This window comes from Triticum urartu, chromosome 3 (genome assembly GCF_003073215.2).
Source record: "Triticum urartu cultivar G1812 chromosome 3, Tu2.1, whole genome shotgun sequence".
Taxonomy (NCBI): Eukaryota; Viridiplantae; Streptophyta; class Magnoliopsida; order Poales; family Poaceae; genus Triticum; species Triticum urartu.
In genome coordinates, this window is record NC_053024.1 from 562,083,793 (window position 1) to 562,155,881 (window position 72,089).

Sequence of the window (72,089 nt, forward strand, 5' to 3'; positions counted from 1 at the left end):
CTCTCCGTTTTTCTCTCGAGACCTTGTGCCCACCACTTTTGCTATTCCCGACCACCAATAAATCCTTATGGATAACTGCTTAAACTTGTCGTTCTTACCTTTGTTCCTAGTTGCCCCTGTTATTACCTGATACCCTGAAAATTTCTTTGATAATTCGAGAATCCTTTGTGCCCACCGCTTTGTAGCTCTTTGCCGCAGACATACCCTTACGGATAATTTCTCGCACTTATCGAGTATCCGCTCATCCCTAGTTGATTCATGTATTTCACAAAAGTCTTCGAAATACCATTCGATCCCCGAAAATCCTCAACAGCCTATTGCTCTTGAAATTCTTACTTGCTTGCATTATGATTAACCTCATAAGTCCGGTAATCTTGTTGGCATCCTTAGTCATTATCAGTTTGAGTCTGTTGAATCAATATGTTGCGAATGCTCGCATTCCTTAATCAGATCCTTCGTTTCGTCCTTCCGGCTCAGACGTCATTTTAAACATGAGCTAGACCTCGACCAATCAAATTGCCATCGATTGTACCTCTAAGGCTATTCAACTTATCCACCCCTAATCAGAGTATTGCTTCTGATCCCTTGTCTTGGAATTCATAATTCCTTTGCATTTGAGCTTTGAGTTAGTCAGTTGTTTCTATAATCTGATCCCCTTGCATTATTTCTTCCTTTGGTTGAGTACCGATACTCACATCAGATCCCTTATGGACCACCAGATCCTTTGTTGGATTTTGTTCGACACCGTCCTTCATATTCATTAAACATTGCGAGCTTTTATTCGGATACATAATGCCTTTGGTAAATTGTATCCCCTGCTTTTGTCAACCTTGCTCTGCTCCCAAACTTTAGTTATTCGCTCCTGGAGTTGTGGGTATGTGTTCATAATATGCGCCGATGGGTTAAACCTATGCCTTCCTTAATCTGTGTGAATGCGAAAGATTTCACGGGTCATACTTATCTGGTATTGCACCAGGTAAAAACTTTCAACAACTAATGTCATTTTCGAAATACGAGAGGTGAATGAAAGGTTATGCATTGAACAAGTGGGAGTCGACCTTGAACCCTGTGTTCATGCCCATGGAAATGATGTATACCTTATCATGGAATCTTCTCTTAAAATAATTATCCCCTTGTTATAAGTTCATCTTGTATCTGTGGACGTGGTTCCGACCATGTTTCTCCTTGATTCCATTTCTTGTGCAAGTTTGAGCACTTGTCTTTTGCAGAGCATTACCCTAGTCCAACCTCTACTTTGATCTGTCATCGAGTATTACCCCCCTGGTATCTCGAGATTATCATGGAACTGCATAACTTCTTATGAGTTCTTCATCAAGTGCTACCTTCTCACTGATTCCAATTTTTCATGGGCTTTGAGTTATTAAACACTCAAAGACACCGATGACTGACTCAAGTCCGCACCGTGATTAAACAACTCTTGGTAACCTTCATTACTTACGAGTTTGAACTCGATCACGTCATTCCTAGCCTGCTTGGCTATATCCTTGTCCTGCCGATATTAACTGTGCTACCTGTTCCTTCTTCCCGGAGCAAAAATTTCGACGGTGAGCTAATCTTACGTCGATCTTCCTCGTCATATCAAATGTCCTTGAACAACAATCTTGATTTCGAGTTTGTGTCGTACCCATGGTTTCAATAACTTTTCGCTTCATCATTCTGTTGAATTGATGTCATCGCCGATCGGTTACATCTTCTTGAAACCTCTCGACAAATGTGTCGTGATCATCATCAACATTCTGAGGTATTCCAAGATATCAATTGAATTCATGATGAGAAATAACATCCTTACCCTCAATGATTGGTGTTATCATCGACCACTTTATTACCTTCCGTTCAACACAAACTTGTTCGTGTTTTGTGTATAGCTGGAGATCCTTGCTATCCAACATTTGTTCTCCTTTACCTTGGAGTATAACCTTCTTTTTATGTCAAGAATGTCGTGAGAATTTCACCACCTCTTAAGAATTCTTGATATAGGTGATACTTCTTGCCATATCCGTTCATTCCTTGGTCCCCGCGTTGTTTCTAACCGGAAAACCGATAATTGAATTATGTTGCGCGAGTTCAAATCTTCTAGCAACCCTATTGCTTTAAAGTTAATGATCGACAATTCATTCTTAGACCATTGGTTATCGAATCACCATTCTAAATTTGATCATGCTACCTAAACCCATATTTCGGGTGGACCTTTCAACCAATGTTTAAATGTGTATGTTTTCCTTGAGCATACCTCTTTATATCATTTGATCTCACAAATGATATCTCCTCGTTCACATAAGAGTGGAAATCCATCCTTTTGGAAATCTCAATGAATTGTCGCTGAGTCAATCAGCCACCTCCTCACCTCCTTGATTTAATGATGAACTCTTGTTTCAGAACTCGCTTCCATAGTTCAATTCCCGAGAATCTTACAATGTCATCTCGTTAATTTGTGTCGCACCTTTTCTTCTCAGCCATCCTGAGCCTGAGGTATCCTGACACCAACCTAAACTAAAACTCGGTCAGATATGATGGTTGGGACATTTTCCAAGAGTCATAACCTTGGTCCTTATATAACCCGGTAAGGTGATGTCATGCCTAGCAAACCTTGCCAGAGAACCTATTGTTATAGATTCCTTTTCAGCAAGGTTATCCATTCTTCCATGAGGAAATTGTAAGACTTATTCTACAAGTTGTTCCTAATGGATCCTTCGTGTATCCAAAGTCTGATCTCTACCCGGTGACCATGTCAACGCTATCTCGAAGCATGTCTGTGGTACTTCGATATTCAATAAGAGCGTTGAAAGCGCAATGCTAAGTTTTCTTTAACCATTATCCAAACACCGTTGTATGGGTAATGCCATGAAAATTCCTCTCCCATTACCTAAATGGTTTTCTACTTTTTATCCTGTCATGGATATCGTGCTCTGCTTGTCCTTGGGAAGGATATACCCCTGGAATATGTGTTTTAACACATTTTCCTTTCCATTGATCAGTTTAATGCGATAATCATATTTTCCTTTCCATTGTTTGGTTTAACCTTTCTTGTGATCTATATGATCTAAGCAGTAATATTCTCCTGCTTATGTAAACCCCTCGTTGTACAATTCTGTCAGCAAGACCCTGTTACTATTGTTGATGACATTCCGGTAGCCACTGATGGACGAGAACTTTGCCTATTGGTCCGCCTCATTCAACGAGCAGGAAAATGGTTCTCTTCGTCCCTCGCCCTTGGTACTGATGTTGTTGCCGACATAACTGATAGGCTATCCTCTGTCATACCTTGCTTATATGATCATGCAAGACGTCCTCGCTCTTCCTACTTTTACCCCACATGGTGGGCCCATAATCCACAGGTCCTAGGATCGAAACCTGACTCTCCTGTACACCCTGTTGTCAGAGTTATTCTTCGCGCTTGACTTCTTATGTAATTCACGGGCCACCTGCCAAGTGATCTATTCTGGTATCAGACGCAATACTTATTCTCGTTGCTCTGAACCCCCTTCACCTTCTGATTAGGCCATCCAACGATTACCTTCCCATTGGAAACTTCTCATGGTACCTTCTTACTTTACTCTCGATATTTTCTTAAGCATCTATTCGAGAGTTACTTTCTACCACATTCCCTGAGTTATCCTCCAGATAGTCAACCTTGTAAGGCCCGTTCTTCCGAAGTTACCCCTTGTCCTTTCGTAAGTACGATGAAATTTCCGAAGAAAGGATGTCGACTTCATCATGATGAACTGAAGCAGAGAAATGAAGACATCAAACGTAGTGGATCTACCTCTTCGAGAAGAGCAACCAAGACTAGAACACTCGCTAGAATTTCGTAACCAGAACCTTCCCCCTTCCGCCTCTTAAATCTCGGGACGAGATTTCTTGTAGTGGAGGAGAATTGTGACGCTCGGATAATTAGACTACAGTAATTCCCTACTAATGATGCCATGTCACCTCTGTCACTATAGTTAATCTCAGGTTAGTTCAAAACTGATTCAAATTCAAAATTGAATTAAAGGCAAACAACAAAAAATTTCAAACTTTAAAACTAAAATGTCCGGGTTGTGCCAAGTAATGCAGAGTTAATTGTGGTGAGGAAACCGCACTTTTATAAAATGTTTTAATACTCTAAAATGATTAAAACATTAGTTAAAACGATTAAATAAGTGCCTTTGAGATTTTATAAAATCATAAACTATTTTATTTTGAGGTAAAACTTCTTAAGGTGGTGGGTTGTTTTGAACCACTAATTTTGAGCTATTGTCATATTTTACTAAACAAAGAATAAAGTGTAACTAAAATAAAACAGGAAATGAACTAGAAATAAAATAGAGATAATAATAAAAAAAAATAACAGAAACAACCACCCCCTGGGCCAAGTGGCCCAGTTGGGCCTCGAGCCAGCCAATCGGCCCACCCCGCGCCCCTGGCCTATATGTCCCTACTCCCCCCACCCACCGAGGGAAACCCTAACCTCCCACCCTTTTTCCCCCGATCCCGATCCGCCCCGGTTCTGGATCGACGCCGCGTCGACGCTCGCCATCGCCGCACTGACGTCCTGCGCCCGCACAGCCGCCGGGCCTCGTCGGACGCCTCGCCCTCCTCCTGAAGCCCCCCTCGCCGCGACGCCTCAGACACCGCTGCCTCGACCTGATCTGGCATCACCATTTGCCATCACCGGCGTCGCGCACCTCTGCCATCCCTGTCCTCGACCTCCTCGTCTCCCCCTCACCGGCTCGGCTACACCGAGCCTCGCCGATGAACCCCTGCATCGGGGGTGAGAACACCGCGCCTTCTCCCCTTCCCTCTATCGCCGCTCCGGCCACCGCCCGACCACGCCGCCCATTTCGCCTGTGCACGCACCACGCCCATGCCGCCCCACCCGTGGCTGGCCACCACCCCGACTGCGTCCCGTTCCCCCCTGCGCTCACACCCAACGCCCGTGACCGTGCCCCCGGTTGCCTCCTGCAGTTGATGCTCCGCATCGCCGGCCGTGTTACTAGCCACCGGCCCGTGCGCCTCGTCGCTGCTCGCGCAGCCTTGCCTGCTGCTCCCCTATCGCTCCCGTCCTCCACCGCGCAGTCCCGCACCGGTTCTGCCCATTGCTGGCGCTCTGTCGTTGCCATACTGCGTGCTTCTGCTCTCTTCGCGTGCTACTTCTGCCTCTAGTGCCGCCGCAGCTTGCTCCTACCGCAGGCACTCCTGCTTCCTGTTGCCGATACTCTACGCCGCCACCTTCGCCTGCCCTGCTCGCTCGCCGGCAAGGCCGCTGGCCCTCTATATGGGCAAGCCCTTGTAGATTAGGGCGCTAATCACCCACCCTCTCTCGCTGTCAACCGGACCCCGCTCTGTTTTGTTTTAATATAAAAAAATGCTAACTGAGTTAGCTAATGTCTCATTGACGTATGGGACCCACACCTTAATTAATCCTTGTTTTAAAAGAAAACACTGTTAAAAGATACAACCTATGGCAGAACCCCCATCTAATTATCCACTAAAATAATGTTGGATATGCGTGAATGACACATGGGCCCCATCTACAGTTTTGACCAGTCAATAGTCACACAGTTGACTATTGACTGAGTCAACTAGAACCCCCCTGACCCCACCTGCCAGCCACACATACATTATGTTGGGTACAACTCTGGGAACCCGTAGCATTTTATTCTTTTAATTTCAAATAAAAATTAAAATCAGAAAATTTAAAAAATGATTTAAAAACTTTGAAAAATCATGTAAAATAATCTGTAACTCGGATGAAAAAAACCTTGCACATGAAAGTTGCTCAGAACTACGAGGCGAATCTGGATACGCAGCCCGTTCGTCCGCCAGACATCCCTAGCATAGAAAACACGCAACTTTCCCCCTCTGGTTCGTCTGTCCGAAAACACGAAACACCGGGGATATTTTCCCGGATGTTTCCCCCCTTTACCGGTACCACCTCATACTGCGTTAGGGCACCCCTAGCATCACTACTTGTCATGTCATGCATCGCTATGCATCTGTTTGCTTAATATCTATTGTTTCTTCCCCCTCTTCTCTCGCTAGACACCGAGACCGACGCCGCTGCTACCCAGTACAACTACGGTGTTGACGACCCCTCTCTCTTGCCAGAGCAACCAGGCAAGCCCTTCCCCCTTGATCACCAAATATCGCCTATTCTTCTCTACTGCTTGCATTAGAGTAGTGTAGCATATTACTGCTTTCCGTTAATCCTATTCTGTTGCATAGCCTGTCATTGTTGCTACAACTGTTGATACCTTACCTGTAATCCTAAATGCTTAGTATAGGATGCTAGATTACCATCAGTGGCCCTACATTCTTGTCAGTCTGCCATGCTATACTATCGGGTCGTGATCACGTCGGGTGTTGATCATAGGTATATACTATACATACATACTATACATGTTGTGACTAAAGTAGGGTCGGCTCGTTGAGTACCCGCAAGTGATTCCGGTGTTGGGGGCTGAAGGGGCAGGTGGTTCCACCCAGGTAGTGGTGGGCCTGGGTTCCCGACGGCCCTCGACTGTTACTTTGTGGTGGAGCGACAGGGCAGGCGGGGACCACCTAGGTGAGAGGTGGGCCTAGCCCTGGTCGGCATTCACGGTTACTTCAAAATAACACGCCTAACGAGATCTGGGTATTTGATCTAAGTCTGGCTAGTGGCCTATACGCACTAACCAACTACGCGGGAACAATTATGGGCACTCGACGTCGTGGTATCAGCCGAAGCCTTCGTGACATCAGCGACTGAGCGGCGCGCGCCGGGTTGGACTGGAACGCCTGCTCTTGTATAACGGAGGCTAGGTCTGCTCACCAGCCGCGTACGCAACATGCAGGTGTGCAATCGGCGATGGGCCCAGACCCCTGCGCCATAGGATTTAGACCGGCGTGCTGGCCTCTCTGTTGTGCCTAGGTAGGGCTGCGACGTGTTGATCTTTCGAGGTCGGGCATGACCCAGGAAAGTGTGTCCAGACAAAGGGGGTTGAGCGTGTTGGGAAATGTGGTGCACCCCTGCAGGGAAGTTAATCTATTCGAATAGTCGTGATCTTCGGTAACAGGACGACTTGGAGTTGTACCTTGACCTTATGACAACTAGAGCCGGATACTTAATAAAACACACCCTTCCAAGTGTCAGATACAACCGGTGATCGCTCTCTCACAGGGCGACGAGGGGAGGATCATCGGTTAGTATTATGCTATGTGATGTTACTTGGTGAACTTACCATCTACTCTCTTCTTCTGCTACAAGATGGAGGTTACCAGAAGCTTAGTCTTCGACATGACTAGCTATCCCCCTCTTATTCTGGCATTATGCAGTTCAGTCCACATATGATACCCTTATTCAATTTGATACCAATGCATACATATGTAGTGTAGCTCCTTGCTTGCGAGTACTTTGGATGAGTACTCATGGTTGCTTTGCTCGCTCTTTTCCTTCTTTCTTTACCCGATTGTTGCGACCAGACGATGGAGCCCAGGATCCAGACGCCACTGTCGATGACGACTACTACTACTCGAGAGGTGCCTACTAATACGTGCAGCCCGTTGACGACGACCAGGAGTAGTTTAGGAGGATCCCAGGCAGGAGGCTTGTGCCTCTTTCGATCTGTATCCCAGTTTGTGCTAGCCTTCTTAAGGCAAACTTATTTAACTTATGTCTGTACTCAGATATTGTTGCTTCCGCTGACTCGTCTATGATCGAGCTCTTGTATTCGAGCCTTCGAGGCCCCTGGCTTGTAATATGATGCTTGTATGACTTATTTTATTTGTACAGTTGTGTTGTGATATCTTCCCGTGAGTCCCTGATCTTGATCGTACACATTTGCGTGTATGATTAGTGTACAATTGAATCGGGGGCGTCACACCTACATTCTCGTTACATTAACTATGCCCATGGTAAGAAAAAAAGAACCACCAACAATACATGGTCTAGTTCAGAGGCCTAACTAGGGATTTGTTTTGCGTTTATCTTTCTACACATGCAATTAGGTTTTCCTACAAATCTTCCATTCAAGAACCAATGCAATTCTAGCAGAGACATACAAACTTAATTATGAACATGGAAATAGAACATTGACAATTTTATTGTTGCTTCTAGGGCATATTACCTACACTTTGTGCTCCATCTCCTCCATTTGACGACAAAGAGGAAGACGCCTCTTAATTCAATGAATAATCTTGTCTATATGTAATTTTATAATACTCCCTATGTGAACTAATATAGGACTTTTGAGATCACTATCTAAAACATCTGGGAGTACTATGTAATGAATTCAGGAATGAATAAACTTTTATTGGTGAATGAATCGATGATGGAATCGCCAAATTTTAAATGTTTATCAGAACAAATTAATCTTTCAAGTTCTTTACATTTGCACAGAGAGGAAAGTACCTCCAATTGCATATGGTTTATAACAGAAAATCATGTGTGATGCACCAGATATTTGCCAAAATGCAGAATTTAAGAAGAAGAAGAAGAAGAAGAAGTAAAAATGCCAAATTAGAGGAGACTCAACCACTTTGGCACTAACGAATGTGCTCCTTCTCCTTCTCTCTTTTTTCCACTTGTTTAATGACGACGACGCCCACACGAACCCCAAGAACTTAAACCCATTGTTTCCAGCCATTAATGGCGCCTACCGGGTGTAACATCTAACATGCCACCCTTCCTCCTTCACATCATCGGTTTCCTACCTCTCCTCGTTAGTTTCCCCTATAGAACCTGAGCGATGACACCCCAATCTGCCCATCCATTGTCTCCCTACATAAAGTGCGGCCATAAACCCTCTCTCAGTCCAACCATGCCAATCCGCAGCAGCGCCGCCTCCGTCATCAACCTCCTCAACGAGGAGAATGATGTTGCATAGGTGGCACAGGCCAGTGGTGCCCCTACCCCTGCCTCACATTTGCAGCGGCCGCCCCATGTTGATACCTTACATGACCATGCCCCTTGTCGACGTGACCAACATGCTATGCTAGGTCTCCCCGAGGCTCGAGCATGCCCTTGGTGTCGCTGGCCTTTATCGGACCAATAAAGGCTAGATCATGAGTTTCACCATGAAGATCAGTTCCGAGCGAATAAACAATGTCTTCAACAAGGAAATAGTGCAACAAAATGAGCACTGCCCTGATACAATCAATTATGTCCAGATGTATAGTCTTCACCCTTGAACAATGTGAGCCGGTACTTGAGAAAGTACCCCCAATGGAAGTCCACCTGTGTTGCCTTCACCACTTGCTAACCCAGAAAAGGCGATGCAATATGTGCATGATCTTGACGTGAACAATGCCACACGACTTATAACCATGCCCGCGCAAGCATCCCACCCCGCTGAAATCTCGGACCAAGTGGTCACACAAGTGACACAGATCAGTTGACAAGAGAGGTGTTGGGGAACGTAGTAATTTCAAAATTTTCCTACGCACACGCAAGATCATGGTGATGCATAGCAACGGGAGGGGAGAGTGTGATCTACGTACCCTTGTAGACCGACAGCGGAAGCGTTAGCACAACGCCGTTGATGTAGTCGTACGTCTTCAGGGCCCGACCGATCAAGCATCGAAACTACGGCACCTCCGAGTTCTAGCACACGTTCATCTCGATGATGATCCCCGGACTCCTATCCAGCAAAGTGTCGGGGTAGAGTTCCGTCAGCACGACGGCGTGGTGACGATCTTGATGTACTACCGTCGCAGGGCTTCGCCTAAGCACCGCTACAATATTATCGAGGATTATCGTGGAAGGGGGCACCGCACATGGCTAAGAATATGATCACGTGGATCAACTTGTGTGTCTAGGGGTGCCCCCTGCCCCCGTATATAAAGGAGCAAGGGGAGGAGGCCGGCCGGCCCCTATTGGCGCGCCAGGAGGAGTCCTCCTCCTAGTAGGAGTAGGACTCCTACTAGGAGGGGGGAAGGAAGTGGGGAGGGAGAAGGAAAGGGGGGCGCCGCCCCCCCTCTCCTAGTCCAATTCGGACCAGGGGGGAGGAGGCACGCGGCCCACCCTGGCTGCCCCTCTCTCTCTCTCCACTAAGGCCCATATGGCCCATTACTTCTCCCGGTAGGGTTCCGGTAACCTTCCGGCTCTCCGATTTTCTCCGAAATCACCCGGAACACTTCCGGTGTCCGAATATAGCCGTCTAATGTATCAATCTTTATGTCTCTACCATTTCGAGACTCCTCGTTATGTCCGTGATCACATCCGGGACTCCGAACTAACTTCGGTACATCAAAACTCATAAACTCATAATATAACTGTCATCGAAACCTTAAGCGTGCGGACCCTACGGGTTCGAGAACAATGTAGAGATGACCGAGACACGTCTCCAGTCAATAACCAATAGCGGAACCTGGATGCTCATATTGGCTCCTACATATTCTACGAAGATCTTTATCGGTCAGACCGCATAACAACATACGTTGTTCCCTTTGTCATCGGTATGTTACTTGCCCGAGATTTGATTGTCGGTATCTCAATACCTAGTTCAATCTCATTATCGGCAAGTCTCTTTACTCGTTCTGTAATACATCATCTCGCAACTAACTCATTAGTTGCAATGCTTGCAAGGCTTATGTGATGTGCATTACCGAGAGGGCCCAGAGATACCTCTCCGACAATCGGAGTGACAAATCCTAATCTCGAAATACGCCAACTCAACACGTACCTTTGGAGACACCTGTAGAGCTCCTTTATAATCACCCAGTTACGTTGTGACGTTTGGTAGCACACAAAGTGTTCCTCCGGTAAACGGGAGTTGCATAATCTCATAGTCATAGGAACATGTATAAGTCATGAAGAAAGCAATAGCAACATACTAAACGATCGAGTGCTAAGCTAACGGAATGGGTCAAGTCAATCACATCATTCTCCTAATTATGTGATCCCGTTAATCAAATAACAACTATTTGTCTATGGTTAGGAAACATAACCATCTTTGATTAACGAGCTAGTCAAGTAGAGGCATACTAGTGACACTCTGTTTGTCTATGTATTCACACATGTATTATGTTTCCGGTTAATACAATTCTAGCATGAATAATAAACATTTATCATGAAATAAGGAAATAAATAATAACTTTATTATTGCCTCTAGGGCATATTTCCTTAAGTCTCCCACTTGCACTAGAGTCAATAATCTAGTTCACATTGCCATGTGATTTAACACCAATAGTTCACATCATTATGTGACCAACACTCAAAGGGTTTACTAGAGTCAATAATCTAGTTCATATCGCTATGTGATTAACACCCAAAGAGTACTAAGGTGTGATTATGTTTTGCCTGTGAGAGAAGTTTAGTCAACGGGTCTGCCATATTCAGATCAGTATGTATTTTGCAAATTTCTATGTCAACAATGCTCTGCACGGAGCTACTCTAGCTAATTGCTCCCACTTTCAATATGCATCCAGATTGAGACTTAGAATCATCTGGATCAGTGTCAAAGTTTGCATCGACGTAACCCTTTACGACGAACCTTTTGTCACCTCCATAATCGAGAAACATATCCTTATTCTACTAAGGATAATTTTGACCGTTGTCCAGTGATCTACTTCCTAGATCACTATTGTATTCCCGCGCTTAACATAGTGTAGGGTATACAACAGATCTGGTACATAGCATGGCATACTTTATAGAATCTATGGCTGAGGCATCGGGAATGACTTTCATTCTCTTTCTATCTTCTGCCGTGGTCGGGCTTTGAGTCTTACTCAATTTCACACCTTGCAACACAGGCAAGAACTCTTTCTTTGACTGTTCCATTTTGAACTACTTCAAAATCTTGTCAAGGTATGTAGTTATTGAAAAAAACTTATCAAGCGTCTTGATCTATCTCTATAGATCTTGATGCTCAATATGTAAGCAGCTTCACCGAGGTCTTTCTTTGAAAAACTCCTTTCAAATATTCCTTTATGCTTTCCAGAAAATTATACATTATTTCCGATCAACAATATGTCATTCACATATACTTATCAGAAATGTTGTAGTGCTCCCACTCACTTTCTTGTAAATACAGGCTTCACCGCAAGTCTGTATAAAACTATATGCTTTGATCAACTTATCAAAGCGTATATTCCAACTCCGAGATGCTTGCACCAGTCCATAGATGGATCGCTGGAGCTTGCATATTTAGTTAACACCTTTAGGATCGACAAAACCTTCTAGTTGCATCGTATACAACTCTTCTTTAATAAATCCATTAAGGAATGCAGTTTTGTTTATCCATTTGCCAGATTTCATAAAATGCGGCAATTGCTAACATGATTCGGACAGACTTAAGCATAGATACGAGTGAGAAACTCTCATCGTAGTCAACACCTTGAACTTGTCGAAAACCTTTTGCGACAATTCTAGCTTTGTAGATAGTAACACTACTATCAGCGTCCGTCTTCCTCTTGAAGATCCATTTATTTTCTATGGCTTGCCGATCATTGGGCAAATCCATCAAAGTCCATACTTTGTTCTCATGCATGGATCATATCTCAGATTTCATGGCCTCAAACCATTTCGCGGAATCTGGGCTCATCATTGCTTCCTCATAGTTCGCAAGTTCGTCATGGTCTAGTAACATGACTTTCAGAACAGGATTACCGTACCACTCTGGTGCGGATCTCACTCTGGTTTACCTACGAGATTCGGTATTAACTTGATCTGAAGTTACATGATCATCATCATTAGCTTCCTCACTAATTGGTGTAGTAGTCACAGGAATAGATTTCTGTGATGAACTACTTTTCAATAAGGGAGAAGGTACAATTACCTTATCAAGTTCTACTTTCCTCCCACTCACTTCTTTCAAGAGAAACTCCTTCTCTAGAAACGATCCATTCTTAGCAACGAATGTCTTGCCTTCGGATCTGTGATAGAAGGTGTACCGAACAGTCTCCTTTGGGTATCCTATGAAGACATATTTCTTCGATTTGGGTTTGAGCTTATCAGGATGAAACCTTTTCATATAAGCATCACAAACCCAAACTTTAAGAAACGGCAACTTTGGTTTCTTGCCAAACCACAGTTCAAATTGTGCCATCTCAACGGACTTAGATGGTGCCCTCTTTTAACGTGAATGCAGTTGTCTCTAATGCATGATCCCAAAACGATATTGGTAAATCGTTAAGAAACATCATAGATTTCACTATATCCAATAAAGTATGGTTATGACGTTCGGACACACCATTATGATGTGGTGTTCCAGGTGGCACGAATTTGTGAAACTATTCCACATTGTTTTAATTAAAGACCAAACTCGTAACTCAAATATTTGTCTCTGCGATCAGATCGTAGAAACCATATTTTTCTTGTTACGATGATTTTCCACTTCACTCTGAAATTCTTTGAACTTTTCAAATGTTTCAGACTTATGTTTCATCAAGTAGATATACCCATATCTGCTCAAATCATATGTGAAGATCAGAAAATAATGATACCCGCCACGAGCTTCAACACTCATCGGATCGCATACATCAATATGTATTATTTTCAATAAGTCAGTTGCTTGCTCCATTGTTCCGGAGAACGGAGTTTTTAGTCATCTTGCCCATAAGGCATGGTTCGCAAGCACCAAGTGATTCATAATCAAGTGATTCCAAAATCCCATCAGCATGGAGTTTCCTCATGCGCTTTACACCAATATGACCTAAACGGCAGTGCCGCAAATGAGTTGCACTATCATTATTAACTTCGCATCTTTTGGTTTCAGTATTATGAATATGTGTATCACTACGATCGAGATCCAATGAACCATTTTCATTGGGTGTGTAACCATATAAGGTTGTATTCATGTAAACAGAACAACAATTTATTCTCTTACTTAAATGAATAACCGTATTACAATAAACATGATCAAATCATATTCATGCTCAACGCAAACACCAAATAACACTTATTTAGGTTCAACATTAATCTCGAAAGTATAGGGAGTGTATGATGATGATCATATCAATCTTGGAACCACTTCCAACACACATCATCACTTCACCCTTAACTAGTCTCTGTTTATTCTGCAACTCCCGTTTCGAGTTACTAATCTTAGCAACTGAACTAGTATCAAATACTGAGGGGTTGCTATAAACACTAGTAAAGTACACATCAATAATATGTATATCAAATATACTTATGTTCACTTTGCCATCCTTCTTATCCGCCAATCACTTGGGGTAGTTCCGCTTCCAGTGACCAGTCCCTTTGCAGTAGAAACACTTAGTCTCAGGCTTAGGACCAGACTTGGGCTTCTTCACTTGAGCAGCAACTTGCTTGCTGTTCTTCTTGAAGTTCCCCTTCTTCCCTCTGCCCTTTTCTTGAATCTAGTGGTCTTGTCTACCATCAACACTTGATGTTTTTCTCGACTTCTACCTTCGTCAATTTCAGCATTACGAAGAGCTTGGGAATCGTTTCCATTATCCCTTGCATATCATAGTTCATCATGAAGTTCTACTAACTTGGTGATGGTGACTAGAGAATTCTGTCAATCACTATCTTATCTGGAAGATTAACTCCCACTTGATTCAAGCGATTGTAGTACCCAGACAATCTGAGCACATGCTCACTAGTTGAGCGATTCTCCTCCATCTTTTATCTATAGAACTTGTTGGAGACTTCATATCTCTCAACTTGGGTATTTACTTGAAATATTAACTTCAACTCCTGGAACATCTCATATGGTTCATGACGTTCAAAACGTCTTTGAAGTCCCGATTCTAAGCCGTTTAAGCATGGTGCACTAAACTATCAAGTAGTCATCATATTGAGCTAGCCAAATGTTCATAACATCTGCATCTGCTCCTGCAATAGGTTTGTCACCTAGCGGTGCATCAAAGACATAATTTTTCTGTGCAGCAATGAGGATAAACCTCAGATCACGGATCCAATCCGCATCATTGCTACTAACATCTTTCAACACAATTTTCTCTAGGAACATATCAAAATAAACACAGGGAAGCAACAACGCGAGCTATTGATCTACAACATGATTTGCAAAATACTACCAGGACTAAGTTCATGATAAATTTAAGTTCAATTAATCATATTACTTAAGAACTCCCACTTAGATAGACATCCCTCTAATCCTCTAAGTGATCACGTGATCCAGATCAACTAAACCATGTCCGATCATCACGTGAGATGGAGTAGCTTCATTGGTGAACATCACTATGTTGATCATATCTACTATATGATTCACGCTCGACCTTTCGGTCTTCGTGTTCCGAGGCCATATCTGTATATGCTTGGCTCGTCAAGTATAACCTTAGTATTCCGCGTGTGCAACCGTTTTGCACCCATTGTATTTGAACGTAGAGCCTATCACACCCGATCATCACGTGGTGTCTCAGCACGAAGAACTTTCGCAACGGTGCATACTCACGGAGAACACTTCTTGATAATTAGTGAGAGATCATCTTAAAATGCTACCGTCAAACTAAGCAAAATAAGATGTATAAAAGATAAACATCATATGCAATCAAAATATGTGACATGATATGTCCATCATCATCTTGCGCCTTTGATTTCCATCTCCAAAGTACTGCCATGATCTCTATCGTCACCGGCATGACACTATGATCTCCATCATCTTGATCTATATCAATGTGTCGTCACGTGGTCGTCTCACCAACAATTGCTCTTGCAACTATTGCTATCGCATAGCGATAAAGTAAAGCAATTATTGGGCGCTTGCATCTTATGCAATAAAGAGACAACCATAAGGATTTTGCCAGTTGCTGATAACTTCAACAAAACATGATCATCGCATACAACAACTTATATCTCATCACGTCTTGACCATATCACATCACAACATGCCCTGCAAAAACAAGTTAGACGTCCTCTACTTTGTTGTTGCAAGTTTTACGTGACTTCTACGAGCTTAAGCAAGAACCAATCTTACCTACGCATCAAAACCACAACGATAATTTGTCAAGTTGGTGCTGTTTTAACCTTCGCAAGGACCGGGCGTAGACACACTTGGTTCAACTAAAGTTGGAGAAACTGACACCCGCCAGCCACCTGTGTGCAAAGCACGTCGGTAGAACCAGTCTCGCGTAAGCGTACGCGTAATGTCGGTCCAGGCCGCTTCATCCAACAATACCGCCGAACCCAAGTATGACATGCTGGTAAGCAGTATGACTTATATCGCCCACAACTCACTTGTGTTCTACTCGTGCATATAACATCAACACATAAAACCTGGCTCGGATGCCACTGTTGGGGAACGTAGTAATTTCAAAATTTTCCTGCGCACATGCAAGATCATGGTGATGCATAGCAACGAGAGGGGAGAGTGTGATCTACGTACCCTTGTAGACCGACAGCGAAAGCGTTAGCACAACGCGGTTGATGTAGTCGTACGTCTTCACGGCCCGACCGATCAAGCACCGAAACTACGGCACCTCCGAGTTCTAGCACACGTTCAGCTCGATGACGATCCCCGGACTCCGATCCAGCAAAGTGTCGGGGTAGAGTTCCGTCAGCACGACGGCGTGGTGACGATCTTGATGTACTACCGTCGCAGGGCTTCGCCTAAGCACCGCTACAATATTATCGAGGATTATCGTGGAAGGGGGCACCGCACACGGCTAAGAATATGATCACGTGGATCAACTTGTGTGTCTAGGGGTGCCCCCTGCCCCCGTATATAAAGGAGCAAGGGGAGGAGGCTGGCCGGCCCCTATTGGCGCGCCAGGAGGACTCCTACTAGGAGGGGGGAGGAAGTGGGGAGGGAGAAGGAAAGGGGGGCGCCGCCCCCCCTCTCCTAGTCCAATTCGGACCAGGGGGGAGGAGGCACGCGGCCCACCCTGGCTGCCCCTCTCTCTCTCCACTAAGGCCCATATGGCCCATTACTTCTCCCGGTAGGGTTCCGGTAACCTTCCGGCTCTCCGGTTTTCTCCGAAATCACCCGGAACACTTCCGGTGTCCGAATATAGCTGTCTAATATATCAATCTTTATGTCTCGACCATTTTGAGACTCCTCGTTATGTCCGTGATCACATCCGGGACTCCGAACTAACTTCGGTACATCAAAACTCATAAACTCATAATATAACTGTCATCGAAACCTTAAGCGTGCGGACCCTATGGGTTCGAGAACAATGTAGACATGACCGAGACACGTCTCCGGTCAATAACCAATAGCGGAACCTGGATGCTCATATTGGCTCCTACATATTCTACGAAGATCTTTATCGGTCAGACCGCATAACAACATACGTTGTTCCCTTTGTCATCGGTATGTTACTTGCCCGAGATTCGATCGTCAGTATCTCAATACCTAGTTCAATCTCGTTACCGGCAAGTCTCTTTACTCGTTCTGTAATACATCATCTCGCAACTAACTCATTAGTTGCAATGCTTGCAAGGCTTATGTGATGTGCATTACCGAGAGGGCCCAGAGATACCTCTCCGACAATCAGAGTGACAAATCCTAATCTCGAAATACGCCAACTCAACATGTACCTTTGGAGACACCTGTAGAGCTCCTTTATAATCACCCAGTTACGTTGTGACGTTTGGTAGCACACAAAGTGTTCCTCCGGTAAACGGGAGTTGCATAATCTCATAGTCATAGGAACATGTATAAGTCATGAAGAAAGCAATAGCAACATACTAAACGATCGAGTGCTAAGCTAACGGAATGGGTCAAGTCAATCACATCATTCTCCTAATTATGTGATCCCGTTAATCAAATAACAACTCTTTGTCTATGGTTAGGAAACATAACCATCTTTGATTAACGAGCTAGTCAAGTAGAGGCATACCAGTGACACTCTGTTTATCTATGTATTCACACATGTATTATGTTTCCGGTTAATACAATTCTACTATGAATAATAAACATTTATCATGAAATAAGGAAATAAATAATAACTTTATTATTGACTCTAGGGCATATTTCCTTCAAGAGGAAGGTTACGGCTACCATCAAAGTCTCAGAGTGGGGATGCTCCAGCAACCTCACACCGTCGTCGCATGTACAGGACAATACATTTCGTAAATGATTATATTGCTGCAACAAAGCAACTAGTAAAATTATACTGTAACACCCACAGTGTCAGGCTACAGTAATCTCCCCCTAATGATTTCATGTCATCAAATTAAACTAAGCCAAATTACCACATGATAAAAATCAAAGCCTTTTTCAAATTTAAAATAAAGTCAAAATAATATTTCTTCAAACATGAAAGATAAAATGTTCTTCTTGTGGAAAATATTCCATAACTAATTATGGTGATGAACCAACTTTTTTGTAAAAAAATTTAATGCCCTAAACTAAAGAAAACAGGGGATAAACCAATTATTTAAATGCTTTTAATTAACAAAAGTTGTAAAGAATTTTATTTAAATGCTAAACTTAATTATGGCAGTGGCCTATATTAATGATACTAATTTAGGTACTAACTTGGTATTTTATAAAACTAAAACAAATGAAACTATAATAGAAAACAGAAAAGGTTAAAAAAGGAAAAATATAAAAGAAACAAGAAAAGCCTTTCCTGCCCCCCGGGCCTCGGCCCACCAGGGACAGGCCTAGTTGGTCCGGCCCAGCCCCTCCCCGGGTCGCCTTCCCTCCCCTGTTCCCCCGATCGGGGTCGCAACAGGGGCGAGCCCCACCGGACCAGCTCGCCGACGGTGGCGGGTGGATAAGTGCCCCGGCTCTCTCTCTCTCTCTCTCTCTTCTCTCTCTCTCTCTCTCCCCCAGAACTGGAACCCTAGCCGGCCGCTATTCCCCCTCTCGCCTTGCCCAGATCCACCCCCCTCTCCCCTCAACTCGGTCCCGAGCTCGACCGAGCGAGCTCGTCGCCGCTGGCCTCCATTCCCGCGGCCACCTTCGTTCCCGCACCGCGCCTCCCTGTCCGTTCGCTCGGCCGACATCATCTACATCGAATACAAGCCGTCGCTGGAGCCCCTCGTGCCGGAGCAACCGGATCGAGCCGGTCTTCCTCCCTCTGCTCCGCTGTCGCCATCGCCGGAATCCGCGCCGCCGCGAGCACCTCGAGTCCTCCCCAGGCCTTCTCTGCAGCGAACGTGAGCACCCTACCCTCCTCTCTCTCTCTCCCCTGCTTCTCCCCCTGGCCATAGCTTCCCTCCCACGTCATGCCCGAGCTCGTCGCCGCGGTGGTGCTCGCCGTCGTGGCCACGCCTCGCGGGGCTGGTAGCCGACCACCCCCATTGTGCTCAGCACGCTCCCGGGGGCCTGTAAATCCCTCTCGCTCGCTTCATCGTGCCCCCTATCGTCATTCCGACGAAGGCCGAACTTCGGCCGCCGCGTCACTCGTCACCGCCGTCGCCACGGGCCTCCCCATAGCCTCCCGCTACCTCCATCGAACACGCCTCGGTCCCAGCTCGCCGTGGCACCAAGCCGCGCGCCGAACCGTGGCCTGGGGCTCAAACCTGAGCCCCCCCCGCCGCTTCTGTTGGTCGCCGGAGACCATCAGCGTGCACCGCCACGTTAAATTCCGGCGTGGGTAACCAACAGGTGGACCCCACGGGTTTAGCCTCTAACAACCACCCTAACACTCACTGACATGTGCCCCCCCCCCCCCCCGCAACCAATTAGTTTAGGTTAAGAATAAACTCAATTAATTAGTTTTAGACACTGACAGCCTGACCCAACTCGCTAATTAGATTGTTTAGGTTTAAATAAAACCTGTTTTATTAGCTGTCTCACTAACAAGTGGGGCCTACTGGTCAGGTTTGACCAGTCAACAGTCAAACTGTTGACTACTGACTGGGCTGCTGACTTAGCTCAGTGGCCCCACTGTCAGCCCCATTGACCCACCGTCTGGGTATACTTTTGGGTGTACCTAGCATTTACCCTTTTATTTCCGAATTAATGAATAATTTTAGAATATTATTTAAACTTTGAAAACTAATATAAGATAAATCGTGTGTCAGATGAAAATACTTTGTACATGAAAGTTGCTCAGAATAATCCAACGAATCCGGATACGCGGTCTGTTCGTCTGTCACATGCCCCTAGCATGGTGAACATGGAACCGTTCCCTCTCTTTCGTTTGTCTGGAAAATGCCAAATGCCGGGAAAACCCCTCCGGATGTTTTCCCTCTCCGTCTGCAACGTGTAGTCCTGCGTTAGAACACCCCTAGCGCCGTTTTTGTCTTGTCATGCTTAGTACTGCACCTGTGAGCTTTGTATTTACTGTTTCTTCCCCCTCTTCTCTTCGGTAAACCCCAAGACCGCTGTTGATGCCACTGTGATCGACTGCGTCGACGACGACCGTTCTTCCCTTTCAGCAGAGCTTCCACGCAAGAAAACCCCCATTGGTCATTCTGATATCACCCATTCCATTCTCTCTCATGCTTGCATTAGATTTTGCTACTGTACTTGATTGCTCTTATTCTGATGCATAGCCTGCTTTTGTAACCTGCTCTTGTACCTTACATGCTTATCCTAAACTAGTTAGTATAGGTTGGTTAGTGATCCATCAATGACCCCTCACCTTATCCTTGTTGCCCTTGCTGGATTATCAATTGACTCAATCTACATGATCAACGTCCAGGGCTCGACATATCACATCACACCCCCTTAGTTGTACGACTCTGCAGAGCTACTATCGAGTGTCGAGGGTGATACCTCATAATGCACTCCTGATGATAACTCTGTAGTGTAGCTATTCGGCCGTGGTTATCGAGGGTGATTCCTCCTTCACCACTCCCAATATGACTCCGTCGTGCAACACCTCAAGTGTGAACCTCGAGGGTGATTCCTCCTAGTTCACCTTGACGATTACATCAGGTGGATTCCATCGAGGGTGATTCCTCGGATTCCCCCTTGGTGTTTTGGACACACTGTTACTTTAACTTTACCACAGAACCATGTTACTGAAGTCGGGTCAGCCCTGAGGGGTACCCGCGAGTTGATGTGTACTCGGGTTGACCTGGAGGGTACCCGCGAGATTTCTACGTGCACGGCCGGGAATTCTGGGCCCTTGCCGTAAGTCTACGAGACGGGGCGATGGGGTCACATATCGTGAGTCTCTGCTCGTTACCGCGCGCTCCCAAGCCACTAACAAGATTGGGTATTTGATCTGAGTCGGGCACTGGCCTATACGCACTAACCACCGCACGGGAATAGTATATGGGCACTCGGCGTCCTAGTATCAGCCGGAGCCTTCTAGACGTCAGCGACTGAGCAGCGAACGCCGGGTTGGACTGGAAAGCATGCCCTTGTATAAGAGGGGCTAGGTCTGCTCACTGGCCGCCCACGCAACATGCAGGTGTGCAACGGGCGATGGGCCCAAGACCCCTGCGCGCATAAGATTTAGACCGGCGTGTTGACCTCTTTGTTTGGCCTAGATAGGGTTGCGACGTGTTGATCTTTCGAGGCCAGGCATGACCTAGGAAAGTGTGTACGGCCAGAGTAATCGAGCGTATTGGGTAATGTGGTGCACCCCTACAGGGAAGTTAATCTATTCGAATAGCCGTGTCCACGGTAACAGGACGACCCAGAGTTGTATTCCGATCTTTACAACTAGAACTGGATACTGAGATGTGGTATGGATATGATGGCTCCGGAATTGCTTTCTCGCAGGGAGTCGAGAAAGGATTTCAGGGCGTTAATGCTACAACATGTTTGCTAAATATAAACTGCTATTCTATACTCTTCTAAATGCTGCAAGATGCTTGGAGCTACTTGAAGATGTTAGTCTTCGATAGGCTAGGCTTTCCCCTCTATTCTGGCATTCTGGAGTTTAGTCCACAGCTACTACCCATTTCTTTGATACCAATGCATTTGTAGTGTAGATTCTTACTTGCGAGTATTTTGGATGAGTACTCACGGTTGCTTTGCTTCCCTTTTTCCAACTCTTTCCATTCTCCTCGGATGCTGCAATCAGATGGTGGAGCCCAGGAGCCAGATGCTACCGCCGACGACTACTACTACCCCAACGGAGCCTACTTCTACGTGAAGACTGCCGACGACAACGAGTAGTTAGGAGGCTCCCAGGCAGGAGGCCTTGCCTTTGCGATCGATGTTGCTTTTGTGCTAGCCTTCTTAAGGCAAACTTGTTCAACTTATGTCTGTACTAAGATATTGTTGCTTTCACTGACTCTTGTGTATTTGTAATATAAAGCTTGTATTATTTTAATTTATGCCTAGAGTTGTGTTGTGATATCTTCCTGTGAGAGTCCTTGATCTTGATCGTACACATTTGCGTGTATAATTAGTGTACGCTTGAATCGAGGGCGTCACATATACCATGTTGCACATCTCTTATCTATTTCTCATAAAAATTTTATTTGATAAATGACGCTTTTATTAATTGAAAATGTAGCATCAAACAAGCACAATTATAATGAGCAACACCCGTCTTCTCCATATCTTGAATGGACACGGCCAAAACATGAACTACCTAACAAAAGAAAATAAAAAAGCCGACATATCGGCAATAGTAATAAAGTCTCAAGTAACCGACACTATGCATATGTTGAGCGAGGTGATGGTCTAGTCCAAAGATTATTTTGCGACCCATGTTGGGTACAAAGTATAAATCATCTTAGTCGCCCTGCGTACACACATTTGTAATGCAAAGCTACATTTCTACAATAGTCTGTATATAATGGTGCCGCCACAGACTCACCCTTGTGTACAAAGTCTTCCCACGTCCACTTGTTGTCTTCCATACAAACCATATGGATGACAGAGGGGATCGATCCCATGTGCATATATGCAACCCACGGGATTTATACTAACATAAACTGACCACGACCGCGCCGAGGGTAAAAAAGTCAACCGGTTCGATAGTCAACTTCACAGCCTCGCACGGTACGTCTACAATTAGTTACTGATCTTAATTAATTCATCACGTAACCAAAGTAAACTACCCGCATTACATGATACTGACGACGAGATGCCGTCACTCCTCTCCGAATTGACTTACGGACTTGTGGTACGCTACAAGATAATAATCGTCGTGGATCACAGCAGTCCATTCAACAATCAGACGGTGAACAAAAGTCAGATCTCCCCCCCGCTTGCAGGGGGCAGACGGCCCAGCAAGCCAGCCCGTCAGAACTCAGAAGCTCGAGCACATAGTATGAACGTAGCAGCCACGCGTCGTACGCATCCCTGTCCGTATTCATTGGTACGACATTTCAATTTTCGAGTCACAACTCACAAGCAAGCTCCATCCGATCCGCCTAACCCCATGTAGATGGAGGGCCGCGAGCAAAAATGTCGTGCAGACGGCCGGCTAAACGTGGACCGATTTAAGCTCCGAAAAAGGAAAACGTGGACCGTTTCCGTGGCCCGGCCGCCGCCCGTCCGTCCGTTGGCAGGTCACGACGCCCCTCCCCTCCGTGTGCGCCCCGGGAAAATGCAGCGCATGTGCGCCGCCCCCAAGGTCCGGGATCCTAGTCCAACCCCGCACCAACCGCCGAGCCCGAGGGAGGATAGTTCGCTCGTTGTGGCGCTCCTGTACCGCCTGTTTGGTGGAGACGGAGACTGTGTACCGCTACCAGCTCGCGTGAAGACCAGCTGTCTGTTCCCGAATCGGGCAGCCAACGTTGACCCCGGCACCATGCCAGTTGCTCTTTTGGAGTTTTGGTGGTCAGTAAACGAGGGGAACGGAACGGATATCAAATCCTCAAGTGGTCTCATTTGCCATGCTCCAAAGAGCGCGCGCTCGCGTCCACGACCGATTCATCTCACGCTGATCGGATCCCCAGGAATTATTATTGGGAGCGGCACGCGACCCGCTCGCTTTGCTAATCATCCCCGCACGATCGGCCACCAGCCCACCACCGTGCGGTGCGGGTCGGCGTCGGCGCGAGCTCGCAAGGCCATGCTCTGAGAGGGAGAGAGCATGACCACGACACGTGCGCCGATGATCCGGCTCCTCCTCCTCCTCCTCGTCCCCGCCGCCTGCTGCTTCTCCTCCGGCTCCGTCGTCGCCGCCACCGACAGCATCGGCCTGGGCGCGTCCGTCACCGGCAACCAGACGCTCGTCTCGGCGGGCGGGATCTTCGAGCTCGGCTTCTTCAGCCCGCCCGGCGGCCGGACGTACCTCGGCATTCGGTACGCGGGCATCGCGGACCGGACCGTCGTGTGGGTCGCCAACCGCAACGACCCGCTCGTCAGCGCCCCCGGCGCCCTCCGGCTCGCCCCCGACGGCCGGCTCCTCATCCTCGACCGCCAGAACAGCACCGTCTGGTCCTCGCCGGCGCCCACCCGCCGGATCACCGCGGGCGCCGTCGCCCGGCTCGGCGACGACGGCAACTTCCTCCTGAGCTCGGACGGGAGCGGCTCGCCCCAGAGCGTGGCGTGGCAGAGCTTCGACTACCCGACGGACACGCTGCTCCCCGGCATGAAGCTCGGGATAGACTTCAAGCGGCGCCTCACCAGGAACCTCACGTCGTGGAACACCCCCAACGACCCCTCGCCGGGGCAGTACACGTTCAAGCTCGTCCCCGGCGGGCTCCCGGAGTTCTTCCTCTTCCAGGGCCCCAAGAAGATCTACGCCAGCGGGCCGTTCAACGGCGCCGGGCTCACCGGCGTGCCCAACCTCAGGTCCCAGGATTTCCTCTTCACGGTGGTGAACAGCCCCGACGAGACCTACTACAGCTACGCCATCACCAACCCGCAGCTGCGGTCGCGGTTCCTCATGGACGGCACGGCGGGGGTGGTGCAGCGCTACGTCTGGACCAACGGCCAGTGGAGCAGCTTCTGGTACTACCCGACGGACCCCTGCGACACCTACGGCAAGTGCGGGGCGTTCGGCTACTGCGACACCACCCAGGCCCCGCTCTGCGCCTGCCTGCCGGGCTTCCAGCCGCGGTCGACGGAGCAGTGGAACCTCCGGGACGGGACCGGCGGGTGCGTCAGGACGACCAACCTGAGCTGCGGCGCCGGGGCCGGGGACGGGTTCTGGCCCGTGAGCCGGATGAAGCTGCCGGAGGCGACCAACGCGACGGTGCACGCCGACATGACGCTGGACCAGTGCCGGCAGGCGTGCCTGGCCGACTGCAGCTGCAGGGCCTACTCCGCCGCGAACGTCAGCGGCGGGATCAACCGCGGGTGCGTCATCTGGGGCGTCGATCTGATGGACATGCGGCAGTATCCAGCGGTCGTGCAGGACGTCTTCATCCGGCTCGCGCAGTCCGAGGTCGATGCCTTGATCGCCGCAGGTTCGACCTCTCATCATCTTCTCAAGCTTTCTCCATAGTGAGCACATTTTAGTTACATTTCAGTTGAATTTAGCTTTATGATTGCATCACTGTCAAACTCTCATTTTCTTACATCTAACTCGATTTGTGACAAAATTTGGCTTGCTAGCGTTAGAATTCGACCATGTATGTTAGCTAGAAATAAGGAACCTCCACTGGCCATTGCGGGTCCATTGAGAGGATCGAGCATCACATCACGTCACTAGAAAGTTTGCTGGCCGGTCTAGTTGCATATGCGTCCAAACACCCCTGTCAACAGTGTGGAGGTCCAACATCAATGTGTTCTCTGTATCTTCACCACCCATAACCATCTGATAGCTATCAAACCGTGTTCTCTTGCACGGCGATGTCGCTTGGTCGACAATCTGGATGGGCCGTGCACGTGGACGGACTGGCACCACTTTCCTCACCTATTCGGTGTTCAATTTGAATCCAGCTCTTCTGTTAGGTCGTCAGAGTTCGGCCAGTCGATGAAACAGTCGCAATGGATATTTGTTATTCCGTGAGACTCGTACTAGTCCAAGCTTATCATCCGTCGGTCGTTGGGTACAATTGCAAATTTGTAATACCCACTGTTACTTTTTTATTCTACTGAGAGCACCAAACTCGCCGGATTACTCATACTTAGTTAAAAAGATAATCGCTGGATTAGGCGCCGTGCAACCCGCACAAGAAACGCCACTTAACACCCAAATTGCATCACCACCCAACCTGAAAGAGACATGGCTACAGAAAATGTCTTGTAGATATGGTAAACTAAGCTCAAGTACGGTGTACTTGGACTGGAAAAGTTCATAATTCACACAACAGCCAGTGTTAGACCGGGTCACCTGACTGACGTTCACCGCTGCTTTGATTTTCAGCTCGCCGCCAGCGCCCGAACAGGAAGCTGCTGATCGCAGGCGTCGCCGCTGCTTCCGGGGTGCTTCTTCTGGGGGCGATTTTGGGCTGCTGCTGTTTCTGGAGGAAGAAGCGTCAGGCCAAAACGGCGCCAAGTAGCCACAGCGACGTGCTTCCGCTGAGGCACAGGAAACACCCCGCGGCGAGCCCGGCACGGAATCAACGGCTGGAGGAGAATAGGATGGGTTCCGAGAAAGATCTTGACCTCCCGTTCTTCGATCTCGAGGCGATTCTGACTGCAACGGATGACTTCGACCCTGATAGTAAGATCGGGCAGGGGGGATTTGGTTCCGTCTATATGGTACGTATATATAAGAAATTAAGAATCAGTTGGCACTAGATAGAGAACCTTATTATTTTTACTGTTATAGATTTTAACCGAATGGATCTGCATTTCCATGAGCAGGGAAAACTTGAGGATGGGCAAGAAGTAGCTGTAAAGAGGTTATCCAAGAAATCAGTGCAGGGCGTTGGGGAATTCAAGAACGAGGTGAAACTGATAGCAAAGCTTCAGCATAGGAACCTCGTGAAGCTGCTAGGCTGCTGCATCGACGACGACGAGAGAATGCTTGTCTATGAGTTCATGCCCAACAACAGCCTAGACACATTCATATTTGGTCAGTTCATTTTCTTTGCAGAAACAGCTTCTAACTTCTTGTGCTGGGATTACATGTGCAATGTGCTTACCGCAGTTGATATATTTGTGCTGCAGATGAAGAAAAGCGCAAGTCACTAGTATGGAAGAACCGTTTTGAGATCATTATGGGGATTGCGAGGGGTCTGCTTTATCTCCATGAAGACTCCAGGGTCAGGATCATCCACAGGGACATGAAGGCAAGCAATGTGTTATTAGACAGAAATATGATCCCCAAGATCTCTGACTTCGGCATCGCGAGAATGTTTGGAGGTGATCAGACAACTGAATATACCATGAAGGTCATTGGGACATAGTGAGTACCATCTCTCTATTAATGTTTACATATACTACACTTGAAAATGCGCTTTCAAGCTGACTTGTGAGATGGTGGTTTTCAGTGGCTACATGTCTCCAGAATATGCAATGGACGGCGTATTCTCTATGAAGTCCGATATTTATAGTTTCGGTGTCCTGGTGATAGAGATCATCACTGGCAAGAGGAATCGAGGCTTTTACGACGACGAGCTTGATCTCAACCTCCTTGGTTATGTAAGTACGAGCATGATTAATTGTCAAAAGTGATAGATCTTTGATTGTTTATGTTACTAATATGCAATCATGTTGATCATTTTTTAGGCATGGATGTTGTGGAAAGAAGGTCGGGGTGTGGAGCTACTGGATGAAGCAATGGGCGGCACCTTTGACTACGATGTGGTGCTCAGGTGCATACAGGTCGCTCTCCTGTGTGTTCAAGTGCATCCTAGGAGCAGGCCACTGATGTCCTCAGTTGTCATGTTGCTGAGCAGTGAGAATGCAACAATGCCAGAGCCAAACGAACCTGGAGTAAACATTGGAAAGATCACGTCTGACACTGAATCGTCTCAAACACAGACAGGAATCAGCTTAACAGAAACTGCAGTGGATGCTAGGTAGTTAATTAAGGGTAGAAATTCTTGTTGCTTTGTTGGTTTGTACAGCATAGGCATTTCTATTTTACCTAGTGTCAAAAGATCTTGGATTTTTTAACTACAAGCAATGTTTAATTACTCATCAAAGAGCTACATCATTATATAAACATGTGCGCTTGTAGTGAACTACTCCCTCCGTCCCATTGTCTGTTCTTGTAGTTCAGTTTTTTTTAAACATCATCAACTTTTTTAATTAAAAATAATGGTTACATCGTTAATAAGAAGAGAAACAATTTGTTTCATAGGTTCTTCTATCCAATCGCTTGTCACGGAACATTTTGCTAAACTAGCAAGCTCATGGGCTACTTTATTCGCCTCCTATTACAATGTTCAAAACTAGTAAGTGGAAAATCGCAAGCCATAAAGTAGCAGTCATCAAAATCTGCGGCCGCTGCTCCTGCAGACGGTCCTTCGTTCTTCATTGCGTCAATGAATTTCATATTGTCAGAGTTTATAATGAGACGATTGCATCCCGTCTTTTGTGCCAGTAATAAGCCAAACCTAAGTGCTAATGCTTCAGCTGTTAAAACATCGGCACGCCATTCAATTTTCCAATTTCCACCAACAATGAAGTTTCCTTTGTCATCCCAAAGAACAGCACCCGCTGTGCCCCTTAGCAGGTCGTGATCAAATGAAGCATCCACATTCAGCTTAATAAACCCCCTAGGAGGTGTGCTCCATCCTTTGTTTTTTCTCTTAGCATTGTGTGAGTGGACATTAACATAATTTGCCATTATAACACGAATCCCCATGGATGTTTGGTACGCCTCTTGAGACTTTCCCTCATGAACCAAGTTTCATCTATTCCACCATAAATATCACACGGTTATAGCAATCATCTCGTGCATTCTGAAAACCCAAAATAGCTAGTTCTTGTTATGGCATAAGGAGTAATGATTCAAAGACCGACTCTCCCGCACGATCAACAACACATGCTTTTCTAATTGTTCCAAACATTCCCAATTTATCCCACACTTCTTTTGCTTTCTAGCATAGAAATAACATGTGCTTGGTATCTTCTGGCCCATTCGAACAAGCTGGGCATACGGGCGAAACTTTCATGTGTCTATTAGCCAGCGTAACACGACACGGTAGGGTCCCATGAAGCGTATGCCATATAAAGATTTTTACCTTCGCTTGACAAGCTAAATTCCAAATCTTCTTCCAAATAGGATTAACCTTGCTTCTACCCATACCATTTGTGTATTCCAATTTTCTTCCGTGTTGTTTAGTCCACTCCTCCAAATAAGCTGGTCATACGGTAAACAAATCGTTTTTTGTATAGCTCCAGGCAATGAAATCCGACATACTATGTATAGGGAGAAAGATCGCCAGTACTCTAGAAGCATCAATTGGCCAGAATGTTTGTGTCACCAAATCTTCATCCCAAAAGTTCATGACTGGATCAATTAGGTTAGAGACTTTCGTCAAAATGTTCCCACATCTAGGAGTAATAATCCTCCTATTCGCGCAATTTGGAATCCATGCATCTCTCAATATGTCAATATTTTGTCCATTTCCAAGCCTCCATATATAACCATTTCTGAGAGATTCAACACCCGACATAATGCTTGGCCAAGTGAAGGAAGAACCCTTTTTTAAGCTTGTATTCATCAGGTCACCTTCCGGGAAATATTTGGCTCTTAAAACTTTAGCACATAGCAAGTCAGGATTATCCAGGAGACGCCAGGCTTGTTTAGCTAACAATGCCAGATTGAAACAGTATAAATCTCATAATCCCATTCCTCCTTGAACTTTTGGGACACACATCTTTCACCACGCCATCCAATGCATTCTTTTCTGATTGTCCTCGTCACCCAACCCAAATTGTGATATCGCGTCAATAATTCCTTTGCAAAAAAATTAGGAATTTTAAAGGCAGACATGGCATAAGTTGGGATTGCTTGAACAACAGATTTCAGCAAAAAATCCTTTCCTCCAGCAGATAACAATTTTTCTTTCCATCCACTAATTTTCATGATAATTCTATCAATCAAGAACTGAAAACAATCGCTCTTGTCCATCCCCACATTGACCGGTAAACCCAAGTATTCGTCATTAAGTGCTTCCGTCATAATAGACATAATAGTACAAAATTGCACCTTGTCTTTCACTTTTGTATTCGGGCTAAAAAGTATGCTGGATTTTTCAACACCCATCATTTGCCCCGAGGCGACACGATAGGAATCGAAAACTGTTCTCAGACCTTTCGCGTTCCTTGCATTCGCTCGCATAAGGATCAAGGAATCATCCGCAAAAAGTAGGTTTGAAATTGCCGGAGCTTCTCTGCTAAAACAACTTTGAACTTCATCCTCACTCATTTACTCCACCACTCCCAAGCACACAATCTAGTGGTTATACTCTGTACAACAAACAAAGGTGACTTCACATGGTAAAATTTGCATCCATGGCCAGACTTGTCGTGGGCACCACGACACATCAGTTCTGATCCTTATTCTTGCCTATATTATAATTTATTCAAAAAACAAGTCAAATTGACACTAAGATGAATATAGAAGGATATGAAGAGCTATAACATAGATCGTTGTTGCAAGCAAATAACAGTTAGCATTGGTTGCACTTCAACCAATTATAAATGGCAATACTCCCATTCCGTTTGATCCCCCGCCCCCCACGTACACACACATAACCTGCCTCCCCCAACCATTATTTTCTTAATACTCCCATTTCGGTTTTTTCCACTGTCCCACTTTTCCTTTCCTTGTACGTTGTCACACCCTGCTGCCATCAGATAGCACCCCCGTCCAGGAGTACACCCCGCTGCCACCATACGACATCGCCATCCGGGCGTACACCGGTTGGCCCATGACAGCCGAGATTTTCCAAATCCTTGCCGTCATTGCAAAGCAACTTTGACTAGTGGCTCGCTGACAATATCCACCAAGTTCTACAAGACGTTCGTAGAGTTCACACTTCCTTTTCTCACATGTGCAATTGAGAGTCAAATCTATTATCCATACAAGGTCCTCAGAATTACTATAGCCACATTTCCCTTTTTGACGCTTTAGCCTAGCTTATCTGGTTGTGTTGTTGAGGATGGTTGTAAGATACTTTTGGTTGCTTTAATGTAAACTGTGGGGGAAAGGGGGGGGGGCTTTCATCTAAAAAAATAAGAAACATTGCTATATATACCAGGACTATTAACAAATAGTAGGTGTTTACGGAAAAAGGAGGTCAAACACATCAGGGCCTATTTTTAAAATACTACAAAAAACACTATTAGATATACCATGGTTTATAAAACTAAAGTATTAATTGGTGCCAAACAATTGTTATCCCGTTGTCAGAAGAGTAAATAAAGAACAGATTATCTACATACACATATTTATGAAAGATATTTAGTCAGCAAGAACATTTACTTGCCCACTTCATTGCAAACCAACTCATATGTGCCACTATTAATTAATGTAAAATTAGTTTCCATCTTAGCAAAATTTAGAACCAGATGGATAACTATAAAGAGGCCTAAATATACTTGTATTTCCTTTTTGCTTCCCCTAGGTGCTGCACGTAGAGTATGATGGTGTTAATCAAATGGACATAATTATCTTTACCTGGATATAATTTGCACCATTGAACAGAATTTATCCAATTTAAAACCGTTCTTCGTAGTATGTGCCTATCACAAATGAGTAAAATGTTAATAGAACTAAGTAGTTGTTAGATGAAAGCACGAAAAAAGGTGGGTTGCTAATTATGCTTATAGGTAGCTGATATACATGCTAGGAACAATTACTTATAGGTAAAGAGATAGGGGGATTGTGAAGCAATACTTGGTAATACTACATGGTAAAGATATGAAGAATATAATTGTGGGAAAACACATTGTGCCCAGATCTTAAAAGGGTAAATATGCAACTTTATCTGCTTGGAAGAAACTGACCTCTTCTTTGTGTCTTGCATAGCTTGAACTCTTATTTGCTGGGTCATGAGTCAACATTTGGAAGGATACTTTAAAATCAACACATAAATATGATCCAGTTTGAGAACATGTGTAGCATTTAAATACACATGTATATTCAGAATTACAGACTATGAGGGGCATGAGACGGATGTGCAACCTGCACTTGCCGGCCTCCATGCGGGATTGCATGCTGGCCTCTGCACGTAATTACACTGCATAATTCTTTCTTATTTAAAAAATAATAAACAACCATTAAAATAACTATTCTAATATGTTTGTTTGGCATATCACATACATGATGGAAGGAAATATTGACATTATATCACATAAAAAGTTATAAGCTTACATGTACAAAGGTGCTGACCCAGATCACAAACCAAACAAAGCACATCATCCGGCCTAAAAGAAAGAACGAAGAATTTGAGCAGCAAGGGACGCCCGAACACAGGCACACTTTGATTGCCCCATGTGTGAAACAAACAGCAGGAGAGATCAATCCTGCCACCAAATAAAAACAAATAAAAATTATAGAAAAGGAAAAGGAACTACTAATCAGAGGAGAAGTTGTTATATAGGCACTTGTGTGAAGTCAATGCATCGGATTCACTACTACCAATATACATCATAGTGCATGTTTTGGGTATCCAAATACCCCACTAAGATGCAACCTGCATCTAAGCTTTATACGTGTTCATGTGCAACCATGCATGTACTGAAGCTTGGAGAAAGCACAGACGCATAACACTAACAGCGGCCAGTAAACACACGCCGATGCAAAGCAGCGGCAGCGGCACAACGCACACACACGCTCAGCTGTGGCGGCAAGCACATCAAACACATACACACATCAACAAGCAGTCTGGCTTACTGAAACTATGGCTTCCATACTTCAGCAGGAGCTCAGAAAAATAGGGAAACATACTGAGTGGCCGGAGGATGGATGGATTGCGTGGCCTTGTGATTTTAGACTAGCGACAGTGGAAGTCATATAGATGTCAACATCACACTTATCTAGAAAAAATAAATGACGTGGCATGTAATTAATGAAGAAAGAGAGACATGTGGTAAGACTAGCCATAGTGGAGAGTAACATACACGTATCCCTATGCTATGTTACTACCTTCATAGTGGCTAGTAACTTAGGTGTGGTGTCATGCAAAACTTCATTTATTAGGTTATAGACTCATATTGCTTTGGGAGATGTGATGTTACAGTAATTAGCTAAGTTACTAGAACTACCTCTCTCTTCATTACCTCATTGCCACATAGACAAATTTGATGAGTTGGACTTGAAGTTACTTCCACTATGGCTAGTCTAACATAGCTAGTTACTGTAACATCACACATATCAAAAAAAGATGAATCTACAACCTAATAAATGAAGTGATGCATGAGGCTAGTCATAGTGGGAGTAACTTAGCTAGTAACATAGTGCACTTCAAGAAATTTTTGCTTACGTGGCAAATATTTAATGTGAGGTGCTAACATAATATGTTACTGTAACATAGCGCTTCCCAAGACAAGATGAGTCTACAAGCTAATAAATGAAGCCATCTATGACACTACTATCATGTTACTTTGTATTATGAAGGTAGTAACTTAGACTAGTGTCATATGCATGACACTAGTCTAAGTTACTCCCCACTATGACCAGCCTGATACAACATCTATGTTACTACCCACTATGACTAGTAATATATGCATGTTACTACTCTAAGTTACTGCTCACTGTGACTAGTCTTAGCCGAGTCACTACATCACGTTGAAGAAGCTGTCCTTACCGCTGTTCATCAGCGCCATCACCTCCATCTCGAGATCCGGCCGCATACCTACTTGCCCATGGTGACAATCTGGCCGCCGCCGGCCTCACTACAGCCGGATCCTCTGTCCTCGGCCCCGAGACCTTCTCGACTGTGGAGAAGAGGAGAGATCATCGAGTGGTTGTCTGGGATCTCAGACGCGTGCCTGGGCCGCATCGTCCCTCGCCCGCCATGCCGCAGCGGCCACAGGCTGGCCGACGTGAGGTTAAGTAGTCGATTGGATTTTTCCTTAAATTTTGTTATTTGTTTCCTTAAAATATGTTATTTTATTTCCTAAAGTAAATTGCATTGATGGGAGGAATCAGTTGATTTAGATAAGTTATGAAAGTTAGATCTGTGATTTTTTGTACCTTAGTGTTGGTTTACAAGGAAAGAGTGGAGAGAAAATAAAACCCGTAGAAAAGAGATGGGGGAGGGGTCGAAAAAATCAGTTGAAGAAAACCAATCAAAAGTGAGGGATGCAATCCTACCAACTATTCCATTAGAAGTAGAGATGCCTCCCAAAATCGAGGAAGATGGAGATTGCGCTGATATCACAGGAGAATTGTGCCCGTGGGGCTAAATTTTTCTGCAATTTTCTCTGGCGCAAATCCTTTCTAGCGTGATTTTAACATGATTATAAAACACTCCGAGCTGATTACGTTTTTCTTCTGTTTCTTGGTTTCGGGATTTGATATGTATACAGCCGGTCTATTGTGCTAATATTAGCAGAATAACTATTCTGATAACACTTCCGCACTGCACGCTCAACGCAAGTGCACGTCATTGTTTGAACCAAGTGTTCTGCAGTACTCAGGCGAGTGAACTTCTTGTCGCAAAAAAACTGCATGCTCTGTTTTTTCGGTACCTTTTTTGCTCTACTTTTTTAACCATTTATCGAAACGATGCGATGTAATATACCGTTGAAAAGCTATGAATTAGGCGCTACTTTGCCATGTTGAACATTTTTCGAGATTCCTCGCGGTTTAAGAGCAGTTTTGAAAATGGTGCGGCGTACGACGTGTGGCAGCGAGCGTTTTTTCACTTTTTTTTCTAAACCGCTCGTCGGAATGATGCAAATGATACACTGTTGAAAAGATATCGTCAAGGCGCATCTTTTTCATATCTATTATTTTCTCTAATTCGTTACGGTTTAAGAGCAGTTTCAAATTTACTAAATCGTGGAACTCTGTTTTTCAAAAAAATTTAATTTTTGGTACTATTTTCACTCTAGTTTTTGAACGGTTTGTTGAAACGAGGCGTGTGATCCGCCGTTGGAAAGCTACAGACGAGGCGCAACTTTCATATGTTGAAACTTTTTTGAGATTCCTTACGGTTTTATGTTAATTTTAAAAATCGTGCGGCGAACGACGAGTGACAGCGGCCGTTTTTCGTAAAAATTTTCAAACCGCTCGGCGGAATGATGCAAATGATACATCATCGAAAAGATATCGAGGAGGCGCAACTTTTTCATTTAGAACACACTCTCTAATTCCTTACGGTTTAAGAGCAGTTCTAAAATTACTAAAATGCGGATACTCTGTTTTTTGAGACACCAAAACCGACGTGTGTACTGGATTGGACAGAAGAACGCACTACTTCGGGCAGAAAACCGCACTGCATCAGACAGTCAAACGAACTTCATAATTTATCTTATCGGGCGTAAATTTTCTCAGATGAGCCTTTTTGTGAGTTCTTGTTGTCATTTTTTTATGAACGACAAAAGAACGCACTGCTTCGGACGGAAACTGCATCAGACAGTCAAGCGAACTTCATGATTTGTCTTATCGGGCGTAAATTTTCTCAGATGAGCTTTTTGTGAGTTTTTGTTATCATTTTTTATGAAATACAGAAGAACGCACTACTTCGGACGGAAAACCGCATTGCATCAGAGAGTCAAGCGAACTTCATGATTTTCTTGTCGGGCATAAATTTTCTCAGATGAGCTTCTGTGAGGTTTTGTTGTCATTTTTTTATGAACAACAGAAGAACACACTGCTTCGGACGGAAAACCATACTGCATCAGACAGTCAAACGAACTTCATGATTTTTTTGTTGGATGTAAATTTTCTCGAACGAGTTTTTGTTTCCTTTAAAAAAAATATACGAGAGTGGACCGCAGAGACGAGTGCAAATGAACCTCGACATACATGGAAGTGAACAACATTACTATTTTTTGTTTCGCTAATTTTTTCACACTTCCACGCTTTGTGCAAGTGAACATCATCACTCTCAAAAGTGAACCACATCCGAGGGTCAAGCACACTGCATGTGTTGATGTAATCAACTGATTTTTTAAAACACACGAAACAAATTGCACTTCATACAAAGGGACAATGAGCTGCTACATAAATTGAAGTGAATTACTTTTTTCAATCGTCCCACAAACAAAACAAATTGCATTATAGAAAGAAGTGAACCTCCCGTGGAAATTTCTTTCTCTTTCTTTTACAAAGTGAACCACTAAGGGGCTGCCCTTTTTCCACAGATTCGAACAGGGTTCAGCGAGCTGCACAATAATGTATTGTGAGCTGCACATAATTTCATCTAAACTACATGGTTAATGTTAGTGAGCTATATGGATGAGGCAACCGAACTGCACTTAAAATTACATTGCATCGAAAGAATATTATCTCCCACCAATATTCTTTTGGATTTTTTAGCAAACAACTGAACCACGCATAATAACAAAAATAAAGTACTGCACGACCGAGCTAACTAAGTTGCACGCACACTTTATGTTTTTGCCCCACAGTTGATGCTCATGGACACAATACATCCATCTGTTGTTTTACACAGCCACACTCATACATACACAGAAAATTAGCACTAGCCAGATAAAAAAATCAGCACCAACAGCCAGCCAAATTACAATTTGAGGACAGCCGAACTGCACTAGATCGCATTACAAGTACATATACAAAAAATAAACCACAGGGACACCAGTGAAGGACTGCATGTCACGGCCAGCCGGAGTGCAATTCTACTTCTGTCAACTTCTCGGAATCCCTGAAGAAAAGCAAGCCCGCACAAGATGAAATAGTGCACTGCAAAACAGTAAGCCACACACCATTGAGCGAAACAGTTTTTTTGCAATGTACACATGAACTGAACTGAACCTTTTTGTCTAGTAAAAAATGCACACATGGCTCAACTGAACTGAATCTCTTTTTGTTGTAAAACATGCGGTTACCTGGAGAGGGAGGCCAAGGGTTGGGGCTCCACTGCTGGGGGGAGAAAATTGGATATTTGCCACTTTTAATATGTGGCTTCTCAAAGTTGCCACTTTCAAGATTGGTTTCGCAGAATTGCCACTCTGCTCGTTGGCTCCTTGATTACCATGCCACTTCCCTCCTTTTAGTGATTTACTTTTTTCCTTTTCCATTTATAAGCACAGGAGAAGACCAAACTACCCCCTAATTCTATGTACACATTACATGTCAGTATCTGACTATCTGCATCTGTTTATGCATCTGTTCGAGTAGAGGAGAATGAGCTGCACAGATCTTGTCATCGCCCGTGCACAGTCGCTGTTGTCGTCCGCGCCACTCAGCTGCTTGCTGCTCGCTCCGCTCGTCTGCCATCGCCAATCGCCCTGTTTGGCCACGCGCCATAGCCACTCAGGCCGGCGGCCTGCTCGGCGCTCGCCTCGCTCGTCCCGGCTGACCAGCCGGCTGGGATGAGGTGGATGGATCAATCACTACAGATTTTTGAACAAAGCAAGGTCAACACAATACCATTGAGAATTCATGCACGCAGCCTGGACGTGAGATAAGCGGCATGCGTGGTTGCCGAGATCGGCGGCATGCTACGTATAGAAGATCGACAACACGGGACGTCGAGAAGATCGGCGTCACGCGACGTCTAAGCGATGTGCGACACTCTGCGTTGAGGACACGGTATTCTCGGCGGCCGGTGTGCTCTCGTGTCAATCAGAATGTGGATAGTACCTGTATAGAATTAGGGGTAGTTTGGTCTTTTCCAGTGCTTATGAGTGGAAAAGAAAAAAATAACATCACTAAAAATAGGGAAGTGGCATGGTAATCAAGGAGCCAACGAGGAGAGTGGCAATTTTGCGAATTCAATCTTGAAAGTGGCAATTTTGAGAAGCCACATATTGAAAGTGGCAAATATCTAATTTTCTCGGCTGGGGGAAAGGATGTCAGAGTGGTGGCGCCGCCGCTGCCCGGAGAGGAAACCAGAGAGGTGGGGACGTCTGGATTTTGGCGCATGGTGGAGGCGCGATCATTGGCAGGGGATCAAACCATCTCCAGATGCGGAGCACGGCGAGCTCCAACCCAGTGGATCGTCGTAGGGGCTTGATCTGAAAGGATTTGGGGCTTGGCAGAGCTGGCCCGGCTGCGGAGGCATGGGTCGAGGCGGGACGACGGCGCTGGGGCCGGATCCCTAGCGGATCCGATGCCGGGCAGGGAGCAGTGGCGGACTGCAACACCCCTTGGATGTCAGGCCCAAGTGTCAAGGAGCAGCTTATTATCTTCAGTTATCGGACGGCTCTGGTGCAAAACGGTTCGGCGCATCGTACGGCTCACAGGGCTCGCCTACTCCACCAACCGTTACCGTTCACTGTACCGTTTCATTTGTCGTTACTGTTCTGTCTCATCCATTTGCCAGCTGCAGCTATAAAGCTGGCCGCTGCCTTCTGTAATCGCTATCGAATTATGCTGAGAATATCTCTATGATACAAGCATACATCTTATATCAATACAAACACTAGTTCTTGCTCCTACTTTCCCCTTTCCTCTCGCACGAGATCTGAGATTACTCTGTTCGATCCACCCCAATTCCCGTGCGGGGTGTGACAATTGGTATCATGAGCGTAGGTTTTCCTCGGCGGCATGACAAATCGGAGCGGCTATGGTGATTTCCCTCCCTTCCCTCCCTCTTTCGGCGGCGGCGATGAGTGCGAGGGGGAGACGGAATTGGCGGCGCAGGCGGCGGTAGACTCATTCGGCGGCGGCTCGTTGAGCGCGACTGGTTGGGGGAGCACATCGCTCTCGCAGTAAAATCCCAGGTCTAGCGGCGAGTGGTGCTGCTCCGGTGGCGAATCTCGACGGCGGCGGCAGGGTTGAGTGCTCAGTTCGGGTTCCCGGCCAGATCCGGTGGTAAAATTCCTCTCTGACCACTCCACTACGATGGGGAAATCCAAGCCAAGTTTGGATGAAGCGGAGGTGTCTGATCTGCTGGCCATGAAGGACGATTTTGCGCAGCAGCGTGAAGAAACGGCAGAGCTGCGAGGCGAGATGGAGGATCTGCGCAAGGAGGTGCACTCAATCAACACCAAGCAGGACACGATGGTTTCAGTTATGAGCGGAGTTCAGAAAGCAGTATCGTCTCTCAATTTACAACTCACGGCCATGGCTGATGTGCTGAAGACCCTTAGTACACTCGAGGCGTCCACTTCTGCACCACAAGGGTCAGTAATCCCTGAGCAAGCAACTGTTCCACCAGAGAGCAGAGAAGTAGTGGGGGAAGCAGACAGAACACTCACTGACGAACTATGGAAGCGACTAGCTATGGAACAAGAGAAAACCAGACATTTGGCCTCACAAATCCCTCCTCACTTAGCCCCAATCCAGGTTCCCAGACCTTCTGTTCCTCCAGGTTTTGGAGCTAGAAATGCGGTGGATATTCACTCGGGCAACGCTACACCAACTACTACGTACAAGACAGCACGTACCCCAGGGTTCCACAGTTTTCAACCTCCAGCTGTTCGTCAGGGCTGGGAAGAATTTCAGAAACAATATGAGCAGGAAATGCGAACACAATTCCTTAAAAGCATCACCAAGGGCCCCAGAATGGATTTCCCTCATTTTGATGGCGACAACCCAGCAGGATGGATCCGTCAGTGCGATAAGTATTTCCAAATGGCAGGTGCACCGGCTGAATATAAAGTCAGTTTAGCACAGTTATATGTAGTGGGAAAGGCTGACGTTTGGTTGCGTCGTTCGGGTATTCTCAAGAAACAATGGAGTTGGAGCCAGTTCTTTGAAGAAGTGCTCCGCAGATTCTCTTCGGCCAATTCTTACGAGCTGACAGAGAAATTCAACACCTTGAAACAAAATACACTATCAGTTTGTGATTACACTGATCAGTTCGAGGAGCTGATGGCAGAAGTGCAAGCGGAAAATCCTATTATGGACGAAAAGTGGTTTGTCCGCTGTTATGTTAATGGCCTCCGAGCCCATCTCAAGTATCAGTTGCGCCAACTTAAACCAACTTCACTCACTGAGGCCTATTGGTTAGCTGTTGACCTGGAAAAGGGAGCTTCTGAAAAGAAATCTTACACTGCGAGTTATAGCACTGCTAAAAACTCTGCTAGTTATCACAAACCTGAAAAACCTCCTGATCCTAAGCCAACTACTGTAAGTCAAAGAGCTCGGGAGCCGGGCAAGTGCTGGCGTTGTGGAGATACTTGGTTCCATGGTCACAAGTGCAAGTTAGCACCAGTTCTGAATGTGTTAACAGGCGAGGACCCTAATGAACAAACACAAGAACAGCAGGAACTGGATGAACAGGAAAATTCTGAACAACCACAAACTGAAGAACAAATGCATGACCATCTCTGCTCAAGCCATGCGTTCTGACAACAGTAACACAATATCCATATTGGTCAATATTGAAGGCAAACAGGGCATTGCTCTAGTGGACTCTGGCAGTAATTCCACGTTCATTAGTCTTCAGTTTGCACTGCAAACTTCCTGCACCATCCTCAAGGATGCAACAAGGGCAGTAACAGTAGCTGGAGGAGGCACTTTGTGGTCAGGATCTTATGTACCAACAACCACATTCACAGCTGGCCATACACAATTCCAACAACAGTTTAGAGTACTTGATCTGCCTGGACACGATATAGTACTTGGTAGCAATTGGATGGAAACCCACAGCCCTGTAGCAGTCACAATTAAAGCTTGTGACATGTTATCTGATGCCACTCTCATTGATGCTGTCGAAGTTAATAAACTCATGACTGCTGGAGCTCCTGGATTTGTTCTGAATCTCATCAGGGACACAACTATGAAAATACCACCTACACAGGAAATACCACAACCTGTTGAGGAGGTACTGCAACAATTCCCTACAGTTTTTCAGGAGCCAAAAGGATTGCCCCCAAAGAGAGCCCATGACCATAAAATACCTCTCAAAGAACAATCTGTCCCACCCAATTCTAGACCATACAAAGTACCACACATGCAGAGGAATGAACTGGAAAGGCAGGTTGATGCCATGCTCAGAGACAAGATCATTAGAGCTAGTGAGAGCCCCTATTCCTCACCAGCAATATTGGTCATGAAAAAGGATGAAACATGGAGATTATGTATTGACTACAGAAAACTTAACTCATCTACCATCAAAAACAAGTTTCCAATCCCAGTAATTGAAGATTTACTGGATGAGCTTCATGGAGCAACTTACTTCACCAAATTAGACCTCAGATCTGGTTATCATCAAGTGAGAATGGATGAAAATGACATACCAAAAACTGCTTTCAGGACCTATTTTGGACATTATGAGTTCCTTGTTATGCCCTTTGGTCTAGCAAATGCACCTGGCACATTCCAAGCACTTATGAACAACATCTTTGGACCTTATCTTAGGAAGTTTGTGCTTGTCTTCTTTGATGATATCCTCATCTTCAGTAAATCCATGTCTGAACACATAGCTCACTTGAAGATTGTCCTTCAGTTGCTCCAAGAACACCAGCTCTTTGCAAAAATTTCCAAATGTGTCTTTGCTGTCCAGCAGGTGGAATATCTTGGGCATGTAATTAATGGTGAAGGAGTTTCCATAGACCCTAGCAAAGTAGCTGCTATAGCTGAATGGCCAGTACCCACTACTCCCGCTCAACTAAGAGGTTTCCTAGGATTATGTGGTTACTACAGAAGGTTTGTGCAGAACTTTGGAATTATAGCCAGGCCATTGCAAGATATTCTCAAGAAAGACAACTTTCAATGGACCACAGTCCAAACACAAGCTTTCCAAGCTCTTAAACAAGCTATGATTACAGCTCCTGTACTGGCCTTGCCCAACTTTTCTGAGCCATTTGTTTTGGAAATAGATGCATCAGGAGCAGGTATTGGAGCAGTCATGATGCAAAGTGGAAGACCCTTAGCTTATTACAACTCAAGTTTATGCCCAAGAAATGCTGCTCTTTCAACTTATGAGAAAGAAGCCCTTGCTATCATTGCAGCCTTGAAGAGGTGGAGACACTATTTTTGGGGCAATGACCTGATAATTAGAACAGACCACCAGAGTCTGCAATTTATGACTGACCAAAAGATCTCTACAAGCATCCAACACAAGTTGATGTTGAAGTTGTTGGAACTGAATTTCACATTGCAGTATAAGAAAGGGAAAGAAAATATTGCTGCTGATGCACTTTCCAGAAAACACTCTGTAATGGCAATTTCCCTGGCAACTCCACAGTGGATTTCTGCAGTGGAAAGTTCTTACTGCAATGATGCTGCTTGCAAATCCCTGCTTGAAAAATTGCTCCTCTCTCCTAACCATGCTGTGGACCAAAACACCTTACACTCTGGCATCATCAGGCACAAGGGCAGAATATATGTGGGAAAGGATGTGGACTTGAGAAAGAAGCTCCTAACTGCATTACATGCATCTGCTTTGGGGGGTCACTCGGGCATGAAAGCCACATACCAACGGATCAAACAGATCTTCTACTGGCCTGGTCTGAAACAAGAAGTGGATCGTTTTGTTTCTGAGTGTCCTGTCTGTCAGAAGAATAAAGGTGAGAACTGCCCATACCCTGGTTACTTGGATCCATTACAATTACCTGACATGGTTTGGACACACTTGAGCATGGACTTCATCAAAGGGCTACCAAAATCAAATGGGAAAGATGTCATATTTGTGGTGGTCTACAGGTTATCTAAATTTGCCCACTTCATTCCTCTATCCCACCCTTATACAGTACAAACTGTAGCTCAAGCGTTCATCGACAATGTCATCAAGCTACATGGCCCTCCCTTGGCAATTGTGTCTGACAGAGACGCTATCTTCACGAGCAGATTGTGGCAAGATATATTCAAGGGCATGGGCTCTGACCTCCGCTACAGCACTGCTTACCATCCGGAGTCTGATGGTCAGACAGAATGAGTTAACCAGTGCATCGAGAACTACTTGCGTTGCTTGACATCCACACAACCAAAAAAATGGGCAAATCAACTCTCCATGGCAGAGTACTAGTACAACACTTCCTACCACTCCTCCCTGAAGAAGACACCGTTTGAAGCAGCCTATGGATTCCCTCCTCCTAACATTGGAGAAAACATTCTCCCTGACCAGCTGAACGGCGATGCACAACAGTTCTTTCAGGACAGAGATGCTCTGCTACTGCACTTAAAATCCAACTTGGCAGCAGCTCAGGTGCGAATGAAGAAATACGCTGATCACAAACGTACAGAGAGGATTCTGGAAGTTGGGGACATGGTGTACTTGAAAATGCAACCGTACCGCTTCAATGCTTTTGGTCTGCGTACACATATTAAACTTCAGAGCAAATACTATGGACCTTTCCGGATCATCAAGAAAGTGGGTTGCGTCACGTACAAACTGCTCTTGCCTGACGCTACCAACATACACCCGGTCTTCCATGTTAGCCAGTTGAAGAAACATGTCGGCCCTAAAGCTGTTCCGTGTGCAGACCTTCCCCTGGTTCAATCAGATGGGATGATTCAGACTAAACCAGTTCTCGTTCTGGAAACCCGTCAGGTACCCCGCAACAACCTACCTGTGGTTCAGTGGCTTGTACAGTGGGCAAACCTTCCTCCTAATGAAGCTTCGTGGGAAGACGCGTCATTCATGAAGAAAACGTTCCCTACATTCTTCAAGAGCACCATCGACAGGTGGTTCAACCGAACAACTCCTTGAGGACAAGCTCGTTTTCGCTCGGGGGTATTGTTAGGCCCAAGTGTCAAGGAGCAGCTTATTATCTTCAGTTATCGGACGGCTCTGGTGCAAAACGGTTCGGCGCATCGTACGGCTCACAGGGCTCGCCTACTCCACCAACCGTTACCGTTCACTGTACCGTTTCATTTGCCGTTACTGTTCTGTCTCATCCATTTGCCAGCTGGCCCGGCTGCGGAGGCGCGGGTCGAGGCGGGACGACGGCGCTGGGGCCGGATCCCTAGCGGATCCAATGCCGAGCAGGGAGCAGTGGCGGACTACAATGTTGAGTTGTAACGTGATAAGTGTTGTACCAGTATATGTGTGTATGAGGTGTGTTGCTATTGTAACTACAGGGCCAGGTCCTTAGGTAGCTAGCTAACCTCCCGGCGCCTGATCTCCACTTCCCTGCATGTAGGGAATGCCAACGTCCTGGCTGTTGTATATGTATCGTGTTCCTCTCTGTAATACATGAGTAACATAATTCCTCCATTCTTCTTGGTAATCAGAGCTTCAGGTTCTCCTCCCCATGGACACCCACTCTCAGTGTCTCCCCCGTTGCCAACAACCTTCCGGCTTCATCGACTCTGCTCACCCCACGCATGTTTGCCGCCTGAACAAGTCCTTGTATGGCCTCAAGCAGGCTCCCCGGACTTGGTTCCTCCGCTTCACGGGCTTCCTACGCACTCTCGGGTTCGTCCCCTCCAAGTGCGACACCTCGTTGTTCATTCTTCGCCGAGGAACATCCATGGCATACCTGCTTTTATATGTCGATGACATCATCCTCACTGCCAGCACCACTACCCTCCTCGCATCACTCGTCTCATCGCTCTCTCGCGAGTTCTCCATGAGTAATCTCGGGGATATCAGCCACTTTCTCGGCATCAATGTGCATCGCAACACTGCAGGTCTTTTCTTATCTTAGGAGCAATATGCACTTGAGGTCTTGGATCGGGCTAACATGCTTAATTGCCATCCCGTCACCACGCCCATTGACACTAGCTCTAAGCTCTCCTGTACGGATGGCAAACCCTTCTCCGATCCCTCCAAATACCGTAGCATCGCCAGAGCCCTTCAGTACCTCACCCTCACACGGCCTGATCTCACCTACGCCGTTCAGCAGATTTGTTTGTTCATGCATGCTCCGCTTGATTCCCACTTCCAGTTGATCAAACGGGTCTTGCGCTACCTTCGCGGCACCACTCACTATGGTCTCCAGTTCTATCGCTCCTCCTCACATGACCTCATATCGTATAGCGATGCTGATTGGGCCGGGTGTCCCGACACTCGCAAGTCCACTTCCGGTTTTTGCGTGTTCCTCGGCAGCAACCTCATCTCTTGGTCGTCCAAGCAACAACCGACCGTGTCTCATTCTAGTGCGGAGGCGGAGTATCGTGCCGTCGCCAACTGCGTTGCCGAGTCTTGCTGGCTACGACAACTCCTCTCTGAGCTCCATCGCCCCCCACGACGAGCTACGGTGGTGTATTGCGATAATGTCAGCGCGATGTACCTCTCATCTAACCCAGTGCAGCATCAGCGGACGAAGCATGTCGAAATTGATCTTCATTACGTTCACGATCGCGTGGCCCTCGGTGAAGCCCAGGTTCTACACGTTCCGACTTCCTCGCAGTTTGCGGACATCTTCACCAAAGGGTTGCCGTCATCGGTGTTTTGTGACTTTCGAGCCAGTCTGAACGTTCTTCCTGGGGACGTTCGGACTGCGGCGGGGGGGGGGGGTGTTGAGTTGTAACGTGATAAGTGTTGTACCAGTATATGTGTGTATGAGGTGTGTTGCTGTTGTAACTACAGGGCCGGGTCCTTACTTCCCTGCATGTAGAGAATGCCAACGTCCTGGGTGTTGTATATGTATCGTGTTCCTCTCTGTAATACATGAGTAACATAATTCCTCCATTCTTCTTGCAACACCCCTTGGAGCGGACCACATCGCTGGATCCGACGTCGGGCAGGGAGTAGTGTTCCCAGGTGAATCTGCCGGCGGTCGCGGTAGCCGGACCAGATCGAGGCCCGCGGAGCCACCGGCAGAATCGAGGCGGGCCGAGGCAGTCGATGGGTGGGTGGTTAGAGTGAGTTCGTTTGGGAGGAGGACGACGGGCGAGTGGAGGCGGGTGGGGTGCCGTGTTGGGAACAACTGGAGAGGGATGGAGTCCGACGGCAACGGGGGAGGGAGGTGGTGCGGTGGCGGGCTCGGGGGTGGTGTGGCCGGAGCTGGTGGGCGACCTCCGCACATCAGGGGAAGAAGGAAAAAAACGGAGGGAGGCGAGGTACTAGTGAGATGGGCGGCGCTGGGGTAGAAGGCTGGAGGCGCGCGCCCAAGGGAGGGTCGGATCCGTCGCCGACTAGGACATGGCAGCGAGATCTAGTGACAGGAAGGTGGAGGGGGTGGGTGCCGCGGGGAAGAAGGTGGGTACGAGAGGGGGTGGGCGGGGCGGGGTGGGGGTAGTTGCCTTGGTGTGGGGGTTGACCGACCATCGCTGGGAGTCCGAACGCATGTGTTAGCAGAATAAGAATTTGTTATCTCTACTCCTAATCTCTTCTCCTAATGTCTCAGTTGGTAGGTTGCGTTTCGGATTTTATTTTCGTCCCACCTCATTCGGTCTTTTTTGGTACTTCTTTGGTACTTGCTCCCACCTCCCGCTCAGCCGTGAAAAACCAAAGAAAACCCTCCAAACGAATCCCCCACCCGCCCCCACGAGCCTAATCTCTACTCCTAATGTCTCAGTTGGTAGGTTGCGTTCCGGATTTTATTTTTGTCCCACCTCATCCGGTCTTTTTTGGTACTTCTTTGGTACTTGCTCCCACCTCCCGCTCAGCTGCGAAAAACCAAGGAAAACCCTCCAGACGAATCCCCCACCTGCCCCCATGAGCCTAACCTCCCGTAGAACCCATCTGTCACGAACGAAAACAAACCGGCTAAGATTAACCAACGAAAAAAAATTGCTGACCAAACTCCGGCACGTACGACCGAGGTATCGTGCCCTCAAGCGAGAAACAGTCGCCCGACTCTCTGCCCTCGTTCGCCCGCCGCCGCCCTTCGTCCCTTCGCCGCCGCCCTCCAAATCCCTTCGCCTCCGCCCGGCGCCGCCAGCCCCCGACCTCCTCCCCGGCTCCCGGCGCCGCCCGCCACCCACATCTCCTCCCCCGCTGCCACCACCCCTCCCACACATTATTTTCTCCGGTTCTTTTGCCCGGCACCAATGGTCTTTTTCCGATACAGACGCACAACGTGCAATGCCCACCCTGTTCGATCTGGATCTCGGCAGTGATGGCGGCGTCTCCTCCCTCTAACCGCGGGTCAGGTCCCTCAACATCGCGGCATCGGAGGCGGACGCAAGGCCGGTGCTGGTGCCGGGGGGCAACAAGGCCCCGGCGCCTGCGCGGAAACCTTCTGCCAAGCCGCTGCGGAAGGCACCAGAGAAGCCTCCGGCCGCTGACCCGGCCAAAGAGGATGAGTTGCAGCGTGTGAAGAAGGACGCGGGGGCCGCCACTGCTGTTGGCGACGACAGCGCTAGGAAGGGGAACTCATCCCCATTGCCGCCGGCGAGGAAGCTGCAAGATGCGCCGGCGGTGAACCTCAACGCGTCCTACTCCTCGGAGGCCTCCGTGGAGTCGCTCCATGGCCGGGCCCCAGGCGGAAGGACGGAGAGGGGCTGGTCCCGGCCGACCGCGCCCAAGCGTGGGAAGGCTGCGTCTAAGGTGGTGGAGAAGCACGCCGATGTCACGGAGGTTGCCGCTCCGGTGACACCGGAGGCCGTCCGAGGGAGGAGCCTGTGCGCCTGGGTGACTCCGACCACCGGTGAGTTCTTGCTTCCTGAATCCTGATGGTTTGCTTATCTAATCATTTATGCAGTATGCTTGCAATTTGTGCTTGTTCAGAACTGTCAGCTACTTATAAACACTAGAATTTTCAGTGTCCAATCATGTGTTGAAATTTCTGTCATCTTTTATATTTTAGCATGATTAGTCACTCACCTATTTCCTCTGATTTAGTTGGAGATGCTGCTGCTATTTGTTCAGATTGGGGGAGGCTAGAGAGGCTTGCTTGATGTTGTGTTTGCTACGTCAGAGAGCAGTGAGAACTGAGATTTGGGTGGGGTGGGGGTGGAGGTAGCAGGGAGAGGATGTTTACTCGATGGAAGATGATAGGGTATGTTGCTTGCTACTGCTACTGTGTGTGTTATTGTGTTGTTTTGTAGTATTTCTGAACTGTTAGAGATATTGTCGCAGTGAGATTTTGTTCCCAATATGGATATATGGTCTTTTCCAGTGCATGGCAAAACTAACTAATGATTGGGTGGTAACCTCATGATTGGGTGGTGCATGCAGGGCACGCCTCTGAGCTAGCCGATGCCTACTGTATCCAGTGTTCTGCTGCATCCGGTGCCACCTCAAAGAACACCTTCTAGCTGGGCATTGAACGCCTCAGGGACGACGAGGTGCAGCAACTGGGGTGGAAGAAGTTAAACTACATGATGAAGAATTGAGTGAAGGGGTTAAGATGGTTGCGTTGTGCATGCGCTGCTTGCTTGCCGGTGAGTGTCACCATTGTGACTAGGTGTTCTTTGTTGCCTATGCCCTCTGTAGTTTAAGGTGTTTGTTCTTTTAGCAGCCCATAAAATACTGCAATGTAAACGATTGTCTTCTCTATGTCTACAGCATGCACTAGAAGTATAGAACTAATGGCAGTGTTTTGTCTATACAATATATTAGTATATCATATATGTTTTTGTTTCTAAGTGTATTATAAATTAGTATAGACTATCTATCATCCTTTCATTCAGTCTTTGCAAAGAAGTTTAGTTGCCTTCCGTATGGTTTTATCAACAGTTCTTTTGTGCAGTTGACACAATGGTATGCTGTTTGTGTATAGTTTTATCCACCATTTATAGGGAATACATATATTTCTTAGGTTCCCTTGCTGCAAATGTTAAAAAACTTAAATACAGTGAATGAATGTATTTTTAGATGGAAAACGCCATTTCCAGTAATAGGTGGACAACCTCAAAAGAATTGCTCGAGTAACATGTTTCCAAGTAGCAGACTGCATAATCTTTCAAATTATAGGCAATGCTATACAAGAAACACTGACCTAGGAGTTTTTTTTACGGTGCACTGATCTAGGAGTTAGTATAGTACTTTGTATTTCCTTCTGAGCCGGTGCTTAAAAGCTACTCCCTCCGTCCCATAATGTAAGACGTTTTTTGACACTACAATAGTGTCAAAAAACGTCTTACATTATGGGACGGAGGGAGTAATACGCACCTGGGACTGGTTAGGACACTGTTACCAGATACGTTTTCAATTTCAGTCCATGGTGGAGATTTAGTGGAGCTGGAGAAAGTGAGCATGTAATGATATAATCAGTACAATGGCACAGAGCCAAATCAGAACTCATGAAAGTGGACATTTCTCAGTTATGATTGATCACAGTATGTTAGAAAACACTCTCTCCGTTCCTAAATATAAGTCTTTGTAGAGATTCCACTATGAACCACATACGGATGTATATACATGCATTTTAGAATGTAGATTCACTCATTCTGCTCCGTATGTAGTCCATAGTGAAATCTCTACAAATACTTATATTTAGGAACGGAGGGAGTAGTAAAATGCAGCAATTTAGAACTAAGACGCACAATGAAACTAATTGAACATGACCGAGAACTAATGGTAGTGCTTTCCGCCGTGGCAACTTACTTTTGGTTTCACTCATGACAACATTTTCTCAAGATATTTAGGTTGCACGATTTGGCTTTTGGAGGCAATTTCATCTTATTCTTTAGTTATTTAGTCAAAATTATCACAAGACATGATCCTAATTGTTTCCAGATCTATATCTTTGTTCAATATGCCTTCGCTGAAATTCTGAACAAGCTAAGGTGCTAAGCTCGTGGTGTAATTCTTATGGTGGAGGGAATCATAATTGATATTGGGACAAAGTCCGGCCTTGGCGGCTATGCACGTACAAGTATAACTACATCGTCTGCCTTCACTGAGTTCCAAAAGAAATTCATCAAAATCAAATATCACGACACTCTATTTAGGCTAAACAGAAGTGCCTTCAGTTTACGAGATCTCAGAAATTTTGAGAATAGTAGCACATGATCTGCAATTGTGTCTTTGCAAGTTTTACTGATTTAGTGTTTTTTTGTTGCAAGGTCCTAAAACAGTTTACCCTTTTGATCCCTAGATTTTCTTACTAATTGTAGATTGTTGAAATTTCTTGCAAATAAATAGACAATATGTTTGGGGTTTATCTGAGTGCCTAGCATGGTGCAACAGTTATATTTCTCATCAACGATGTTGAAAGAGCTATAACTTATATCGATCTCTGATTCAAATTCCTTTTTTCTAGGGAGGGCATTGCAACTATTCATGGTGAGCACCATATAAGTAATTTAGTCTATATTAATTAGTTTCCACTAGAAAAAAGTTGTGCTCATGGCGTGCTATCTATCCCAAGTCCTCTTTCTGGCCACGGTAGCCAAATCATATAAGTTATTTCTGTATGATCTGACCTAAGCATTACTGTTGCAAGTAACCTTCCATATCGAAATTAACTTCTGTATGATCTGACCTGTTGAGCTCATCACAAAGACCATAAAATCGGCTCTATCCCTGATGTCCGATAAAAAAGGGGAACTATAGCCTCAGATCGAAAAAGTTTCTTTTCTTTTGTGATTTTGCAGCAGGACTTGTGCAATTGGTAGATAGCATTTGCCTTCCGAAAATTTTCCTTGAGACCATGAGAGTCTGAAGAAAAAATGATTAATTATTAATGTTGTTATATTTATGCAAGTTGAATTCTATTAAAAATTTCTTATTTCCCTTATCGGGAATGAATTGTGATTTATACTAGCTGTTAGACAAATATTGGAACACAGTGTGCATGATAGTTCTTTTTAGAATACGTAAGGAACTTTGTGTCCCGATGAACTCACAGAAAAAGAGATTTGAAATTATGTCCAAGCCTAAAGAAGGGCCACGTCTAAAATAGAACACCACACCCCTTTTTAAAATTACTGACGGGTTGATGTTGTTGCATGTCGTGGCGGGGACGGCCGTGTAGCAGCCGTATGCGCACTGCTTGTGCTGGGCGCCGATCTGGAGGCCCCTGATCGGAAGGGACGCCACTGGAGTTGCTGCGGGAGATGGTAGCGGTACACCCAGTGGCAAGGCACCATATGACAGACAATTGTGGTCTGCATTTTTTAACCAAAATACTGAACATTCAAGCTGCAATAGTGGAGCTGCATGTGCTACTATAGATTGGTCCTTGCAGCTTATGAAGGCATCAACTATTGGCGGCACAAAATTGTGGAGCTTAAGATTCCCCACCCTTATTTCTGAAGGAAAGCTAAAGTTCGGGGTGCTAATCTCTGAGGATTTTCTCAATGGTGAACATTTTTCTTTTGTTTCTCTTGTTCTAATCTATACCTCAAGATGCAATAGTTCTTATTGTACTGCTTGGATTGCTCTCTCATTGTAATCAATACTGTTAATTAATATATAATAATCATATATTTTCCATGCAGGAGGATTTATTTAACACTAACAAGCCTTTCAAGTTTTTATATGGTAATTGTTGGGTAACGTAGTAATTTCAAAAAATTTCCTACGCACACACAAGATCATGGTGATGCATAGCAACAAGGGGGAGAGTCTGATCTACATACCCTTGTAGATCGCAACGGAAGCGTTGACACAACGTAGAGGAAGTAGTCGTACGTCTTCTTCCCGATCCGACCGATCCAAACACCGTTACTCCGGCACCTCCGAGTTCTTAGCACACGTACAGCTCGATGACGATCCCCGGGCTCCGATCCAGCAAAGCTTCGGGGAGAAGTTCCGTCAGCACGACGGCGTGGTGACGATCTTGATGTTCTACCGACGCAGGGCTTCGCCTAAGCACTACAACGATATGATCGAGGTGGAATATGGTGGCAAGGGGCACCGCACACGGCTGAGGAACGATCTCAATGATCAACTTGTGTGTCTAGAGGTGCCCCCTGCCTCCGTATATAAAGGAGCCAAGGGGGAGAGGTGCGCCGGCCAGGAGGAGGGCGCAGGAGGAGTCCTACTCCTACCGGGAGTAGGACTCCCCCCCAATCCTATTCCAACTAGGATTCCCAAGGGGGAAAGAGAGGGAGAGGGGTGGCCGGCCACCTCTCCTAGTCCTAATAGGACTAGGGGGAGGGGGGAGGCGCGCAGCCCTTATGGGCAGCCCTTTCACCTTTCCACTAAGGCCCACTAAGGCCCATATGATTCCCGGGGGGTTCCGGTAACCTCCCGGTACTCCGGTAAAATCCCGATTTCACCCGGAACACTTCCGATGTCCAAACATAGGCTTCCAATATATCAATCTTTATGTCTCGACCATTTCGAGACTCCTCGTCATGTCCGTGATCACATCCGGGACTCCGAACAACCTTCGGTACATCAAAATGCATAAACTCATAATAACTGTCATCGTAACGTTAAGCGTGCGGACCCTACGATTCGAGAACAATGTAGACATGACTGAGACACGTCTCCGGTCAATAACCAATAGCGGGACCTGGATGCCCATATTGGCTCCTACATATTCTACGAAGATCTTTATCGGTCAGACCGCATAACAACATACGTTGTTCCCTTTGTCATCGGTATGTTACTTGCCCGAGATTCGATCGGTATCCAATACCTAGTTCAATCTCGTTACCGGCAAGTCTCTTTACTCGTTCCGTAATACATCATCTCATAACTACCATATTAGTTGCAATGCTTGCAAGGCTTATGTGATGTGCATTACCGAGAGGGCCCAGAGGTACCTCTCCGACAATCGGAGTGACAAAACCTAATCTCAAAATACGCCAACCCAACATGTACCATTGGAGACACCTGTAGTACTCCTTTATAATCACCCAGTTACGTTGTGACGTTTGGTAGTACCCAAAGTGTTCCTCCGGTAAATGGGAGTTGCATAATCTCGTAGTTATAGGAACATGTATAAGTCATGAAGAAAGCAATAGCAACATACTAAACGATCGGGTGCTAAGCTAATGGAATGGGTCATGTCAATCAGATCATTCAACTAATGATGTGACCTCATTAATCAAATAACAACTCATTGTTCATGGTTAGGAAACATAACCATCTTTGATTAACGAGCTAGTCAAGTAGAGGCATACTAGTGACACTTTGTTTGTCTATGTATTCACACATGTATTATGTTTCCGGTTAATACAATTCTAGCATGAATAATAAACATTTATCATGATTATAAGGAAATAAATAATAACTTTATTATTGCCTCTAGGGCATATTTCCTTCAATCTCCCACTTGCACTAGAGTCAATAATCTAGATTACACTGTAATGATTCTAACACCCATGGAGCCTTGGTGCTGATCATGTTTTGCTCGTGGAAGAGGATTAGTCAACGGGTCTGCAACATTCAGATCCGTATGTATCTTGCAAATCTCTATGTCTCCCACCTGGACTAGATCCCGGATGGAGTTGAAGCGTCTCTTGATGTGCTTGGTCCTTTTGTGAAATCTGGATTCCTTTGCCAAGGCAATTGCACCAGTATTGTCACAAAAGATTTTCATTGGATCCGATGCACTAGGTATGACACCTAGATCGGATATGAACTCTTTCATCCAGACTCCTTCGTTCGCTGCTTCCGAAGCAGCTATGTACTCCGCTTCACATGTAGATCCCGCTATGACGCTTTGTTTAGAACTGCACCAACTGACAGCTCCACCGTTCAATGTAAACACGTATCCGGTTTGCGATTTAGAATCGTCCGGATCAGTGTCAAAGCTTGCATCAACGTAACCTTTTACGGTGAGCTCTTTGTCACCTCCATATACGAGGAACATATGCTTAGTCCTTTTCAGGTATTTCAGGATGTTCTTGACCGCTGTCCAGTGATCCACTCCTGGATTACTTTGGTACCTCCCTGCTAAACTTATAGCAAGGCACACATCAGGTCTGGTACACAGCATTGCATACATGATAGAGCCTATGGCTGAAGCATAGGGAACATCTTTCATTTTCTCTCTATCTTCTGCAGTGGTCGGGCATTGAGTCTGACTCAACTTCACACCTTGTAACACAGGCAAGAACCCTTTCTTTGCTTGATCCATTTTGAACTTCTTCAAAATCTTGTCAAGGTATGTGCTTTGTGAAAGTCCAATTAAGCGTTTTGATCTATCTTTATAGATCTTTATGCCTAATATGTAAGCAGCTTCACCGTGGTCTTTCATTGAAAAACTCTTATTCAAGTATCCCTTTATGCTATCCAGAAATTCTATATCATTTCCAATCAATAATATGTCATCCACATATAATATCAGAAATGCTACAGAGCTCCCACTCACTTTCTTGTAAATACAGGCTTCTCCGAAAGTCTGTATAAACCCAAATGCTTTGATCACACTATCAAAGCATTTATTCCAACTCCGAGAGGCTTGCACCAGTCCATAAATGGATCGCTGGAGCTTGCACACTTTGTTAGCTCCCTTTGGATCAACAAAACCTTCTGGTTGCATCATATACAACTCTTCTTCCAGAAATCCATTCAGGAATGCAGTTTTGACATCCATCTGCCAAATTTCATAATCATAAAATGCGGCAATCGCTAACATGATTCGGACAGACTTAAGCATCGCTACAGGTGAGAAAGTCTCATCGTAGTCAACCCCTTGAACTTGTCGAAAACCTTTCGCGACAAGTCGAGCTTTGTAGACAGTAATATTACCATCAGCGTCAGTCTTCTTCTTGAAGATCCATTTATTCTCAATTGCTTGCCGATCATTGGGCAAGTCAACCAAAGTCCATACTTTGTTCTCATACATGGATCCCATCTCAGATTTCATGGCTTCAAGCCACTTTGCGGAATCTGGGCTCACCATCGCTTCTTCATAGTTCGTAGGTTCATCATGATCTAGTAGCATGACTTCCAGAACAGGATTACCGTACCACTCTGGTGCGGATCTTACTCTGGTTGATCTACGAGGTTCAGTAGTATCTTGATCTGAAGTTTCATGATCATTATCATTAGCTTCCTCACTAACTGGTATAGGTGTCACTGAAACAGTTTTCTGTGATGTACTACTTTCCAGTAAGGGAGCAGGTATAGTTACCTCGTCAAGTTCTACTTTCCTCCCACTCACTTCTTTCGAGAGAAACTCCTTCTCTAGAAAGGATCCATTCTTAGCAACGAATGTCTTGCCTTCGGATCTGTGATAGAAGGTGTACCCAACAGTCTCCTTTGGGTATCCTATGAAGACACATTTCTCCGATTTGGGTTCGAGCTTATCAGGTTGAAGCTTTTTCACATAAGCATCGCAGCCCCAAACTTTCAGAAACGACAACTTTGGTTTCTTGCCAAACCACAGTTCATAAGGCGTCGTCTCAACGGATTTTGATGGTGCCCTATTTAACGTGAATGCGGCCGTCTCTAGAGCGTATCCCCAAAACGATAGCGGCAAATTAGTAAGAGACATCATAGATCGTACCATATCTAGTAAAGTACGATTACGACGTTCGGACACACCATTACGCTGTGGTGTTCCGGGTGGCGTGAGTTGCGAAACTATTCCACAATTTTTCAAATGTACACCAAACTCGTAACTCAAATATTCTCCTCCACGATCAGATCGTAGAAACTTTATTTTCTTGTTACGATGATTTTCCACTTCACTCTGAAATTCTTTGAACTTTTCAAATGTTTCAGACTTATGTTTCATTAAGTAGATATAACCATATCTGCTTAAATCATCTGTGAAGGTGAGAAAATAACGATATCCGCCACGAGCCTCAATATTCATCGGACCACATACATCTGTATGTATGATTTCCAACAAATCTGTTGCTCTCTCCATAGTACCGGAGAACGGTGTTTTAGTCATCTTGCCCATGAGGCACGGTTCGCAAGTACCAAGTGATTCATAATCAAGTGGTTCCAAAAGTCCATCAGTATGGAGTTTCTTCATGCGCTTTACACCGATATGACCTAAACGGCAGTGCCATAAATAAGTTGCACCATCATTATCAACTCTGCATCTTTTGGCTTCAACATTATGAATATGTGTATTACTACTATCGAGATTCAATAAGAATAGACCACTCTTCAAGGGTGCATGGCCATAAAAGATATTACTCATATAAATAGAACAACCATTATTCTTTGATTTAAATGAATAACCGTCTCGCATTAAACAAGATCCAGATATAATGTTCATGCTCAACGCTGACACCAAATAACAATTATTTAGGTCTAATATTAATCCCGAAGGTAGATGTAGAGGTACCGTGCCGACCGCGATCACATCGACTTTGGAACCGTTTCCCACGCGCATCGTCACCTCGTCCGTTGCCAGTGCCCGCTTATTCCGTAGTCCCTGTTTCGAATTGCAAATATTAGCAACAGAACCAATATCAAATACCCAGGTGCTACTGCGAGCTCTAGTAAGGTACACATCAATAACATGTATATCACATATACCTTTGTTCACCTTGCCATCCTTCTTATCCGCCAAATACTTGGGGCAGTTCCGCTTCCAGTGACCAGTCTGCTTGCAGTAGAAGCACTCAGTTTCAGGCTTAGGTCCAGACTTGGGTTTCTTCTCCTGAGTAGCAACTTGCTTGCTGTTCTTCTTGAAGTTCCCCTTTTTCTTCCCTTTGCCCTTTTTCTTGAAACTAGTGGTCTTATTAACCATCAACACTTGATGCTCCTTCTTGATTTCTACCTCCGCAGCTTTTAACATTGCGAGGAGCTCGGGAATAGTCTTGTTCATCCCTTGCATATTATAGTTCATCACGAAGCTCTTGTAGCTTGGTGGCAGTGATTGGAGAATTCTGTCAATGACGCAATCATCTGGAAGATTAACTCCCAATTGAATCAAGTGATTATTATACCCAGACATTTTGAGTATATGCTCACTGACATAACTGTTCTCCTCCATCTTGCAGCTATAGAACTTATTGGAGACTTCATATCTCTCAATCCGGGCATTTGCTTGAAATATTAACTTCAACTCCTGGAACATCTCATATGCTCCATGACGTTCAAAACGTCATTGAAGTCCCGATTCTAAGCCGTAAAGCATGGCACACTGAACTATCGAGTAGTCATCAGCTTTGCTCTGCCAGACGTTCATAACATCTGGTGTTGCTCCAGCAGCAGGCCTGGCACCCAGCGGTGCTTCCAGGACGTAATTCTTCTGAGCAGCAATGAGGATAATCCTCAAGTTACGGACCCAGTCCGTATAATTGCTACCATCATCTTTCAACTTTGCTTTCTCAAGGAACGCATTAAAATTCAACGGAACAACAGCACGAGCCATCTATCTACAATCAACATAAACAAGCAAGATACTACCAGGTACTAAGTTCATGATAAGTTTAAGTTCAATTAATCAAATTACTTAAGAACTCCCACTTAGATAGACATCCCTCTAATCTTCTAAGTGATTACGTGATCCAAATCAACTAAACCATAACCGATCATCACGTGAGATGGAGTAGTTTTCAATGGTGAACATCATTATGTTGATCATATCTACTATATGATTCATGCTCGACCTTTAGGTCTCCGTGTTCCGAGGCCATATCTGCATATGCTAGGCTCGTCAAGTTTAACCTGAGTATTCTGCGTGTGCAAAACTGGCTTGCACCCGTTGTAGATGGACGTAGAGCTTATCACACCCAATCATCACGTGGTGTCTGGGCACGACGAACTTTGGCAACGGTGCATACTCAGGGAGAACACTTCTTGATAATTTAGTGAGAGATCATCTTATAATGCTACCGTCAATCAAAGCAAGATAAGATGCATAAAAAAAGATAAACATCACATGCAATCAATATAAGTGATATGATATGGCCATCATCATCTTGTGCTTGTGATCTCCATCTCCGAAGCACCGTCATGATCACCATCGTCACCGGCACGACACCTTGATCTCCACCGTAGCATCGTTGTCGTCTCGCCAATCTTATGCTTCCACGACTATCACTACCGTTTAGTAATAAAGTAAAGCATTACATCGCGATTGCATTGCATACAATAAAGCGACAACCATATGGCTCCTGCCAGTTGCCGATAACTCGGTTACAAAACATGATCATCTCAATAAAAATCATGCCTTGACCATATCACATCACAACATGCCCTGCAAAAACAAGTTAGACGTCCTCTACTTTGTTGTTGCAAGTTTTACGTGGCTGCTACGTGCTTAAGCAAGAACCAATCTCACCTATGCATCAAAACCACAACGATAGTTTGTCAAATAGACTCCGTTTTAACCTTCGCAAGAACCGGGCGTAGCCATACTTGGTTCAACTGAAGTTGGAGAGACAGTCGCCCGCAAGCCACCTGTGTGCAAGGCACGTCGGGGGAACCGGTCTCGCATAAGCGTACGCGTAAGGTTGGTCCGGGTCGTCTCGTCCAACAATGCTGCCGAACCAAAGTATGACATGCTGGTAGGCAGTATGACTTATATCGCCCACAACTCACTTGTGTTCTACTCGTGCATATAACATCAACATAAAAAACCTAGGCTCGGATGCCACTGTTGGGTAACGTAGTAATTTCAAAAAATTTCCTACGCACACACAAGATCATGGTGATGCATAGCAACGAGGGGGAGAGTCTGATCTACATACCCTTGTAGATCGCAACGGAAGCGTTGACACAACGTAGAGGAAGTAGTCGTACGTCTTCTTCCCGATCCGACCGATCCAAGCACCGTTACTCCGGCACCTCCGAGTTCTTAGCACACGTACAGCTCGATGACGATCCCGGGCTCCAATCCAGCAAAGCTTCGGGGAGAAGTTCCGTCAGCACGACGGCGTGGTGACGATCTTGATGTTCTACCGACGCAGGGCTTCGCCTAAGCACTACAACGATATGATCGAGGTGGAATATGGTGGCAAGGGGCACCGCACACGGCTGAGGAACGATCTCAATGATCAACTTGTGTGTCTAGAGGTGCCCCCTGCCTCCGTATATAAAGGAGCCAAGGGGGAGAGGTGCGCCGGCCAGGAGGAGGGCGCAGGAGGAGTCCTACTCCTACCGGGAGTAGGACTCCCCCCCAATCCTATTCCAACTAGGATTCCCAAGGGGGAAAGAGGGAGAGGGGTGGCCGGCCACCTCTCCTAGTCCTAATAGGACTAGGGGAGGGGGGAGGCGCGCAGCCCTTATGGGCAGCCCTTTCACCTTTCCACTAAGGCCCACTAAGGCCCATATGATTCCTGGGGGGTTCCGGTAACCTCCCGGTACTCCGGTAAAATCCCGATTTCACCCGGAACACTTCCGATGTCCAAACATAGGCTTCCAATATATCAATCTTTATGTCTCGACCATTTCGAGACTCCTCGTCATGTCCGTGATCACATCCGGGACTCCGAACAACCTTCGGTACATCAAAATGCATAAACTCATAATAACTGTTATCGTAACGTTAAGCGTGCGGACCCTACGGTTCGAGAATAATGTAGACATGACCGAGACACGTCTCCGGTCAATAACCAATAGCGGGACCTGGATGCCCATATTGGCTCCTACATATTCTACGAAGATCTTTATCGGTCAGACCGCATAACAACATACGTTGTTCCCTTTGTCATCGGTATGTTACTTGCCCGAGATTCGATCGGTATCCAATACCTAGTTCAATCTCGTTACCGGCAAGTCTCTTTACTCGTTCCGTAATACATCATCTCACAACTACCATATTAGTTGTAATGCTTGCAAGGCTTATGTGATGTGCATTACCGAGAGGGCCCAGAGGTACCTCTCCGACAATCGGAGTGACAAAACCTAATCTCGAAATACGCCAACCCAACATGTACCATTGGAGACACCTGTAGTACTCCTTTATAATCACCCAGTTACGTTGTGACGTTTGGTAGTACCCAAAGTGTTCCTCCGGTAAATGGGAGTTGCATAATCTCGTAGTTATAGGAACATGTATAAGTCATGAAGAAAGCAATAGCAACATACTAAACGATCGGGTGCTAAGCTAATGGAATGGGTCATGTCAATCAGATCATTCAACTAATGATGTGACCTCATTAATCAAATAACAACTCATTGTTCATGGTTAGGAAACATAACCATCTTTGATTAACGAGCTAGTCAAGTAGAGGCATACTAGTGACACTTTGTTTGTCTATGTATTCACACATGTATTATGTTTCCGGTTAATACAATTCTAGCATGAATAATAAACATTTATCATGATTATAAGGAAATAAATAATAACTTTATTATTGCCTCTAGGGCATATTTCCTTCAGTAATATGGTGATAGGTTGGAATGTTTCATCACCCAGGAATGTGGATTACTATCGCAGGATATTTTTCCTCTTGATGGTGCTTCCACTGAATGTTATGCACCCCTGTACGACCATATATCTAAGTTTGCATGTTCATTCAGAAGATTATATTGACTATTCAATTCAGGGTTCAACCTTTGAATAACACAGTTCTGGCTCAGTAGTTTGAGATTCTATTGTGCACCTTGATCTTGATAGACATCTAGACCTATAGCTGCGTTTTATTTTCGTTATCCCTTTTAGAAACTTACACGCTAACTTGGTGGATTAAACCGGTGTTCTAATTAAATGATAAATGAGTATAAAGATTTTCTTTTTTTACTGTTATATGACAAAATGAATGAACATGTGATCGCTATCCAGATTAGTCAGGCCATCTTGCAAATAACTATGGGATACATTACTGATATTTTCTTAGGATGGCCAAATAGACATGCATTCTTTGCTAGGTTAAGTTTTGTTATTCTTTGTACTTATTTGCTCAATCTTTGTAGTGAAATATTGCAAGATGAGGAAATGGCTCAACTTCAGAGTTTCAGTTAAGTGCACAGTTAAAGAAAAATTGTAACAACTCGGATGCAGCTCAGAGGTCAAATATCATGATGCAGAGTAGGCACTAAACCTAATGTATCTACTTGATTTTGTTGTTGCAGATTAAATGGTTATCTTATCTGTACACAGCTTATTAGGTAGTATAGCAGTACCCGCACATTTAGTAGTTGTTAGATAGTTTTTGTGCATAGTTGAACTGTGTATTGAGATGGGAAGCCAAGTTGAAAGGCTTGCGGATTCCATTTGTCAGACTGGTGGCATTCCTTAATTTCTGATCCCTGGTTATGATTTGATTCTTATTTATATTGTCCTATGGAAAGAGCATTAGGATAGGACAAGCAAACAAGCCTTTCAACATTCATGGTGTATATTTTGTTTCACCGAGCTGTGTTGCTTATGATTTTGAATTCGAACGGATCTGCTTCTGTTCACTAAAGAAATAAATGCATGGATAGAGAAGGTATGCTCTAAGCTGTTTTCCCTTAGTTTAAAGGAAGGATTAGTAGTACATGTAACTGTCTTTTCTTTTCTTGGTATTCAAACAAGAACAAATCACTGTTGATGTTTAAACTCTCTAGAATCTCATAAATTTTATTATTCCTCTTAAACTTCTGATACAAAATTGGAGTTGTAAATTATTTATTCTGGCACAACCAACTGCTTCTTCTTCTGCCTAGCTTGCTTTCGATGAAGTATTCCTGGTGACCTGGTCAATAGACTGCACTTGCCTATTCCAAGCACATACATGCCTAAGGATGTCATGTAAGAAAAGCTTTAACGAAATCACTTTGGTTTGTAAATGTCCTTGAGGATTGAATTAATAGAAACTAGCAATTCTTCTGCCTAAACTGATTCCTGCAAATTTTCTTGCCGAACTACTACATGGTAATACTCCCTCCATTCCATATTCTAATGCACATAGTTTTTTGCCTAGATTCCGAAATGTAGTGCGCATAAGCTGCTTTGGACTAAAGTAGCCCTGGACTGTTCACAGGAACGCAGCAGCAGACACCCACGTGCTGTGACAGAGCGAGCAGCTGGAGGGAAATTCCTGTCCAAATGAGAATGTCAGCTCACGCATTGGTATAAACGCTACACGCAAAGGCGCATTATAAAGTGGAACAGTGGGAGTACTAAATTCATATGTAATACTAAATTCCTACATGTCATAAATTAGATTTTTCGACAATAAGTACCTAAGTCTATGTTATGTTTAAGTTAAAAAAAATGTCGATGTGAGCCATACATACACCGATTAATAAAGCGGTTAGTACTTAAATTGACCATCATTTCCTATGTGCCTTAGGGGTAAGTTTTCATCTCCACCATTGACCCGCTTAAGGTGGCTATACTGAAGCAGACCCCATATAATTATGAATGGTTTATGAAGTTGAAGGATGAAACTTGAATGAACACAATGTTGAGGTTTGTAAAGTGAAGCCTAAGACAAGTTTGAGGGGGTAATATGGACTTCTCTCAAACTATATTACCAGAGGACAATGAGGGCAAGACAGTGACAGCGATGAGTTTCTCCTGGTTCTGTTTTGTTGTAGGTGAAGTTCTTAATTATAATTATCAATGCGTTTGTTTTTCCTAAGGATGCAGTGACATGCAAGGTGAGGCAAATTGAAGCCAAAACAGCAGGACGGTCGGAAGTGTGCCATTTTTTCTATATAGGTTAGTGATTTTATCCTTTTTGTATTTTTACATTGCTAGGTACAGTAGTTTATATGAAATGATTTGTTAGGGCAGGGGGTGGTTCTTCAATCTTCAGGGAATCAAGCGGTAGCACCGGATGCTGACATGCATGAAAGGTAGGAGTGATGGAGTATATGTTTTTGTAGCAATTCACCATCGCCCATAAATAAATCATCTTTGCCCCGCTTCCTCTGTCCATCCGTCAACTCAAATTGCTTTGGTTCACAAGTTCGTTTCATCGTACATCTAGGTACACTAGAACAGAGAGACTACTTTCCTTGAATGGCTCATGCGAGTAAACTGACAATAGTGTTCATCCAAGATGCAGTTGTATATATATCTTCATAGAGATGTAGATGCATAGGTAGTTCAATAGTGCACATGTTCATCGACAGGGATGTAGATGTAGTATACAACCGAGGTTACATTGACAAATTAGTCCATTATGCTCCCAGGAAAAATAAAATATGGTATATTGTTTCACTCTATTATATTGTAAATATGAAAAAACAATTGTCTCTGTTGCAACGCATGACGAATGTGAGGTGGGGTCTTACAACGGGAAATCGAGAGCGAAGGGGAGAGTCCAATAGGAAAAGTGAAGGGTGTGTCATGGGGTGGAGTGGAGTTTTTCTATTGGGTTGGAATGACAACTTTGTTTGATAGTTGCCTGGGATAGACAGTAACATCTCATCATGCAACATGGTAAGTAAGGTCTTTTGTCCATTGTTTGTCATGGTTTATTGTTGTTTCTAATAGCTACCACTTGTAGATTTATCTTCCATGTGAATCCATCGGTCGATACATCTTGTACGTTATCCACAAAGGCACATCGATTATCTATTCTGGACCCTATTCATACAACACAACCGTTGGAGATGGAAAATCCGAGGCATTTAGTGAAATCAAAAGGTTTTGTGAGAGAATTCAAAGAAGCACTCAAAATAAAGCTACCAGGATAGCATTCTGATATATCAAAATGGCAACGTTTATTCCCTAATGGTATTCCAACGAGCGTAGATGGGTAATTAATTCATAATACAAACATTTATTTTTCTTATTATCATATTTAATATAATAATAATTTTTCCATTCTATGCTCTTATGGAATGGTAAAGACTTGGCGAAGCCGGTTTGCACAGCGAGTATTTTCCGTTACACATGTGCTTAGACCTTCCATGTGAAACATATACTTTTGCAGGATGGGTATGAGTTGAGGAAGCAACTTTTTATTATACTTTCTCAAACATCATGCAAATGAAGCTAAAGACAACTTTCATAATATTGTGCGAGAATTTCTTAAGCGCATCAAGTAGATCTCAATAGTTTGTAATAGATTTTGAGTTGGATCATCACTTTATATATATTCATTGTTAGATTGCCATTTTGTTATCAGTTTATATTACAAGTGAAGTGGACTTCAACTATTATGCAATTGTGACCGTGTTATATTATCCCAGCTGTGAAATTTAGCATGCATTATCTTTATATAACTTCAGCAAAATATTTCAGAAGCCCGTGGCAACCAGGTTTTTATGTCAACCCACCATATTTTCTAGCCAGTTGGGGAACTGAGTGCGGTAGCGGAGCTATGGGAGTGGTGGACATGCAATGAGGGAAGGACAAAGAATAGAGGATTAGGAAGGATGGATGGAGGTGTCGGAGCTGAGAAAAAAGAGGGAAATACCGAAGGGAGCTGGCATGGAAAGAAAGCGAAGTTGTGCCCCAAGGTTAGAGTGTGATCGTGCTATAAATGTTACCTTTTATCAATGCCCGTGTTCATTCTCGAAGGCTCCACACAATCATTGTGAAGGAAGATGGCAAACTCATTGAGGACAATCATTGTGGTGATTTCTAAGCTCAATTTCTGGTGGAGTAGTCTCGTGACAAATTAAGAGGACAACTCATGAGTAACTCATAAATTTATAAAATCACCTTGTTTTTTCATGCATATTCATGTTACCTACAAACGTTAGATGTGATTGATTTAGGGAAGAAACAATGGAAGAGATGGTGGTTTTGCAATGTAAAATATATGTCTGAATCAAGTATTATTTATTTAATCATCTATTTCATTTTTTCAAAATAATTGTTGGTTTGATTTATTTACAAGCATTTGCTCTTAGCAACGCACGGGCACCTCCAATCAGCAAAATATTTCAAAAGCCCATGGCAACGCACGGGCATTATACTAGTCAGAATAAGGTCTTAAGAGGTGTTATCATGACACCCCTTTACATCATTCTGCATATATTATGCCTATGCAAAATATAGTGTTTTTAACTTGGACGCACAGGTTGCTCCAGATACATTCTCTTGCATGTGCACCACTGCCGCAATATTCGGATCCGACACCGCAATATTTTGCATAGGCACAATATCGAACATGTGCCATCGAGGCAGATCCGTTGAAGTTTGTGATTACCCTGCGCACTGTCCAGACTGGCCCTGAGCAGCGCCAACTCGCGCGAAAACCGGCTGTTCCGGAGGGTTAACGTTGACCTCTATACTCGATACTTCTCACTGCTGTTCCACGCTGTCACGCTGATTTGAAGTTCATGGGTTACCACCACTATCCATTCTCTCGCACGATACCCACCGCGCGCTCGTGCAGGCCGGCCGTCTTCCGATCACAGATTACTCTCGTATTTGGCGGGGCGCCCGATTTCAGAGAGAGGGAGCGAGGAGAGAGGATGAGGGCGCCTGCGCGCGCTCTCCTCGTCGTCTTCGCCGCCACCTGCCTCTCCGTCTCCATCGCCACCGACACCATCGACCAGGCCGCGTCCATCACCGGCAACCAGACGCTGGTCTCGGCCGGTGGAATCTTCAGGCTCGGCTTCTACAACCCGCCCGGCAGCTCCGATGCCAGAGCCTACCTCGGCATTTGGTACGCGGCCATCCCGGTACAGACCGTCGTGTGGGTCGCCAACCGCCAGAGCCCCGTCGTCAGCTCCCCCGGCGTCCTCAAGCTCTCCCCAGACGGCCGCCTGGTCATCGTCGACGGCCGGAACGCCACCGTCTGGTCCTCCCCGGCGCCCACCAGAAACGTAACCGCCAAGACCACCGCTCAGCTCCTCGACGACGGCAACTTCGTCCTGAGCTCTGACGGGAGCGGCTCGCCACAGAGCGTGGCGTGGCAGAGCTTCGACTACCCGACGGACACGATGCTCCCCGGCATGAAGCTCGGGGTGGACCTCAGGAGCGGCATCGCCAGAAACATCACGTCGTGTAGAAGCCCGACCGACCCCTCGCCGGGGAGCTACACGTTCAAGCTGGTCATGGGCGGGCTGCCCGAGTTCTTCCTCTTCCGCGGCCCGGAGAGGATCTACGCGAGCGGGCCGTGGAACGGCGTGGTGCTCACCGGCGTGCAGAACCTCAACGCCGAGGGCTACACGTTCAAGGTCGTGTCCAACGCCGAGGAGACGTACTACGCCTACTACGTCAGCGACCCGTCGGCGCTGTCGCGGTTGATCCTGGACGGCGCGACGGGGCAGCTGCAGAGCTACGTGTGGGGCAACGGCGCGTGGAGCAGCTACTGGTACCACCCCAGCGACCCGTGCGACAGCTACTACAAGTGCGGGGCGTTCGGTTTCGGCGTGTGCGAGGTCGGCCAGCCCCCCAGGTGCAGCTGCCTGCCGGGGTTCAAGCCGCGGTCGCCGGAGCAGTGGGAGCAGAGGGGCTGGTCCGGCGGCTGCACCAGGAGCGCCAACCTGAGCTGTGGGGCTGGAGACGGCTTCTGGCCGGTGAACCGGATGAAGCTGCCGGAGGCGACGGAAGCGACGGTGCGCCCCGACATGACCCTGGCCGAGTGCAGGCAGCTGTGCCTGGGTAACTGCAGCTGCACGGCGTACGCCGCCGCCAACATCAGCGGGGGAGTCAGCCACGGGTGCGTCGTTTGGGGCGTGGATCTGCTTGACATGAGGCAGTACCCGGTGGTCGTGCAGGATGTGTACATCCGGCTCGCACGTTTCGAGATCGACGCCTTGAAAGCCGCAGGTTAGGACTTCCACATATTTATTAAAGCTTTTCTTCAGTTATATTCTGCAGTTTAACATTAGTAGCAAATCACATTATGAGCAGTTTTCTGTTACTCTCTCCGTTTCAAAATAAGTGTCGTGGTTTTAGTTCAAATATTTTGAATGGAGGGAGTAACCTTGTTGAATTTCATGATTATATTGCTGCTATGTTATCTTAAAAGACCGCTTTCATTTCATACCATTTGGATTCTATATGCACCAGCCAATTCAACTAGACGCCTGAACTGATGAGAGCATTTTTTTTTTTGAAAGGCAGATATATAACTGTAAATTTTATGCAATAGAATGAACTGGTGAGAACATTGATAACACAAGAGGAGAAGCAATTGAAGATTATATTGTGAATTCATTTGCCGCAGCATACATGTCAAATATAAGCAGATTTGCATGGGCCCAGTAGCCCTCAGCCATTCGTTGGGTATAAATTTGCAAATAGCAATTGATTCTTCTACTGGTAGGATGTCTGTATCACATATTCACAATCGCTGGATTAGGCGCAGTGCAGTCCACAACATCAAACAAAGATCAAACGTGCAACACGAACTAGCTTCAAAGTGGCGAACACTAATAATTATAAAAAGCATGCGTATGATAGCTTCAAAGTGGCGAACACTAAAATAGTTAATAACTACTCAATGCGAACAAGCATAATGCTGCGGTGTTAGACAGGCTTACCTCATGTTCACCGCTGTTTTATTTCAGCTAACAGTCAACGTCCGAAAAGGAACGTGGCGATCCCCGTCGTCGCCACTATTTTCGGCGTGCTTCTCATGGTGGCGGTTGCCTGCTGCTATTTCTTGAGAACCAAGGCGATCACAAAGCGTCAGACCGGAATGCCACCAAGTACAAGGGGCGACGTGTTTCCCCTAGGGGTCAGGAAACATTCAGCGCTGAGCACAGCACAGGATCGACAGCTCAATGAGAGCAGGATGAGCAGCGAAAAAGATCTTGAACTTCCGTTATTCGATCTAGAAGTGATTCTAGCTGCAACAGACAACTTCTCTGCGGATAGTAAGATAGGACAAGGTGGATTTGGCCCTGTTTATATGGTAGGATAAGAATCAAGCAACGGTAGAACATCTTTCTTTTTTTACTGATGTAGTAGATTTTAACATACCTGCAAACTGATGAACAGGCAAAACTTGAAGATGGACAAGAAGTAGCAGTAAAAAGGTTATCCAAGAAATCAGTACAGGGGGTTGTGGAGTTCAAGAACGAGGTAAAACTGATAGCAAAGCTTCAACATAGGAACCTCGTGAGGCTGCTAGGCTGCTGTATCGACGACCAAGAGAGAATGCTAGTGTACGAGTTCATGCACAACAACAGCCTAGACACGTTCATATTTGGTCGGTTCATTTGTTTATTTTACGGAAACAACTTCTAACTACTTCGGCTGGCATTGCATCTACGATGTATTTACATCAATTGAAATGTTGTGCAGATGAAGGAAAGCGCAAGCTACTAGGATGGAAGAACCGATTTGAGATCATTCTGGGGATTGCACGGGGTTTGCTATATCTCCATGAGGATTCAAGGGTCAGGATAATCCATAGGGATTTAAAGGCAAGCAATGTGTTACTAGACAAGAACATGATTCCCAAAATCTCAGACTTTGGTATTGCAAGAATGTTTGGAGGTGATCAGACAACTGCATATACCACAAAGGTCATCGGGACATAGTGAGTATTTATCTTGTCACCAATATGTACATATATTCCAAAAATGAGCTTTCACGCTGACTAGTGAAATTGTGGTCTTCAGCGGCTACATGTCTCCAGAATATGCAATGGATGGCGTGTTCTCTATGAAATCCGATATCTATAGCTTCGGTGTACTGGTGCTAGAGATTGTCACTGGCAAGAAGAATCGTGGATTTTATGATGATGAGCTTGATCTGAGCCTCCTTGGTTGTGTAAGTACCAACATGATTAATTGTCAAAGTTAATGATCTTTGATCGCTTGTTACTTTATGTTACTAATGTACAACTATGTTGATCCTTTTTAGTCGTGGAAGTTGTGGAAAGAAGGTCGGACTGCGGATTTACTAGATGAAGCAATGGCCGGCTCGATTGACTACAGTGTGGTGCTCAGATGCATACAGGTTGCTCTCCTATGTGTTGAAGTGCATCCTAAGAACAGGCCATTGATGTCTTCCGTTGTCATGATGTTGAGCAGTGAGAATGCAACATTGCCAGAGCCAAATGAGCCTGGGGTAAATATTGGGAGGAGCACGGACACGGATTATTCTCAAACCCACACTGGAACCATTTTTACAGGGGATGCAATGAACGATAGGTAGTTTGGAGTAGAAATTCTTTTCACTTTCTTGCTATAGTGGAGTAGTTTGGCGAAGGCAATTTTATTTCAATACTCGCCACGATCTCTTGTAAACTATATTTATTACATGCATAAAGAAGAACTTGTAAGGGCATGTACAATGGTTGATAAGATAGTTTTATCTTAAGTTTTGCATGTAATTTAGAGATGACAAAGAAAAATATCTACAATGGGTCATCTCTTAGCTTATCTTTAATAAAGCTATCAGGGCAAAAAAGAACACAAGCTTGTAATCGATCCTTGCACTTTTGATGGGTACCCGGGGCAGGCAGCTGACCCTTGCGCCACCGCCGGCCTCTGCTGGGCCGGCGATGTCGCCGGCGTCGGGAAGCTTGTCTGGCTCAAGATTCTCATGCCTGAGATCGGACGTTGGCTCCTCCGACGAGGAGGATGCGCCGACTGTTGGTGTGCAGCTGGCCCTTGAGGTGCTTGGGGAGGATGTTGGAGGCGGGGAGTGGAACACGGTGTCTCGCCGGAAGAAGAAAACTGAGGCGGAGCTGGTCTAGGAGTTCTGGGACGATGCGGGATTCCCGACGCCGGCATCTCGTTTCTGGGAACACCGGTCGTCGTCGTCGCCAGGGTCGGGTGTGCCATCTTGCATGGAGCAGGAGAGGATCGCCGATGCGGAGGGCTCGGAGCTGGTTGGTTCGGCGTCGCTGTCGAGATCGGCGGCCCCGGTGCTCTCCGGCCGGAAACCTGTGTCCCCACCGTCCGGGCTGAGAGTCGCCCGACAGCTACGATTGGGGCCTTGGCGTGGACCCCTGCCGCCGCGCCGGGCGACGCCCCCGCCGGTGCTGGGACAGTTCATTGACGCGGCCAGGAAGAACCCCTCCGCGGCAAGCCGGCAATGCCCGCCGGCGTCAGATGCATCGCCGAGATCTGACGTCGTTCAGGTGCCGGGTCCGGTGGCGAGATCGCAGGGAATTCAAACTCAACTGTCCTCGGGCTTTGGGCCCATGCATGCACAAAAGGACGCAGGCCAAGATGTATTTTCTTGGGCCTTTCTGAGGACGCGCATGAAGGCAATCTGGGCAGGTTTTGGTAACCATCAGGCCGCGATTGCAGCAGTTCCTTTCACCGCTTCGTCCTCGTCCTCGTATCCTGACGCAGATCCTTCGATCGCCGCCAAGCCTCTGCACACCTCACGGACGCCGTCTCCAACTCCAGCATCACCTCCCTGCGCCGGGGTCGCCCGCTCCTACGCGGCGGTCGCCGCGACGTTTGAGCGCCCCATGGCGGGCGTTCCTCCGACAGCACCTGGTGTCGCTACCACGGGAGGGCCAAACCCTCGCCCACCACCAGCCATTGGGCCGACTCCCGCTCCTTCACGTCCTCCGGCGCAGGCGCTGGGCTACTCCGGTCCACCACATCAGCAGCATGGACTGGCGGCGGTCTACAACTATGCTCCATCAATGCAGCAGCCCCCTGTTTACGTCCAGGGAGGGCAGTACGTCTCGCCGTACGGTACAGTCATTGCAGGAGGGCAACATCCCATGTACGGGGTTCCGTCGACCGGGGTGTCCGCCCCTCCGCAATTCCATCCAGGTGGGGCGATGCCTCAGCCGGCTCAAAAACGCAAAAAAAGAAGTCACAGCAGCAGCAGTTTGCGGGTGGAGCTTTGCAACCCGGTATTCAAACTCCAAAACACGTGCCGGTTCAGCAACAATTTCAGCAGCAGCACATGCAGTCATATCAGCATGGGCAATATCAGCATCCTCAGATGCCAAATGGGCCTGCTATTGTTGATACCCCACCATTGGCGGCTCCAGTGTCTGATGTGCAGGTCGATACGGCGCCCAAGTCCAAGGCTAAGAAGGGGGTTCGTTGCTGGAAATGTGCGGTTAATACGCATGCAGCGAAGGATTGCACTGTGCAACATTACTGCTATATTTGTGACAAAATCGCTCATCCAACGTTGCAGTGTCCTGTTCTCAAACTCCCTAGGCCCAGTGCTTTTGTTTCGGGAGTTGGTGCTGAGGAGACGTACTTTGTCCAGTTGCCTGATTCCGTGGTGAAAGATCATTTAGCACCGACACAGTCTCCGATAGCCCGAGTTCAGGTTACTGGTTTGATGGTACCGGCTAGTGTTGTCGAGAGCCAGATTGCTAGGAGATGTCTGGTACATGATCGATGGAAGTGGGAGGCTATTCAACACGGGTCTGATGGTTACCTTGTTAGCTTTCCGTCTTTCGAGGACTTGGACAGGATGGATGGTATTCAGATGAACGTCCCATCTGTTAATGCTCGGATGACCGTTACCGCATGGAGGTCTCAGGAGGTCCCACATAAGCTCGAGCTTCAGCAGATTTGGCTCCATGTTGAGGGGGTTCCCCATACGGTTCGTCATTTTTGGGGCTTATGGGATGTTGGTACTTTGATGGGCAAGACATTGGATGTCGATCTTCTTAGCCTGCATCATCGTGGTGTTGTACGTATTCTCGTGGCTATGACCAACTCTCAGATATTGTCAAAGGAGAACGACAATGCTGGTCCTTTTGCTGCAACAGATGTGGTGGTTAAGCTCAAGGGCTACACTTTCTCGTTTAGAAGGGAGCCGGCGGGTTACATTCCGGACCCTGATTTTGTCCCGTTCGTTTGGAGACGCAAGGGTGATGATGCTGATGATGATAGTGCCGCCAAGGAAAAGGACAATGAGATGGACACATCGGAATACACCGGGAACCCATCCAACCATCCGTCGTCCAGTTCTGCTCCGGCGAATAACACTAATGTGACTCAAGTTCAACAACGGGAGCTGCCGACTGTTGGCTCTGGTGGTGCGACGGGAGGTGGTCCTGTGTTGTTGGCAGTCACTTCGTTTAACCCCGCGCTGCAGACGCCGAGAGGTATGGAGCTTTCCGCGGATCTTAGAGTCAATTCCACGTTACCTGGATGTCTCGAAAGATCCCCTCTGGTTCACCGACAGGAGTTTTCCTCGCCTTCTACACTGCAGGTTGTGGTTGCATCGCAGCCGTCGTCGCATTCTCGGCCTGCATCGTCGTAGTCCGCTGCCCTCCTGTCGGAGCAAGTCATCGGCGGCTCGGCGGGGCGCCCGTACTCTTCTGCAGTACACCTACAACCAACTGCTAAGGTGGCGTCGCAGCCGCCGTCGTCGACGCGGACGACAGCGTCTAAGCCGGCTGTTCCCGAACCGGTGCAGGCTGCCGATGGTACAACGCATGCGGGGTGCCGGCATCCTGTGGCTATGGTTGAGGCCAATTGGCATGCATCTCATGTGGAGATACCCATGCATGCACGTACTGGGGAAGTGGAGCTACCCATGTATGCATGTAGTGAACCTGGACGTGAAGGGCTACCCCCAAGTGTGCAGCCGTGCATAGCTGCACCCGCGGCTTCCCTTCGGTCTCTGTCCGCGCCGGACGAGTCCGCGGCCGCTCCTCAGTCTCAGGCGGAGCCGGACGTGTCTGCCTTCCCATGCACGCTCCTCCAGTCAGGCCATCTTCGGAAGTGCCGCCGTGTGTTACGGCGGCCGAGACTGCCAGGGAGGTGGTTGCTACTACACCCACATCCCCCCTCCAGCGGCGGTGCTTGCGCGGCACCCTTCACCAAGAATGACACCTACACGCCGAAGTGGCCGTCATGCGGTGGCCGACGATGGAAGGATGGACACTGACGAGGACTCTTTGGTCAAGGCTATGCGGCGTAAAGCGGCGCAGAACCTCGACAACCAAGGTACTTCGTCATCACTCAAATCATTTTTATCTTTTTCTAATACATCCATCGTTTCCAAGTTGAATAATGTGGGTGTTAGTCTAGGAAATAATGAGAATGATAT

General features: G+C 46.0%; 2 protein-coding genes and 1 long non-coding RNA gene across 3 annotated transcripts; all 3 read left to right on the forward strand.

Moving 5' to 3' along the window:
• Positions 1-23,557: 23,557 nt before the first annotated feature.
• On the forward strand, positions 23,558-27,805 carry LOC125545004 (receptor-like serine/threonine-protein kinase SD1-8). Its single transcript, XM_048708827.1, has 6 exons — positions 23,558-25,132; positions 26,035-26,372; positions 26,478-26,688; positions 26,784-27,021; positions 27,107-27,257; positions 27,345-27,805. Exons 1-6 carry the CDS (start codon positions 23,812-23,814, stop codon positions 27,639-27,641), a joined length of 2,556 nt encoding a protein of 851 aa, XP_048564784.1. The 5' UTR covers positions 23,558-23,811; the 3' UTR covers positions 27,642-27,805.
• Positions 27,806-46,882: 19,077 nt separating this feature from the next.
• LOC125548704 lies at positions 46,883-47,621 on the forward strand. Its single transcript, XR_007301148.1, has 2 exons — positions 46,883-47,138; positions 47,333-47,621. It is a non-coding gene; the product is annotated as an uncharacterized LOC125548704 (long non-coding RNA).
• Positions 47,622-64,477: 16,856 nt separating this feature from the next.
• Positions 64,478-68,456, forward strand: LOC125545005 (receptor-like serine/threonine-protein kinase SD1-8). The gene is made up of 6 exons (XM_048708828.1): positions 64,478-65,915; positions 66,659-67,005; positions 67,092-67,302; positions 67,398-67,635; positions 67,718-67,868; positions 67,962-68,456. Exons 1-6 carry the CDS (start codon positions 64,478-64,480, stop codon positions 68,253-68,255), a joined length of 2,679 nt encoding a protein of 892 aa, XP_048564785.1. The 3' UTR covers positions 68,256-68,456.
• Positions 68,457-72,089: the final 3,633 nt, after the last annotated feature.

Bases quoted from the DNA above. Each gene is read 5' to 3' on its own strand.
- LOC125545004 (XM_048708827.1), top strand. From the start codon at position 23,812: ATGACCACGACACGTGCGCCGATGATCCGGCTCCTCCTCCTCCTCCTC. The intron at 25,133-26,034 runs GTTCGACCTCTC...TTTGATTTTCAG, and splicing joins CGATGCCTTGATCGCCGCAG to CTCGCCGCCAGCGCCCGAAC. The intron at 27,022-27,106 runs GTGAGTACCATC...GGTGGTTTTCAG, and splicing joins ATGAAGGTCATTGGGACATA to TGGCTACATGTCTCCAGAAT.
- LOC125545005 (XM_048708828.1), top strand. From the start codon at position 64,478: ATGGGTTACCACCACTATCCATTCTCTCGCACGATACCCACCGCGCGC. The intron at 67,303-67,397 runs GTCGGTTCATTT...AATGTTGTGCAG, and splicing joins CCTAGACACGTTCATATTTG to ATGAAGGAAAGCGCAAGCTA. The intron at 67,869-67,961 runs GTAAGTACCAAC...GATCCTTTTTAG, and splicing joins ATCTGAGCCTCCTTGGTTGT to TCGTGGAAGTTGTGGAAAGA.